The sequence below is a fragment of the Gorilla gorilla genome, chromosome 11 (genome assembly GCF_029281585.2).
Source record: "Gorilla gorilla gorilla isolate KB3781 chromosome 11, NHGRI_mGorGor1-v2.1_pri, whole genome shotgun sequence".
Taxonomy (NCBI): Eukaryota; Metazoa; Chordata; class Mammalia; order Primates; family Hominidae; genus Gorilla; species Gorilla gorilla.
The window spans coordinates 39036415-39108503 of NC_073235.2; the positions used below are offsets into that span (position 1 = coordinate 39036415).

The window sequence follows — 72089 nt, forward strand, 5'->3', positions numbered from 1 at the left end:
TTTCAGAGAAGTGGAGGGGCTCAGCTTCTGTTCAGAGCTATTCTGTGGGGGGTGAAATACTCCTTTCTAAATGTGACTCTGCATTATAGTGGAGTCTTCATGACATATTACGGAGATAATCTTTCAGATGCTTTGTGATTCGACCCATAAGGCCAGAACAGGGAAATTAACTAGGTGTAATAAATAATATAGAATCTGGTGAATATTTAGGGTCTGGTAATGATGATAAATCAGGTTTGAAATGTTCCTTGAGGAGATGGTGAGATTCTGAGAAATGAAGCCAGGAAGATTGATTAGAACCTATTGCTGCTCAGAAAATCTACTGCAAAAAATACAGGGAGGTATTGCTAGGCTAATAGGAAAGGCGAATACAATCCACCTTGGCCTCTAAAAACCAAATGGGTGTAATCAACAAATGTCATTGCTCTTATGGGCTAACGCATAGGAGAGCAAAAGACACCTCAAAGCACCGGAGAGTTTGATCTGTAATAGCAAAGAAAGAACACATCAAGCTTTCTATATGGTCATCATTACAATGAAGCCTCATTTATTTACTTATTAATTTGTTAGTTCATTTATTTATCTGTCCAATTTCAAGGAATGACCCCTATTGAAGAAATAAAGATTATGTTCTTAAGAGTTTGTGTCACTAAAATCTGTTCTTCCTAGGGGCCACATACAACAAGTCCTTAAATAATGTCGTTTGGTTCAATGTCATTTTGTTATAACATTGATGAGAAAAAAGATCAATTCTAGGTGGAGTCACTGTCTGTGTGGAGTTGGCATGCTTTCCCCATGTCTGCATGGGTTTTCTCTGGGGACTCCAGTTTCCTCTCACATCGCAAAGCTGTGCATCCCCAAGCTACACGATACCGGCATGATTGAGTGTGGGTGTGTGTGAGTGCGTCTTGGGATGGAACACTGTCCTGCCCAGGGCTGGTTTCTGCCTGACATCCTGAGCTGCTGGCATAGGCTCCAACCATCCATAACTCTGAACTGGAATAAATGGGTCAATAATTATCTTACCTGTTTTTATTAATCTATCTTTAAATATATATAGTCCCCATTTATTTCATTGTTTAATATGAGAAGTGTTTTGGTCTTTGGAAGTTGGGTGGTGTTTTTGTGACCAGAAATATGCTGTAGGAACTTAACTCTTGTTTAACATTAATTAGCCTATGGGAAAATTGGTTTCTTTAAACATTGTTTCACTTAAAGTTGCAGTTTCCAAGAACCTATATATGATGGTCAGTGAGAACTTACTGTACTTGTTTCTCAGCATCTGGTGTGAAGATTCATATCTTACATTTGATACTGAAGCTATACTGAGTGGGGGGATTATGTTAAATGCTGATAAGTCATCCCTTTCCTTACAAATCTGTCCAACTTGATTGATGAACTTAACAGTAATGTAAAATATAAAATCTTTTGGAAATTATCTGGGAAGACAGTAGCTTTAATTCTGTGGTATTAAAAAAAGAGGGAGAAAAGCCTTGAGCATTTGTGAATAGAGGAGGAAGCATAAAGAATGAAAATGTGGGGAGAAAGCTGTAGTTAATTATCAGTGGACCAGGGGTAAATTTGTGATAGAGCAGAGAGAAGATAGGCTTTGGGCTCAGATTGACCTGGGTCCACAATGAGCTGTGTGACCCTGGGCAAATTACTTGACTCCTCTGAGCCTCAGTTTCTGCCTGGGCAAAATGGAGAGATTATGCTTGTATCTTGAGAGAATTGAAGGAGATTATGTGTGTCAGTGCCTAGTACTGAGTATGACACATGGTGGCTCCCTTCTCCCCACCTGGTGGCCTTCAAAATCTCCACATTCATCTCTGTGATGGTTCATTTTATGTGCCAATTTGGCTGGGTTATGGGATTCCTAGACGTTTAGTTAAATATTATTTTCTGTGTATCTGTGAGGCTGTTTGGATGATTAACATTTAAATCAGTCAATTGAGTAAAGCAGATTGCCCTCCCTAATGTGGTGGCCTCCTCCATCAGTTGAAGGCCTGAATAGAACAAAAAGAGTGACCCTGCACCATGTCAAAGAATTCTTCCTGTTTGACAGCCTTCGAACTGGGATGTCGGCTTTTTTCCTGCCTTTGGACTCAAACCAAAACATCTCTTCCTGGGCCTGGAGTACTGGCCTTTGGACTAGGATAAAACCATTGACTCGCTGGGGTCTCCAGCTTGCTGACTCACCCTGCAGATCTTGGCACTTGTCAGTCTTTGTAATTATGTGGGCCAATTCTTTATAGTAAATTTTTCTCTCTTTCTACATATATATGACATATATGAGATTTATAAGTATATCATATTTATAAATATACACACACACATATATAAGTGTATCCTATTGGTTCTGTTTCCCTGGAGAACTCTAATACAACCTTGTTCAGTCCCTTAAACATAATGAGCTTTATTATTTGTTGGTTAATACACAGAGCCAGGGAGTCAGAGAGCATACTCCAAAATCTAGATGACAGACAGGCAACCTTAATACTGCTGTCTCATCTCTTCGTTTGGAACCTAGGGCCTTTTGTGGGAGTTCGGTGGAGCAGCATGCTGCAGGGAAGGTGTACAGTGCGAGACAGACTCTTCACTCTTCTCCCACGCATGTGCACACATGGGCACCGCATGCCAGGCAGAGCTGGGTTTGTGTGTGTTCCAGCATCTTCCCTTTATTCTTTCCGCCTCCCAAAGTGAAGAGAGCTGATGGTGGCAAACCAGGTTCCAAATTAAAAACCAGAGACTTAAGAAATTTTTCTCTCTTCCTCCTTTTCTTAATGTGAAGTATGAATTAGAAATGCCAATTCTGTGTAAATTATCTGATTAAACATGACATCCGTGTGCTCAATGGTTAGACTTGCCAAGAAACGCGAGGCAAGTTGGTAATGGTTTTCCTAATTTACTCGAGGATAAATAATGCAGGAAGCTCATCAGATAGGTCTGCAGATAGATTTGAATGAATTAGATTCTCAGTGCTTTGGAAGTGGTGATGAAGGAGGAAAAATATTGCTACGAAACTGGTTTAACTGCTAGAGAAATCTGGAGCTGCAAAAAGCCATGTTAAAAATCACATCACAGATTTGTCTTCAGCCAAAAAAGGAAATGGAGAGTTAAAGAAAAACTTCTCTCTCAGACTTGGTTCTATTAATCAGCTTCCATACTGGGCAGTCTGTTTAAAGATTGGCCCATTAAGGCTATTGTGCACTAATGAGACCCTTCCCCAATGGGCCATCCTGGTGTGTGGCTGCACTGTTTGACAGGAAGTGGATTATCATAAGAAGGAGTCTCATAGATGAACAGTGGTATGTCACCACAAGAGTTTCTAAAAATATGCCTGCTGTCTTCAATTGGCTGCAAATTACCAGCGATTGAAGGCATCGGGGGTATTTTATGACAGATAAATATGCAGTTAAGAAGGCTGCTGTTCCTGAAAGGGGATGGAATGGACAACTACCTTTGGAATGTGTTTTGTTCTCAGACATTTCCCTAACTAAATCACCAGATTGCAGCCCTGAAATCTTTCTACTGGTTACTTTTTTGAGGTGTAAAGGTGTGAAACCATGATCACCCATGAATGTCTGAGTACAAATTCATTGATTAGCTCTGTCATCAGCTGGGTCCTGAGGGAATGGTGTGAATGGGAGACCATCACAGTATCTCATTATCTTCCCTCTCTTCTCCATTCCTTTCTTCTCTTTCTTCCTTTCTTCTCTTTCTTCCTTTCTTCCCTCCCTCCCTCCCTCCCTTCCTCCCTTTTTTCCTTTCCTTCTACAAATATGAGTCAAGCAATGTTCTAGGCTCTAGTACAGCAGTGAACACCAAAGAAAAAACCACTGCCCTTGTGTTACGGTGCTTGCTATCCTCTGTGTGTGTGTGTGTGTGTGTGTGTGTGTGTGTGTGTGTGTGTGTGTGTGTGTGTGTAGGGGGAGACAGACATCAAAACAAATACGTATTTTTTGTTTATGTACACATAACTGTATATGTACGTGCCAGTTTTTTTGTCATTTAAAAGCTTCTTCTGTGATCAATCAGATATTAGAAGACTAAGCTGAGGCATTTAAGGCCCCAGAGATTTTCCCAGAACTCCCCACTATCTCAAAGAGTGGTAAAAGGGCGCAAACAACTACAAATTATCTGTTGTTTGTTCTCCAAATTTATTGCCCTGGGAGACCTCTGAGGAGGAGAGTAAGATGGCAGGCTGGAGGACATGAGACAGTTGTTATTTCAAATTCGAAAATACTCCTGAAGAACTGAAGGACCCCCTAAAGGACAAATAGGTCTTTAATGTCAAAAACCTTCTAAGGTTTGGTTCAGGGCAGGTTGGTCCTGGAGGCCACTTGAGGCTCATACTCACCTTGATTTAGGTCAGTGGTTCTCAAGGTGTCTAAGGTAAGGTCTGCTCATCTGCCTGTCACCTAGAGGGTTAATTACCTGTTGCTGTGGAAATTTGAGTCACCTGGTGTCTTTATTTCATGTTGCTGTGTAATAAATTTCCACAAACTTAGCAGCTTTAAACAACACACATCTGTTATTGCAGTGTTCGTGGATGAGGAACCTGGGTGCAGCTCAGGGGGGTCCTCTGCTTAGTTCCTTACAAGGCTGTGACTAATGAGAGGCTGCCTGGCCTGCATTCTCTTCTAATCGTTAGGCTGTGGAAAGATCCACTTCCAGTTCTCTCAGGTTGCTGACAGAATTCACATCCTTGGGATTGTCCAGTGAGGGTCATGACTTTTTGCTAGCTGAATGCGGGAGGCTACCTCAGCTACCAAAGACTGCCGGCAGTTCCTAGAGGCCACCTGTAGTTCCCGACACATGGGCTTTTCCAACATGACCTTTTAGTTCATCAAACCAGCAAGGAGGATCTCTTGAGCAAGGGTCTTCTAGTAAATGGAGTCTTATATACCATAACCTAATCACAGGAAGGACACTCTGTCGCCTTTGCCATATTCTGTTGGTTAGAAGCGAGCCACAGGTCCCACCTGGGAGTTATACCAAAGTGTGAATACCAGAAAGGGGGTCTGCTTTGTTTGTCATAAATGCAAGTTCCTAGGCTCACTCTGGGCTGACTAAATCAGCGTTTCTGGGGTGGGGCCCGGGAACCTGCATTTACTCAACTCCCCAAGTGCTTTCTTGTGCACATTATGTTTGGAAAAGCTGAGGGAAAAGATGGACTTGGGATAGCTTCAAATTCCACTAAGCAATGTGGGATACCTGGTGTTCCTTCCTGCTAGTTCTTCTGAGGGGCTCCCAAGGCAGTCGTAGTGCTGACCGGAGGCCACTTGGGGATGGATCTGTGAAGCCATCTTGACAGATAGCTCAGCACCTGAGGGATGGGAGTGCATTCACAGCTCATCTGTGTGGAGTCAGTTCAATGCTTAGTGACCATTTAAAAATACGGCCTGTCTGAGAATGTGGTCTCTAAATTCCATATCCCTGGGCATATAAAAACCTGTATATGAATATGTTTATAGCAGCCTTATTCATGATAGTTGAAACTGGAAACAAATGCCCTTCAATAGTAAGGAGTTAAACTATGACACATCTGTAGCATAGAATACTGCTCAGCAATAAAAAAGAACTATCAATACACCAATAAACTATTGATATACACAGCAACTTGGACAAATAGCTAGGAAAGTCTTCTGAGAAAACACAGCCAATCCTGAGAAGTTACTGTATTACTCCACTTATACAACATTTAGAAATGACAAATGTTAGAAATGGTAGACAGGTTTAGTGGTTGCCAGAGGTTAGCGACAAAGTGGAAGGGGTGGTGAGAGGGAGATGGGTGAGATCATAAAAGCGCAATGCCAGGGATTCTTGGTGTTGGAACTGAACTGTTCATTACTATGATTGTGGACATGTGAACCTACACAGGTGATAAAATTATATAGAACTTAATCTGCATACAAATGAGTACAAATGAACTGGGAAATCTGAAAAAGATTGGTACATTGTATGAATGTCTATATCCTGGTTGTGATAGTACAGTAGAGTTTTGCAAAATGTTACCATTGGGGGAAACTGAGAAAAGTATACAAGGGATCTTTCTGTATTATTTCTTACAACTGAATGTGAATCTATAGTTATCTCAAAAAAATTTTAATGAAAAAGATAGGGCCTGGACTTGCTCTCATTTTTGCTGGCCCTTGCCCATCTGGAGTATGTATTTGTTAAAATTTACCTTTTCTTTCTTCCTGTACAACCACCCCCTCTGGGGGGAGGAGTTCTCAGCTTTAGATCAGTTCTCTCCTTTTTCTACAGAAATTGTTCTCCTCAGGTGACTGCCATTCTTGGGTGAGAGCTTTGGCCACAGAAAACTCAGAAGTCTGAGAAATGAAATTTCTTGGGTTGGGGTTAAGTGGAACCTTGCCTCTTCTTATCTCAGGGCCATAGCCTGCAGCTTCAAAAAAACAAGAGAAAAAGCGTGACTCCAAAGGCACACCCCTTGCATAGCTTTCTCTCAGCCTCCACTGAAGAATTAGTATGTTGTACCCATCTCAAGATAGACTCACTTCTCCTATAGCCTCATTCCACCATGTGACGCCGAGGTTAGTGGCATAGTTATCTGTCTCCCTAGTTACATCAGGAAATTGTGGATTGGCACTCTGTCCCATTCCTCTCTGTACCCCTTAGCACACAATGGTGTTCAATAAATGTCTGTTGAATGAATGAATGTTGAACCTGACTTCATTACTGTTCAGTTCCACTGGAGGGAGGAGAGGGGCAGACACAGTGGTTCTTCAGGAGACATGCTATGTGGATATTCTTGTCAAGATTTATTTTTCAAGGCTGGAATCAGTGTCAACACGATATTGTTTTTTTTTCCCTTTGATTTGCATTTCAGGAGTAAGTTCCTGCTGAGCAATTCTAAAAGAATGGTTAAGAGGAATTTTGGGCCAGAGACTTGAAGAGGGGAGTTTTCTTAGCCTTTGAAAGCTGTCCCTTCTGACTTCTGAATATTTGGAAAAGAGTCCTATAAGAAAAATTGAAGTAAAGGATTGGGCCCTGTGTGGCTGACAGCCTCACCATTCTCCTCAGGCCAACTGTCTGCACCCCTCCTCTGAGCTGTTTCCAGGGAACTGACTCATCCAAGATGTTTTGCAAATTCTTCTTGATTGATAGGTTGAAGCAGCACCCCATCTTCTCAGCATCTCTGTAAGGCCAGCTCTGCATGCAACAAATTGCTTCATTCCTTCAAAATTTTGAAAGTTTCACTTCATGAATTCTTGAATAAAATGTCTTCAGCCAAGTGAAGAATAACAGCAGAAATATCAACCAGCCTGTTGACAAGGAAAGAGGGTTGGGTTTGGGGTCTCTAAGGATGCATGCTCCAAACGTCAAAGTTTAGGTCTCTGGCCCAATCATCCTAATATCTGTGAGTACTAGCCTACTCAGGCAGTTGCAGTATGTTTTTTTGTTTTGTTGTGTTTTGTTTTTGTTTTTGTTTTGCCTTAGTGGGACAGTAATTCTCCAGCTGGCAGCTTTATGTGATTAGAAATGGAGAGGCAGGAGGACTTGCCCCTTATTACTCCTCCGGTGTTTGGGTAAAATGACGTCTCTCCTCCCTTCTCACTGTGCTTCTCCTTGCATTGCTTCAGGGTGCAGGCCTGTGGGTTTCCTTACCTTGATGGCCACTAGGACTGATGGTGCCCTGGGCTGTCTGGTTGGTCATCGGGAGCAAACTCTAGTGTAAAAGGTACCCGTGCATGGGGGCACGTACTTGTTCACCTTCTGGATTTATGTAGATGAGGTCCTTAATGGAGAATATGCAATGTTATTGTGGGACAGTGATGATGATGGTGCCTCTAGGTGAGGTGTTAGGAACCAAAAGTACCAGATAACCACAGTGAGCAGTTGCTAGACTGTAGATCCCAGTGGGGTGGGAGAAGGAAAGGAGGCTGCCTAGAGTTGCTGTAGGAGATCTGTAAGGAAACATTATAGGTCAAATCAACACTATGCTAGACCTATGTGTATAAGTCATGTAAAATCCTGGCATCCAGAATAACGGGGATAGGAATTTCAGGACTTGGCAGTCTCTTTTGAAAATGCCGAAGGGTAGATGTGGGGTGGGTGGCAAGCATATTTGGTCGGAAAATCTTGCTCTTTGCTCTCTGTAAATTCCCACAGGCTTTCTCTGACACTTTGCATGGAGATGATCTCTCTCCACCAGCCTCTGCTGACCGGCTTATTATTGTGTGCATCAACTCAGCCTCTCTCACTTCTTTGGACTGAGTCAGCTCCGCCGCCCGCTGCTTAGTCCTGACTAGGAATTTGCCAGAGGAGAGCACAGGCCTGGACCAGTAGGTTAGAGTCCTTGCTCTCTGGAGGGGCCGTGGTTTGGGGATGTCAGAGAGAAGGAGGAAAGATTGAACGCCATATAATTTAAAACGTTTTCTTTTATCCCTGATACATGCTTAGCTGTATCTCAAGTGTGTGTAGAGTACTGTTATGATTTACATAATATAAAGCTATTTAGAGGGTCACTGAATTTATAGAAACTTTTCATCATTTACATTTTTCTAATCAATAGATATTAAAAGGACAAGTACTATCAAGTAGGAGTGTGTGAAGTTTTTAGGTATTATTATAACAGTTTTCTTATTCTTAAAGGAGGTGGGGAATCTATAGGTTGAAAGCTGCCACTTTTATTTTTTTGGAATAACTTTCTGAAGTGTTACTTGTGCTTTTAAATATGTTTTGAACGTTAGCTTTTTTTTCTGACTTAGTGAAACCAATTTGAGGGTAAATTATGTCACTCTGTGGTATACTTGTAACATGAGAGGAGTGATTAATCAAAATAATATCCCTAATGAAATAGTGGCTATAGGCAATGGTTGTCAATGGCCACCAAAAACACTGCGTGAAAGGTCATGTGAGAGATTTTTAATGAATGGACTAGGCTGGCATCATCTGAACCTATCACTGATTATCTCTAAAAGTTAGACAATCAGACATTCTGTGCCTTCTGATGTGATTCAATAGGAAGTCACAGCATTAGCTACATCATCTTGTGGCTAAAAATACTAAACCTAGATATAGTTAAGTTTCTAGATCCAACTACCAGTTATATGGGATGCAGAGGAAAGGGAAGCATATTGGATGGCACCCCAAGGATGCATTCAGCCACTGAATAAATGACTATTCAAATAATAAAGGGCATGGGGAAGAATGGGAGAGAAATCCGTTTTGGATAAATAGAGACTTAAAAGGCTAACAAAACAAATGCTATGTGTGGACTTTGGATCCTCATTTGAACCAATTAACTATAAAAATATATTTTTGAGATGATAATGGAAGATTAAGGCAAGTTATTAGATGATAGTAAGAAGTTTCTATTTTATTAGATAACAATATTGTAGTGATGTTAAAAAGAAAAAGTTCCAATTACTTAAAGATACTTGCTGATATATTTATAGGTAAAATAATAAGAGTTCTAGGATTGGCTTTGAAATACAATAACAAAAAAGGTGGTGTAGAGATGAAATAAAAATAGCAGGACTAGACAGGCATGGTGGCTAACACCTGTAATCCCAGCACTTTGGGAGGCCAAGGCGGGCAGATCACTTGAGGTCAGGAGTTCGAGACCAGCCTGGCCAACATAGTGAAATCCCGTCTCTACTAAAAATACAAAAATTAGCCGGGCCTTGTGGGCACCTGTAATCTCAGCTACTTGAGAGGTTGAGGCAGGAGAATCACTTGAGCCCAGGAGGCAGAGGTTTCAGTGAACAGACATTATGGCACTGTACTCCAGTCTGGGCGAAAGGATGAGACTCAGTCTCAAACAAAAACAAAATAGCAGGATTGTCCATAATTATTGCAGCTGGGGACAAGCACCTGAGGGTTCATATTCTATTTTTTCAATTTTGTATGTTGTTTGAAAACCTGCATAACACATGCTTAAAGTCTAATTGAAACAAGTTCTAGTTTTTATTTTTAGGTCTCAGAGAAATGAAGCAGAGGACATACGTTATAGAATCGGCTATGCCTCTTATCGATGCTTTTATTTTTCTTTCTTAAGAATATGTTTTAACGGTGTCTATAAGATTAGAAGATGAGAATGCTGTAGACACAGGCTTTGGCTATCTCAGGTGAGGGGAGCAAGGGTCCTGAGAAGGTGGTGGTAATGGTTGGTCAGATGGCCAAGTGCAGGAGAACCAGTGCTAATTTAACCGAGGATTGTTGAGGGCATGTTTCTTTCTAATATATTTCCCTTTTCTGCTAAACTTGAGGCTGGGCGCTATGTCTCAGTTATTGACCTATCCTTAGTCCTTTCCAGAGTGGTAGTGAAAATTTTAGGCACTTAATGCAATATCAACTTGATAAATAATTAAATTTTAATGAATTGGCATCAACTTTTTGTATGAGTGTTGTAGTTAAGGCTTTAACAAATGGTTAATGCAGTGAGTAGGCTGTTCTAAACAAATCCTTAGTCTTGAAGACCAAACAGCCACTATTAGGTGTGGAGAACATTATGCCAGATAAATATGTCATCTTCATTATGGTTAGGCACGGGGCTGTTTTTAGATGGAGTCACTGTACCTGCTTTTCAGGCTCATGAATCCCCGTTATGATCTCCCTGGTTATAACAAACACACATAATGCTAAAGATACTACTTTCTTAGGGACAGCGTTACAGCATGGAGACACAAGATTACTTGTAAACGAGGAGACAAAAGGAGCTTCAATAAAATTACTTCCTATCAAGTGTAATAAACCTGTACAATAAGTTATTAAGTACCTTTAAGGCAGCTCACATTAATGATCCATCGAGACAACTAAATGAGATTTTAAGTAAAATAGAAAAAGAGAATACAGATGAATGTAAAGAAAAGAGGAAAATGGAAAATGAAGAAAACAAAGAGAAGCAGGTATGATGGAAATTGCCCTGCCATCCTGAAGCAATGGTGAAAGCAAATCTAATGAGTTTCTCTGCTTTCAGTTTTAAAAATAAGACACATTTCTCAAATATGAAATGCGGTCCATTATCTGTCAATAGTGTTCTGAGTTGTCTTCAGGCAGCAAATATATGCCATAAAATAAACTTCAAACTCCCCACTCCTCCTTTTGAGGGGTGGCACAAATTTAGCCTGCTTGGAAAATTGGTTATTGATGACAGTTTTTATAGTCTAACTAGAGAAATCATTGATGGATGTGATATGATGTGATGTGTGTGTGTGTGTGACAGTTCATAGATTTTATGATGAAAACTTTTAACATCTCTGAAACCAAGGTGTGTGTATCAGGGTTTAATTAGTAGCATTTTTTTCTTGATGAATTACAAAATTGTGTAGACTATTATAATCAGCCATGTCTTATATTGTAAATTTGATCTTGATGAATAATAAAATTGTGTAGACTATTATAATCAGCCACGTCTTAAATTGTAAATTTGATTTATTTGAGGGGGGAGAAGTAAGAGTATAGAAGAAATGGAAGAAAATGTGATGTCCTATGTAATGGCATAATTTAGAAAAACTTTTAAAAAACTTTAATTCCTACTTTTTGTTTGTATGACTATTTAGGGATAAAAGTCCCATTTGCTTATATTCCTTAGAGGGACCCATGAAAATTGTTCAATTCTTCCTTCTGAATGGTCCTTCACTTTTTTCTCTTACCTTTTCTCTGCTTCTTGTATACTTGTAATTTTGGCTTGCCAAGCTTCACATGCACAACTTTCCAAAAGGTGTTTATGACTTAGATCAACCATTGATTTGAGAAGAATTAGCTGTGACAAGATATAAAGACAGCACCCAGATCTGTACCATAAGGTGGAACACAGATACCCCTTAATATCTTCATGAATACCGCTTCAGCTACACCCAAACATGCTTATGTGTGGCCTTCAAGCTGTGCTTCTGCTTCCATTTCTCACAACTGATTTCTGGTTTTCTGGGTACTTGCTCATGTTAGATGCCACACAGCTGCAAAGTTCAGTTCAGCAGCTATGAGAAAAAGGGGCCTTGGCTCTGCCCCACAGAAGTGAATAGCTTTTAACCCTTTAAAGCAATTCCTTTTGTTCCTTTGCAGCTGTAGGTCTTGTAGATTTCCACTGAGAGCTGGGGACATTAACCATCGTGGGCTCAGTTGGCAAGTTATCAGTCACACGGAGAGGAAGTGAAGCTGGAAACCCCAATGCCTGGCACCCTCAGGTCAGGAGGCTTGAATATCGATTTGTGATGTAGGCCCAGGTTTTGTGAGACAATGAGTCTCAGATGAACAGGTGATAGGCCATAGCAGGGACTGGCTCAGCAATGTGGAACTGCCAGAGGGTCTGGCGGAGAGGCCAAAGGCATCTGTTTGGATACTGGTTGCTGAAAATCAGATGAATTTGGACAATAGATGAAAGAAAGCAGCATCAGTCTCTGGCTGTATCTATCACCCAAACAACTGGCAAAAATTCAGTGAAAAATATTCATTGAGGCAATTGAACAAAATCAGTGTCTGCAAGGCTTAAGAGTTCTGGGCATAGACTCACTGCAGGCAGTGGATGCTTTCTAAAGCATCTAGTTTAGAAATCTAGTGATGTTCACTTGTGTTCTATGCAAATGTCCTTTATACATCCATATAGTTACTGTTTCATCAGACCCAATCATTCCTCTCCAGAAACCAAACAAAATGTCACCTCCCCCTTGGAGAGATTTAGTTATTGACAGAAACATAATTTCACTTACCCAGCAAGAGAAATGTTGACACTGACAAGAAGATAGTACCTTTTACCTTCAAAACTGTTTTATAGGAAACCATTTAAGCTAAAATAGCTTTTTCTTCCATTTTCTCCATTTTATCAGCAATGATTACCCCCTTTGCTGTTCCAATGACCCTGCCATGTCAAACCACGCCCACAGTGCCTGAGACTGATCTGATTGATCTCTGGTTTAAAATGAAGATTAAACACACATGGGCCAGGTCTTAGGGTTGGGGCACCTGAGAGGATCTTGGGCAAAGGTTTAGTATCCTGGCAAGGTTGGCTTTTTAGCTGTGAGGGGATGTTCATGTGAGGGAAACATGAAAGCTCAGTGCACTGACAACCCCCATGCTGGGCCTGCCTCTGTATCAACACTGCGTTGAACAAAGTCATTGCAAGAAAAAGAGCTGTCCTAGGTCCTGAAAAAGGACTCACAAGAGAGCCGGAGAAAGCCAAGGAGAGTAGGAACAAAGCGGGCCATATGTGTGTGTCCCCATCTAAAGGCAGATATCTTTGTGGTTAGGAGGGCACCTTGGGGGTCCTGTTGCCCATCTTTAAATCCCAGTGCACCATACCACACTTTCTGGGCTCTGGGAACATTGGTGAGCCTCTAACTCTCTTCGAGCATTATCTGTAAAATGAGGATAATAATGATTCCTTCTTCACCCGGGGCTTTGATGATAATGCACGTACATCATTTAGCTCAGTTCCTGTCACATAGCAAGTGCTCAATAAATGTTACACTAGCTTTTTATTCCTTCATCAATCATATCGGCCTTTCTCATCAGTCTGTGAACTCTCCTGGAACGAGAATTCTATCTTATTCATCATTTTACTCTTGCATTTTCCTTCACCTCTTCGCAACCTTAGAACAGCCTCGAGGCAGTCTCTCTCCTTGCTCCCATAACATGGCTCTCTCCTGGTTCATCTCAGACCTCACTGGCTATTCCTTCCCGGTTTTCTTTGCTGCATTTTTCCTCCACTAGATCTCTAAATGTCAGCTTTTTCCTTGGACTTTTCCTCCCCTTTTACTCACTCTCCAAACTCTAAAATAGATATTTTCTGAGCTGAAATCTTCTCTGGATCCTAGACTCACATAGCCTAATTTTTACTAGACACCTCTGCTCAGAGGTCTCAGAGCAAGTTGGATTTCAGAAACTACCGGTTCAAAATAAAAATTATTGTTTCCTTTTCTTCCCTTATCAAATCATCTCAGTATCTGGCTCCACTATCCATCTAATTTCTGAAGCAGAAACCTAGTAGTCTAATTCTTGTTCTCTTCCCATAGCTAATCTATTAGCAAGTCCTTGTGGTTCAGTCTCCAAGGACCTCAGAACCAGCAACTTCCCTCCACCTCTCTGCCACCACTCGAATCCAGGCTGTCTTCATCTCTCTCTTGGAATGTGCAGGAGCTCTCTAACTGTTCTTTCTGTCTCTACCCATGACTTCTGACAGTCCACTTTCCATGTGCAGACAGAGAAATATTTTAAGATAACAATCGAATTACATCCTCACCTTGATGAAATTCATCATGATTTTCCATTCCATATAGCATAATGCCCAGGGTCCCCAAAAGGGCCTACAAAGGCCCACAGGCTCTGGCCCTGCCCCTGCCTATTTCTCAAGCATCCTGGTACTTGCTTCTTCCCCTCACTCCCCATTCTCCAGTCTGGTGAGCCTTCTTCACACTGGTTTCATGTCTGGAATCTTTTCTTGGTTGTTCCTGCTGTTTGGGAGCCTTTTCTCCCAGCTGCCATGGCTGCTTCTCTGGCTCTCCAGATCTTGTTTTGAACGTTGTCTTCTAGTGCAGCCCACCCTTCTCCTAGTGTGCTCTGTTCCAGCCTCCTGTTGATTGCCTTCACAGCACATTCCACAATTTGCAATTTGTAATTCTTTTATTTAATTGCCTTGTGTCTCTTTCTCTCACTGAGACACACTGAGGTATCCCTAGTGCCTAGCATAATGCCTAGCACATAGTAGGACTCCACAAATCCTTGGCAATTGAGTGACTCCAACAAAGTGCTTTGGAGAGGTGCTTTGAATGAATGAGCGAAGTTAGTGATATCTAAAAGTGTGTGGTTCTTTTTGGGTGATTGCATTGTTATCAAGAGAGAAAGTGTCAAGCCCGAGGAAGGCACATGGTTTAAAGGAAAGACTGGAGGCTTTGGGGGTATAGCTTGAGTCTGCCTCTTATTAGCTGTGTGAACTTGGGAGTGTTTCTTCACCACTCCCAGCTTTAATTTTCTTATCTGTAAAACGGAGGTTAAACATGTGTATGTCAGAGAGCATCGTGAATATTAAATGAGATAATGTATGTAAATCCTCTGGCACAGAGCTGGCACATGGAGGTACTTGATACCTGGGCATTTCATTCCTTCTACCAAATAAAAACTCCATGGAGTTGCAGGCATCAGTGAGCTGGGAAGAAAGGTACTTTTGGAGGAGAGAGGCTGTCTGGGTGCCAGCTCTCTCCCAAGCCTCATCCTCTGCTCTTTCCCCCAAATCACATTGTATCAGGAATCTCAGATAAGTACAGGAAGCACATTTTGCCAGCAGTGAAGATTGCTAGTCATTGAAGGACACATGGACCAGATAATTGCCCTTGTTTCTCCTTCCTTGAAGTTGCAAATTTCAAATGTAAAGTTCTCAGATCCTTCAGTTTGGAATATGAATGTATTTTGGGGTGAAGCTCAGTGTCATTTTTTTTCCTATTTTTTTCCAGTTAAGTTTTACAATACCCTCCTGACTCCCACCTCCATTGTTTGCAAAGCCTGCTCAGATGAATGTGAGGAGGCCTCTAATTAGGAGCTCCTAACCATATTTCACTAAGTGGCTCTATCTGCTGTTGTTTCCATGTCTCCTTTTAAAGATGTTCCCTTTGTCCAAAAATCTGCTCTTTGCTCTTCACCCTGTTCCTTGAGCAGGTAGAGGGAATTTTATCTTATTCTCTCTGCATCAAGCCTGCATCGAACAAAGTCATTGCAAGGAGAAGAGCTGTCCCAAGTCCTGAAAAAGGACGCACTTTCATGGGATCTTAGCTGCTCCCTCTCACTTGACTTCTGGATGCCTGCCTTTCCTTTTCCCATCTCCTTCCTGTCCTGTGCCTACCATCTTTCTTGCTCTTTGTCCCTCCATTCCTCTCTAGTCCCTTATCCACACTATCTCTCCTTTTATGGTTCATTTTATAATCTTTCTGCTCTATGATCCTCTTTGATTGATAGTTGGTGGTGTGGATGCTTGGGTGCCCCGTGCCACATCCCTGGGTCTACCTGTGATTTCAGCTGCAGATGTAAAGATGCTTTTAGACCCTCCTTACTCTCTGCTTCTAGGCCTCAGGGCCTTCTCCAATGCCCAAACAAGTAGCTCACCTCCAGCAAGTGCAGCCTGAAAGTGCAGGGTAGTTATCAGTCCAGGGATTACTCTCAACCAATGGGGGATTAGAGCAGTGATCCTGGGTCTTGGTAACTAATTAGATTTTGCATTGAGGGAGATGGAGGAGTCTGAGATGATTGCCAGGTTGTTGAGGCTAAGGAGACCAGCAGAGTTCCAAGGATGGTGCAGGCTGTCAAAATAGAGGGTACAGAAGAGACATCAGGTGGAGATGAATGACCTCAGGACAGGGATCATATTTTATCTCTGTATTCCCAACACCTAGCATAGTGCCAGCATTTGTGTTCACAAAAGGTTTGCTGAAAGGGCCAACCCATTTCTTCATGTGCTGTCCCTTTCATGAAAGCTGTTCTGTTGATATTGGGAAGCCAGGTGTGGCTACCCATGCACCTTAATACTGTCCTCAAGATAGTGATAGATTTTTTCTCTTTCAGTATTTGTTCTGTTGTTGCACAGAACATCAGCATCAGATTCATAAAACTGCTATTTCTTTGTCATTTGTCAGGCCACTTTGGAAGTCATTTGCTTTGGGGGAAGATTAATCTTCTGGAATATCAGTATTGCATGGTATTTCAATAAGCATCCTAAGTGGCTCAGCACGTGTAAATTGTTTAGCACTTATATATCACTTATATTCTCCAGGAGCTCAACATTAGTTTATTCTCATGACACTTAAGAGATAAGTGTCATTTCAAGTCATGATTTGTATATGTTTCAAGTTTGTAAGTGTTCTCCACTGCTTTTTTTTTTCAGCAGCTGTTTCATTTTCTATCACCAGGACTTCTATTTAATTTTGTTTACTGCTCTCTTTATGGACTTGGAACATATAAAGACTTTTGTTTAACAAAATGTGCAACAGCTCAAAGAGACCTACAGGGTCCTTTGTCCATGTTCCTCGGAATTAGAGGTTTGTAACGGAGATACAGCAGCAAGGGATAAACAAGGATGTTGCTTCATGAATGGCAGAGTTGTCCTGAGTTCTAGCTGTTTCTACCCTTGAGAGGTTATCCAGGAGGCTTCACAAAAACATCTACCACCAAACCTTCCCACCACCATTCCAGCCCCTCAAGTGGCGAGAGTGTGAGCATTAGCTTGGGAATGGGTGCCAGCATGCTGCCCTGGAAGATGCCTGAGTGAGTAACAGGGTGCACACCAAGAAGCAGGACACCCTGATGGGGCATGTGTCTCTAGTGACAGCCACAGGGACCCTTCGTTGCCCTTTGAGGGTCTGTATACTGAGAGGCCAGGAGGCAGCTGAATGCTGCCAGAGAAGGCTGTACACCACCCAGGAAGAGGCATAACAGCAGGCAGCACCAACACTAGATCAACCCAGATATAGAACAGGGAGGGCTATTCCCCCTGCTGGGTTTGGTGGTGGCTATGGCTGGCATGGACCCTTGCCGCATGGGGACCAGAACAGATGTGGACTCCTACCATGGGAGCTGAGCAGATAGATACTACCTCCACCCTAATACCCTGATCTTATGAAAGAATCCCCTTGGAACTGCTTGCCTTTCAGGGATGGGGAAGTTTGAGGGGTGAACCCTGAATTTAAGTGACTACCCCCAAAGAAAGTCTTAAATTAGAAAGGACCAAGTTACCTCATACTGAAGGGTTAAAAGTTTTCCACTGTCAGCAGAAATGAAGGCTCAAGAGCTAAGCTGAGATTGGTGATAGATAAATTTTTACAAATCAATTTTGCAAATTTTATAGACTCTCATGACTATCAAACATTCTATCACTTATTTTATTATCTCATTCAGCAAATGAGGAAATTGAGGCTTAGAGGTATTGAAGCACTCACGCAAAGGCACTTGACTAATAAATGGTGGCAGTGTTTTCAAAGCCAAGTCTAGCCTTTGCTCTCAACCCTTACCCAAATGGATTATATATGCTTCTTAAACTTTTCCACCAAATGCATACCCCTCCCTCAGGTGGGAGCTGAGGTGGGAGGGTGAGCTGGGTAGAGGTTACATTGGACACTGCAGGGAACTTGGGATTTCTCTGAGTGCTTTTTTTTTTTTTCCAAAAATCATTTTTGCCATGAGGAAATCATGCATTTTGTATTCTGCTACATATTATGTATTTTCTCTACTTTTAAAATGTTTTAAATTTTGTAACATTTAGATAAATGAGCCATTTTAATCTTTGGGCACCCACCATCCCTCAGCAAACCTGGCAAACCCTCCCGGGCACACACATCCCAATATGAGAGCCAGTGGGTGGTACAAGTCTTGGGGACATAAAATGCATTTATTTTATTTATTTATTTTTTAAAGAACTAAAGCAAAATAGAAAACATTTTTACTACTGTATGAGGAAACAAGGAAATAAAGCACACACGTGTGTGTATGTGTGTGTGTGTGTGTGTGAGAGAGAGAGAGATGGGGTGGGGTGGGGTGGAGAGAGAGAGATTTACTGGCCCAGCATGGTGCTAATGAAACCTGAGGCTATTGGCATTATGCCCATGGGCCTGTGGGACTGATTAATTTTGTAGATTAGAGCAGAGACTGATATTTTTTGATCATGTGGCTCATCCATGACCATAGACCCCTCTCCTGGCCACACGTGTGAAGGGAGCAGGCCTTTGGCTTGGCTTGGCTTGGTGAGAGCAATTGTCCTCAAGACAAGAAGAGCCAGAGAATGGATCCTTCAGTGGCTGTGGACCCCAGCTCTGTCTACAAATGTGTTCTGGGCTCTAGGAACCTCTCTCACTGCTTTTCTACGTCTCTAGGGTTACATTTATAGTCACCAAGCAACCTTCTGATTCCTTATTTGTTTTCTAGAAGGGAGTATCCTAGGCATTGGTCACGAATATTCCCATTGTTGTAAAGATTATACTTCTTCACCTGTGAGTTGGTAAATTAGCATCCTGGTGTAGCAACCCGTCTCTTGTGAATTTTCTTAGCAAACTTCTGTTCTCAGAGCTAGAGCACACTTGGGTGAACAGAAGAAGACAGGTTTTACATCTGCAAAGCTGAGGTACAGCCCTTGGGACCTATATTAAGACACAGTCTGAGGCTGGATCTGAGCAGCCAATAGCCCATCTCACCTGCTCCCTTCTGTGCTGTCTCTTCTGCCAGGGACCAATCTTATGCTTAGGGGTTGTGAATGCACTTACAAGTGTTCAATCTCTTTAGTAAGTAGAAGAATGCAGATAGGAAAATGACATGGCATTCTTTACTTAGCAAATTGGCAAAATCATAATAATACCCAGAGTTGGGAAGCATAGAGAAAACTGCTCTTTCAAACTGCTAGTGAGAGAGTAAATTGGTACACTTTCACTTTTTCTCAAAATAGTAAAAAGATTTTAAAATGCCCATGCCTTTTGATTCACCAATCCTATGTTCAGGACTGAGTCCTAAGGAAATAGATGACAAGAATTGCTTGTAACAGTGAAAAAATTGTGACTACCCTACTGTACCTGCCTTCCAGTAGGGGAGTGGTGAAGTAGATTGTGGTTTATATACCAGATGGAATGTGTCACACCACTAATGTAATCTTGTTGCAGCACATTCACAGACATGGACAGATGCTTCCTGATCCAGTTGAGTAAAAACATACTGAACGACATAAATATGGTATCATTTCATTCTTAATATTTGAGAATGTGTACGGGTATATGTCCATATATTCATGCTTATATATATGTGCCCATGCCCATCAACAATGGCTATCTCTGAGCAGTGGGATGGTGACTGCTTCCAACAGAAAGCCCACTGGTCCCTTACCCTTGTGACATCAGAATACCCTTGGTATTATTGCACTTAGACTTCCTAAGTCTGTCCACCATCCCTGTGTTAATGATCTCCTGTTTCTGGACTTATAGACCTCGGTAGTCTTTTGGTCGCTCCTCTCAACTGCTGCCTGCTCTGTGTTCCTGGCTCTTCCACCTCTGCCCTACAGAATCCCATTTCTCCCCCATCAACCCCAGCCAAGCCCCTCATGCCTCTGGGGTGTAGTTCTTCAGCAGTCCTTCATCATGCTGTCCTTCATTTTCTGGCTGTTATTCTTTGCCAAGCCTAGCGTCTTTGGGACTCAACTTCTTTGCCCCTTCCTGGCACATGTACTCGGCTTGCTGCTGTATCTCCTGCAGCACCCACAGAGAGGCCATACCATCTGTTTGGCTTTTGCTCATCCCTGATGTGTTTCTTCTCTCTCCCAATTTTATCTCCACTGCCCCCATGCCTTTGCCTGCTCACATGGCAGGGCCTGTCACTCATTCCTGGAGAAAGTCCAGGGCAGTGGGGTTGAGTGACAGTGAGCTCGTCTTCCATGTGGGAGGACTGGCCAAGATCCAGGCAGCTTTGCTGATGACCCTGCCCTGCCATTCTTTATTAAGCAGGACTTGTGCTTGGCATGGATGACATTGTCTTTCCACAGAGAAGTAGGCTTAACATGTGCATGGAAAATGGCGTCAATGGTGGCTAGAACAGTGGGATTTAGAAAAAAAGAAAGTTTCAGAAACCAACAATAATTCAATGCTGTACTTTGAAGTCAGTATCCAAACTCTCTCTCTTTCTCATTTAGGATCTCTGTAGTTTGTCCATACAGCCCTGAGATATTATTGGAAAGAAGGTGCCAGAATCACTGATACTCTTATGTAGGTATACCTGAGTTTTAATACTGATTCTATTACATATTACCTGAAAATCATGGGCAAGTGGCTTAGCCTTTATGGTCTTCAGTTTCTTCACTTGATAAAAGGAGGCTTACTACTACTAATAATGACAATGGCTATTTATTGTGTATTTACTATAAGCCAACTACCATGCAAAACCCTTAAATTTAATCCTCCTAAAAATGATATGGTAGATACTATTAATTTCCATTTTATAGGTTGGGAAAAGGAAATTTTAAGGATGTTATATATTCAAATTCACACTGTTTATAAGGCATGGAGCCAGTAATTGAACCCAGTCAGCCAACTATGACTCTATGCTTGAAGTCCACGTTATTTACTTCTCCCAATGAACCGGTGTAGGTGAAGCACCTCTTTCAATGTCTCTCACATACTAAATGCTCAAAACTGCCCCTCCTAGGGGCATCCTGGGTCAAGCTTTGGAGTCAGGGGTTCTTCTTTTCATGGACATTTCAGGACTTTACAACTAAAACCAGGAAGCAGGCTGGCTGCCCGTCTCATATCTGACGCTCTAGGCTGAATCTTTCATTCCCTTTGTGACAGTGAAGAATGAAACTCTAATTTATGATCTCCCACTCTCTTTATGGAGCCTGTGTTCCTATACCTCATCAATCATTGTCACTTTGAATTTTGCAGTGTCTTATAAAATCAACCTATGTTGATCCACCCATTGGTTTAAAGCTTCTGCAATGAAGATCTGTCTCTATCTTGTCTGTCTGAAATGGACTTTATACCACATAGAATCTCCAACAACAAACCCTCAATAACAGCAATGAGGACAACAATCATATCAGCCACCACCACCATGATTAGTGTTATCCCAGATCCCACCTGTATTAGTCTGTTTTCACCCTGTTATAAAGAACTTACCGAAACTAGGTAATTTATAAGGAAATGAGGTTTAATTGACTCACAGTTCCCTATGGCAGGGGAGGCCTCAGGAAACTTACAATCATGGCAGAAGGTGAAGGGGAAGCAAGGCATGTCTTACATGGCAGCAGGAGAGTCAGTACAAAGTGGGAAGTGCCACACTCTTGCAAACAATTAGTTCTTATGAGAACTCACTAACACAAGAACAGCAAAGGGGAAGTCTGTCCCCATGATTCAATCACATCCCACCAGGCCCCTCCTCCAACACATGGAGATTACAATTTGAGATGAGATTTGGGTGAAGACACAGCCAAACCCTATCACCATCATACTGGGTACCCACTGTTTCATGTGCTATGTGCTGAGCTCAGAGGTCTCAAACTAGAATTCCTGCTGGGCTAGGCAGGACCGTAAATGAAGAGTCAGGCAATGTGGGCTACAGTGAGCCAGAGCCTGTGGCCTCACCAAGGAGGAGGCTGTTACTTAGCTTTGGCTGAATGTTGCCATGCTAGACTGCAATCTTAGTTTTGTCAGATCTTTACATTTCTTAAAAGAAATTGTAAATATGGATTTTTATGTGCAATTTCCCAATGTAAAAATGTTGGCAAAGAGTTCACATTAAAAAAATCCTTATCTGTGGGATGTGTACCATTTTCTTTTACAGCCTCTCATCTAGCTCTTGCAGGCCACTGAGTGAACATCATACAATGATCACAGCTTAAGCCATGATCATGGATAGTGGATATAATGAAGGGTTTTATGTCCTAGAGGTCTCTAAAGGGCTATTGCAAGGCCACTGCCACTTTAAGGGGCAGCCCAGGACTCCAAAGAGGACATCAATGTAACTATGCTAATTGCAGTGGCTTGCACGCCAATCCCAGGCTCCCATTCTGGCTTCCACATTTTTGTTTCCTTGGCTTTAACACTCTTTGCTCTCTACTTGGCCTGATCTCCTACCAGCTGACCACAAGTTTGACCTGGCTTTCCTTTTGGCTCTGGTGCCCTCCATCTCCTTCTTTAAAAGGAACTGAGCTGCCCACCCACACTGAAGATCTGCTAGAGGTGAAGCTTTCCCCACCTAGACTTCTCTCTTGATACCTGTGCTGTTCCTTCTACAGGGCCAGCTTTCCATCTATTCCATTGGGAGTCTTGGAAGTAGAAGCCAACACAGATCCTAGTCATGTAGTACAGTCTCTATGAGTTTCTGTCATCCTGAAGAATTCATATGTTGGGGTCCTAACCCCCCCAGTACCTCAAAATATAACTGTGTTTGAATATAGACTCATTAAAGAGGTGATTACATTAAAATGAGGTCATTAGGGTGTCTTCTAATACAATGTGACTGGTGTTCTTATAAGAGGAAGAGGTTAGGACACAGACACACACAGAAGAAAGAGCATATGAGGATACAGGGAGAAGGTGGCCATCTGCAGACAAGGAGGGAGGCCTCAGAAGGAACCAATCCTAAGGACAGCTTGATTCCAGACTTCTAGCTTCCAGAACCCTGAGGAAAGTTCTACTGGTACTTTGTTATGGCAGCCTTAGCAAACTAATGCAGACCCTGAGCAAACATCTCAGCCTAGTGTTTCTTGGTTCCCCATGGTCATCACTACATGCAGCCTGACCTCACCATTACAGTGACCCATATCATGCACTTAACCGTTTGGTTTAGAATGGGAGTGTGGGCACAGATAACTCCTGGTCTGTTTGGGGTCCTACCCTGGGACTGAGGTGAACACAGAGGGATTGTTAGGTATTAGAGACATGCATAACTGGGGAGAGTTTATGACAGTGGAGTTAAAGGGAGAATCCAAGCTTACTCAAGAGGGGAGGCAAGGTTATGTTCTGATGGAAAAGTCTCACCAGAAAGCTGTGGGGTTGGGGGAGGTTTAGACTCTGGTTCACGGATAGGTTGGAGTAGGTGGTTTAGGATCAAAGCTGTGAATAATGAGAGGATATTAGAGCCCTATTTTTGTATCAACTTAAAGGGCCTGGGCAAGGCCAACTTAAATCTCTGGTCTGTGATACTTGATTATATCATCTTGGTTGATTTTCTGTCAGATGGAACCTGTGTATTGAAGTGTCCAGTATGAAGAACATTTGTAGCTTCTCAACATCCTCCCACATCTTCATCTTGTTATTTTGCATTGAATCTGGAACTCTTACACATATCGACCAGCACCGAAGTAAGCAAAGCAAAAACATATTAGTTGATACTTGTGAAATTCATATTTTCCAGGAAAGGAAAAAACCACCGTGACATATTATTTTAACATCAGAGAATTTCCAACAAATAAAGGCCTCTCTTCTTCCTGGCAAAGTTATTGAAGTCACTAAAGGCTGCCAGCCTATGGCCACGTGGCACAATTAGCAGACCATGGCTCCTTGGCTTTGCCAAGCTTGGCAGAAGTGGTGTCCTGTGACATGTGAGGTCTGTCCTGCTGGGCAGCTTCCCCACTGATCTCGTCTTGGCTCCAGGAACTGGGAGGGATGGAATCTCAGCCTTACAGAGCCTGCAAGTGTCAGGCTTGCATTTCCAGCAGCTGACAATTCTTGTTTTTGACAAGTTAAACGGTCTTCTTGGTGTATTGGTGGTTCACTGCAAATCATTAATGCAAGTTTGTCTGGAATAGAAAGTTCACGACATTGATTTGTTGAAATGAGGTAATAGAAATGCCAGATTGTCGGATGGGTGAGTCTCTTTAGGGCCAGCAAAAATGCTCACCCTGGGCTCAAGAAAGGGAGAATATTGAACTATGCTAAGTGGGAACTTCCCCCCACCCCCCACCGGCCCCCGCCCCCCGCCACCCAACCTCAAAGGCAATCAGTGGCAGCTGAATCTGGACCAGCACACTCCTTCACTGAGACCTCAATTATTCATTCCTCCAACATTTATTGGCCACTTACTATGTGGCAGGGACTATTCTAGATGCTGGGGATATAGCAATGAATAATTAACATGGTCATTTTTCTTGTGGCTCTTTCATTCTGGTTGTGGGAAGGCAATGGATACATGATATATACCATAAAGAACATTAAATAGGTTAATGAGATAGAGAAGGTGGTGGAGGGCTGTCTTAGGGCTGGTTAGGAAAGGACATTAATTCCAAGGAGGTGACATTGAAGCTGAGACCTGAATCATGAGGAAGAAGCAGCCCATGAAGATCTAGGAAAAGAGCAACTAGTGCCAATGGAAGAGCAGCACAAACACCCTGAAACTTGCCCTAGTTGTGTTTGGGGGAAGAGCAGTGCGCCTGGAGCAATGTGAGCAAAGGATCGAGTGGAAGGAGCTGAGGTCAGCAGAAAGTCTGCTCAGGTGGCGCCTTATGGGCAAAGTAAGAAATTTAGATTTTATTCTAATTGCCTCTTTCAACCAACACCAATAAGGCACTGGGTTTAGAAAAGCAATGTTAATGATAACCTCATGGAGCCAGATGAATGTCCTTGTTGGTCACATGTCCCAGGTGTACATCAGGTTCACACTAGAGAGTGGCCAAATCAGTGTGCACACCCAGGCCTGTCTGCCTCCAGAGCGTGTGCCTTCCCAGCCCCTCTCTGACTTCCTTCCTACCTGATACTGAAGATGGGTTGTGTATTACAGGGGACATGGTTCTGGAGGCACCATGTGGCATCCACTACCTGTGACCACATAACACTCTGAGACTCAGCATCTTCATCCCACAAAAAGGCTTCAGATAAAGCTCAGCATAAAGCTCTCATCTGGGCATTACATGGGAGGAAAGATTTTATAGCCCAGCGGTAACACGGTGAGAGAGGATGTATTAGGGTTCTCTAGAGAAACAGAACCAATAGGGTATATCTATCTATATCTATATATCTATATCTATCTATAGACTGTGTCTCCACTCAAATCTCTTCTCAAATTGTAATCCCCATGTGTTGGAAGAGGGGCCTGGTGGGGTGTGATTAAATCATGGGGACAGACTTCCCCTTTTCTGTTCTTGTGATGGTGACTTCTCATGAGATCTGATTGTTTGCAAGTGTGTGGCACTTCCCACTTCATGCTCTCTCTCCTGCTGCCACGTAAGACATGCCTTGCTTCCTCTTCACCATCTGCCATGATTGTAAGTTTTTATATGGAGATTCATTATAGGAGCTGCCTCACATGTTTATGGAGGCCAAGAAGTCCCATGATCTGCCATCTGCAAGCTGGAGAACCAGAAAAGTCAGTGATGTAATTCAGTGTGGGTCCAAATGCCTGAGGACCAGGAGCTACTGGTGTGATTTCCATTCTGAGACTAGAGACCCCAAACCCAGGAGATCTGACATCTGAAGCAGGAGAAGATGGATGTCCCAGCTCAAGAAGGGAGAGGGAGGGCTCACCTTTCCTTTGATTTTTTTTCCTATCTGAGTCCCCTAAGTGGATTAGATGACAGCTGCCCACATTGGTGGGCACACAATCTGCCCACATTGGGTAGATCTTTTTCACTCAGTCTATGAATTCAAGCACTATTCTCTTCCAGAAATACCCTCACAGACACACCCAGATGTGTTGCATCAGCCATGTGGGTATCCCTTAGCCCAGTCAAGTTGACACATAAAATTTACACCACAGTGGATTTCATCATAGTTCCAAAATAACTGAAGTGCATTTTACGAGGAATAGTAAATCTTACCTATTTTCATTGGGGACAGAACAAGACAACAGGTTCCTTTAAGCAGAAGTTCTTGACTGGTGTCCATACACCTCTCAGGGATCCACAAAGGCAATCGTTGGGTACATAAGCTATTTTCCACATATCAAAAATGTCTAATGGAGCCACTTCAGCAGATTGGCAGAATCTATCTACTAAAGCCAAATATGCATGTGTCCCAGGGCCCAGCAATTCCTCTACTAGGTATGGATACTAGGTACAGAAATTCTTACATATATTCCCCAAGAGATATGTTCAAAATGTTCAAAGTAGTGCACTTGGAAATAGACAACACAGGGAAATTACCCAAATGCCCATCAACAGTAGAACTGATAGATGTAGTATATTTATATAGTAGAATATGAACTAAGCACTGAGAATGAATGATCTTTAGCTATGTGTAACGTGGATCTTAGCTGATGCTGAGTGCAAGTAGCTAGACACAAAGAATATATACTGTAAGAATAATTTACACAAAGTCCCAAGACCGGGAAACCTACACTATACTGTTGGAAATCAGGATGGGCTTATCCTTGTGGGAGCATGGTGTTTAGTGACTGATAGGGAAGTTGAGGGTGCTGGTAATCCAAGGTGCTGATGATGGTCTGTTTCTTGATCTGGGTGCTGGTTATGTGGGTATGTTTGGTTTGTGAGGACGAATTGAGCAATACATTTTTTGGTATGCGTGCTTTCTGTAGTTTATTACGTAATACTTCAACTAAAGTTTTAAAAATGTGGAAAATTTAAAAATGGGAATTATGCTGTGGCTATTGGTGATTTTTACTGCAAACGCAATTAAATGTAACTATTCATAATATATGATGGGAGAGGAAGTTAATCATTGCTGGAAAAACTGTTTGTAATGCTTTTAAAATGTGGGCTCAACCCAGGGCAGAGAATTATGAAAAATGTTCCTGGGGAACGCACTTGTAAAAAGTTTCAGGGCCAGTAGGCTAAACTTTTAAAACAAATTGTCTCCCTTGTAGTGTGTTTGTTACCAAGGGTTTCCAGAGACATTTTGTGGCATTTTCATGAAAGATATAAGAGAATGTTATCATTCCAGGATGACTTAGATTTAGACCTTGCAAGACACAGGGAGGTGAGTTAATGCTTGCTTCCTGCGGACATTTTTAGATTGGCTTATTATGAGTTTCCTGTTCAGTGCAAATGAGGTGAGAGGCCCTAGTTAACCTGGGCTTTTCCCCTTTGCCACATCCAGAGAACTGCAGGTGGCCAGCTTTGTTTTCCAAGGCTCAGATACGACGTCCAGTCAATCAATAAGCAAGACCTCGGGAAAGAGGAAGAATGGTTTGCTTGATTGAAAGTGAGTTTGTCATGTGTATCAATAAGACAAAGTGCTTATGGTCTTCTAGTACTAGGCTTTACTCTCCTCTTGGCAACCAGACAACCTTCCACCATCTGCTAGCCACTTTTTGCCACCATCTTCCAGTCACCAGCCAATCCAGTCTCCTACCTGCTGTGTGCCTCTGTGGGGGGAGTCAGGGAGTCCTCATCACTAATCTAATTCATCTCGATTTTTACAGAAACTTTGCCAGAGCAGGGTTTGCTGCAGTTGGTGGTAAGGAAGTGAGAAACTGCTACCACTTATTACCTTGCTCCATTAAATTAGTTCATGAATTAGTTCAGACAATGACTTCAATCTGGGTGCCTGGAGGAGCTGAGGGTCAGCTGTCTCACCTGGAAGGACTTGGAAACCCACGTTCTAGACAGCAGGTGGAAGGGCCAGCAGCTAGAAGAAAGCTGTCTTCAGCAGGAGTTGTGTGACAGTGAGAACAGCTCAACAAGAGCCATGGCCTTGGACCCCAAGACTCAGCCAGAGATGCAAGGTGGTGGGATGCCCTACCCAGCAGCCATTCTCATTCTTCCTCTTGAGTGTCCACTTCTCCTCTTGGCCCAGGTGGTAAATCTGGATTAATTTAAGCCAAACTTAGGAGTCCAGTTCTTCTTGACAATGACTGATTTAAGGAGGAGAATTTATCCCAAATCTAGCCAAGCAGAAGAGAGGGGAAATATACTGAGGGGTGTCTGGTAAATGTTTCTTCTTCTTTGTCATGCCTTGATGTGACTTCTGAAATGCTTGCAGCCATGCTGTAACTAAGAAGGCAGCAGGCCTGGAGATAAGCCGATGTGTTTAGGTTGCTGAGGGGAAGATGGTAAGGGCCTGGATCCCTGAGGCCACTAGAGAGCCTTTGAAGTAAGTAATACCAGACTGAATTTCCATTATGGGAGCTAATACATTTTCTTTATCATTTAAGCCAGTTGAATTTGAGTATTTGGTTACTTGCAGCCTAAACCTCCCTAGTTAATCTGAAGCTTCATCCCAATTTTTCCCATCTGCATACACATATTGTCAATTTCCAGCTAGAAAATCTTACTTGGATATATCCTGTAAGGCATTATTTTTCAGCCTAAAACATTTAAAATTTAACTACTTGTTTTTTCCTCAAATATACCTCTCAAATTTTTACTGGAAATAATTAGAAATCTTTGACTTACCTGACTTTCAATCAGTTAATGCACCCTACACATACACAAAATTATACAATTTTAACAAGCATACAAAAATTTAAATCTTTTATGAATGCTCTCTGTATGGCAGGCCTTGTGCTAGGAACTTTTATGTAGATTTATATAAACTATTGCAAATTCTTAAAACAATACAGCAGAATAGATAATTTTATCTCCATTATGTATCTTAGGAAAATAAAGCTAGAGCTGTTAGGTAACTGCCCAAAGTCACACAGCTTGTCTTGGCTGAAAGGAGACTGGAATGTAGTACAGACATTCCCCCTTTGGGTGTTCCTCTTGTCTGGCCACCTCTTCCTGCAGACCTGTCTTTCATCTATATTTATGTTTCCTCTCCCACTATCAGTTTTCAGGTTTAGTCCTAAGTGTTTCGTGCCTGGACTATTGCAGTGGAAAAACCTTCTGGACTCTCTTGCCCTCAAACCTTAGCTGCACATTACTGCATTGACTTCCCCAAGATTTGGCTCATTCCACTTTCCCACGTTAACATCTTCAGTGATTTATCATCAACTGTAGCAGCAGTAACAGTGGCAGGCAGGTAATATAAATATGTGAAGTCTGTTGAAGACACTAGGCTCTAAACTGCTTATGTGGGGACCAAATGCCTCTTGAAACACCGGGCACTTTAAGTAATAAAGCGTAAGTTGGCTACTAGTTTGTAACCAAGTGCCCTGAAGACAAAATTCATTATTTTTCTCATAGTATTCAAGGTTATCTAAAACTGAATCCCAAACTAATATCTCCCTCTTATCTCTTAGTCACCACCTCTCTGAAGCCTCTCATTTAGATACAAGGCTGAGTCCCTCCATTCTCTAGATGGACTTGACTGCTATGCTCTTTCTCATGCCTTTGTCCCAGGAATTTTGTCCATTCATTCCTACCTACTCCTCAATGGTCACAACCCAGCTCCAGTCCCTCTTCCTTGACAAAGCAATTCTGGGATCTCATAGAAGGGACTCTCAGGTGTGCAAGAGGCCTGCAAAGCCTGCAGGCCAGGCTCCTAGATGATCCTTGCTGGGCATTTGCTGGGCCTGAGTTTGAACGCTTAGGTCACTACTCCCTAAGACAGCTTCTGCCACTACTGGGCTTCACTGGCTGTTCAAAGACCTGCTGTCAGTTAGCCAAATGTTATTACCCTAATGTCTACCTTTTGACGCCAGGTGTGACAAGTCTACTTTTTCCTTTAAAATATTGAAAGAGCAATTGTATGTCTTCCATCTGTTCAGAATCTTCCGTATTCAAAACTCTCTCAAAGAGATAATTTTAGACAGACATATGAAGAGCTTCAGAAACAAATTAATGAATTTATGACAGGTTTTTATGTAGTACTGAATACATTAAAGGAGAATTACCAAATGCTTGCTTTGGGAGGGGATGCCAAACTGGAGCTTGTAGGCAGCTTGGGTCCTTTCTCTGAAGGAATCGTGTTCACTGTTTGACTACCTATGAAAAGTTGGAAGAACATCTTCAGCCTTTCAGGAGGAGAGAAAATGCTTAGTTCATTGACTATTTATTTATTTACTTCTTATTTTCTTTGAGACAGAGTCTTGCTCTGTGGCCCAGGCTGGAGTGCAATGGCACGATCTTGGCTCACTGCAACCTCTGCCTCCTGGGTTCAAGCAATTCTCCTGCCTCAGCCTCCTAAGTAGCTGGGATTACAGGCACCTACCATGCCTGGCTAATTTTTGTATTTTTGGTAGAGATGGGGTTTCACCATGTTGGCCGGGCTGGTCTCAACCTCCCGACCTCAAGTGATCCACCCGCTGTGGCCTCCCAGAGTGCTGGGATTACAGTCATGAGCCACCATCCCCAGCCATGGCTTTAGTATTAGCTCTTCCCCTCTATAAACCCACTCCCTTCTACTTCAGGAACAAGGTTGATGCAGCCGTTGATTTTAAAGATGTGTCCATTGTTGCATTTTATAAATATGAACAAACAGAAATACTCAGTTCATAATAATTTCTCCTTGAAATATTAATATGTTTGCAATTTCAGATAGACTTACTGGAATTTACAAGATCTACAATATAACAAAAAATGTTGCAGTAAGCCCAAAATAAATTGCATCTAAAGGACTTTGTTGAACTTGTTTATTCTTCCAATTGAATTGGCATAGATTTGGTGTATTGTATTACTGATTTTCTATTTGTAAAGGATTATGAGTTATATAGAATACATATTTTTAAACTGGGAAGAAACCCTCTAAATCTCTCTCATATCTTGCCTGTATTCTACAAGAGGATCAGATGCAGTGTTTGACTGTCCAAGTACATTCTAAAGCTCTCTAAGGAAGCATTTGGCTTTGAGCAATGAACAGGTGATCAGACCAAAGGGGACAAAAGTGAAGAGAAACACAAAAGTGGTATGGATTCACCATGCAGGAGCCATCCTTTGAAAAGCCTTCCCTGCACAGTGATAATATGTGTGTGTGTGCGCGTGTGTGTGTGTGCTTGCACACACCTGTGTATGTGTATGAGGTGTTGGTATGGGGTGGAGTTGGGGACTTGAGAGTGGGGTAGAGATTTTTCTGAAACTTCTGTCTGAGGGAACTGGAAAACTGTTTTCCTGATAGCATATTTAATCTAAATTTGTTAGGAAGCAGCCACAGTGAATTTTGGTATATTCATCCATCTCTCTACTGAATTTCCACAGCATTAATCATCTGTGGCACTTCCTTGGAAGTAACCTCCCCACTCCTTGTGATGCGGTGAGCTGTGTGTCATTGTGGGCTGCCTCACTGGGCTTCCCATGGCTGTCCATCAGCTGCCCAGGTAGAAGCCAAACCCCTCAGAGGGAGGGGCTATGGTCCCGGCCCAAGTGTCCCTCATAAATCTTCACAGAGTGACAGCAGAGCATAGGTGTCCATAAGCATTTGTTGTCAGATCCACAGAGAACAGAAAGAACCCTGAATAAAATGGAAGAATTGCCAGGTGGGCTCCTCAAGTTAAATCAGGCTATTACCAATGTCATCACATCTCAGGGTTAAGGGGCTTTAAAGACCATCTGTTTGAAAAGTCTCCCCCCATTTAACTGAAAAATGTTTCCCTATGGCTTCTACCAGTTAGTCTGCAAAGAACAAAGGTTTCTATTTCTTAGACAGCCATTATGTTTCATCTCATACATGTAACATGGGTAATGAGTATGTGTGAGTATGTGTGAGCACTTGGGCATGTGTGTGTGCCTGGTGGGCACATTATCTTACCTGTAGTAAACAGTTGTAATAATGGACCATGCCAATTAGAAGGTCTACAAGTAATAAAAATTTTTACATTATAAATTTACTGTATAATTCATACATTTGAAAGAAGACTACAAAAAATAAGTAGATGTGGTTTTGCATTTAGTTAAGGTGAGATTTAGTTGTGATTTTTATTTGCATTTTCTCTTTCTCATATCTACTGGTATGAATTAAAATTATGGGCTTTTAAATAAAACTTTTTTAAATCTCAAAAATAATCTCACTGTTATCCTGAATTGATGATAGTATGTGGAACCCTGGCAAAGATTATTAAAGCAGATGGAACTCTGGCAGAAGAAGGTTCTATTCTTTGGAGACCCCATCCCAGGAAAGGCCTCAGGCCAGGCGGTAATTTCTATTTCATGTCTCTTGTCTTCACCTTCTGGGGACTCCCACGCAATCCAGCACCCCATCTGGACACCGAGATCCATAAGGATAGTTTATTGCCAGGCCTCTGCTGAGCTAGAAACATTCTTCAGACAGTGCTCAATTCTCCAAAAGACATCCAGAGTCTGCACATTTCAGCCTTGATTTCTGCATCAGATGTGAGCTGGGGCAAGAAAGGCAGTGAATTAAAAAGGAGCTATAACTTGCTCATCAGTGATAAGGAAGAGGAGGGCCTACTTCCCCTTCATTGGCCATTAGTTAAAAAGAGTAAGTTTTTTTTTTCTAAATACTTTTTTATGTACTCCAGTTTTACAAAAATGAGCATACAGTCATATTCCTTTATTCACTCTTCTACTAAGCATCTATTGAAATATTTACAGTGAGCTAGGTGCTGTGCTAGGGTAAACAATGGGTAAAAAGTGCTTGCCTGCGGGGAGTTTATCATCTGTTGGAGCAGTTTATTTTATTGAATAACTACTATGTGCCTGGCATTGCACCAAGTATTTTACTGACATGATCTCATTTAATCCTCATCATAATTTCATAGCATGGGAGTAATCATCCCCATTTAATAGATGAAGATTTTGAGGCTCAGAGAATATAAGCAACTTTACTAAAAGCTATTAAGTCGCAGGGACAGGGTTGGAGCCTGTGGTAAATAGTTTTTCCAGTTACCCATGTTTAATGCCCCTTCCCTGTTTTGTTGACTTTGGGTGTGGGTCCGTGGCCAACTTTGACTAGTGAGAGGAGAGTGGAAGGGATGTCTTTTCTGAACAGAAGCTTGAAGATCAGTACACAGTTTGCCTTGTTCTCCGCTGTGATGACAATTCCAGGCGGAGGCTGCCCAGGTAACCTGAGTCCCAGAGTGAAGAAGACATAGAGTACAGATACAGCCCACCCATAGCAGGCATGCGGAGGGCGTGAAAAATCAACTGTTGCTGTTGTAAGTCACTGAAACTCTGGGGTTATGTTTTCTGCAGCCTGGCTGTCCGACTGGTGCAGAACCTTTAAGCCATTATACCAGAATGCCTTCTTTTATATTATTTCTATAATTAGAAGTGAAAAGAAACAGTTGGAATTGGAGAAAACATTAATCTGGGCCAGATTTTTTGTTCTAAAAATGTTTACATGAATGATGATTTTTTTTCTTCTGCCTTATCTGCCACCCTTCTTCCACTGTTAAAATCTTCTATATCCATGAGGATGACTGTTTACAGGACTCATCCTGCCCCTTGCTGTTTTAATGACTTGGTGTATACCTCTTCCTGCAATGCTTATAGCTGAATTCAGTTCCACAAGCACTTATTGAGCATCTTTTGGAATGTCTATTATCCCGCCTCTTCAAAGTCCCAAACTCCTACCCACTCCGTGCAGCCATCCTGATGACCCCATACCTATATGATCTCTCTCGCTCTACCCTAGACTCTAATACCATTATTTGCCACACATTATATGTTCCCTTAAACTGTTTACTATCATTTTTGATTGGAATAAAATTCAAATAACACAAAATTCACCATTTAAAAGTGGACAATTCAGTGATTTTTAGTATATTTACAATGTTGTGCAACCATCACTATTTAATGCCCCAAACTTTTCATTACTCACAAAGAAACTTCATTATCTACGAAGTAAGCACTCCATATTCTTTCCTCTCGGCAGGCCTTGGCATCCACTAATCTGTTTATTTTTCCTTTATGGATTTATCTCTTCTGGACATTTCACATAAATAGAATTGTGCAGTATGTTGACTTTTGCATCTAGCTTCTTTTACTTAGGATATTTTCAAAGTTTGTCCAGTTGTGGCATGGATCACTATGTCACTTTTTTATGGTTGAATAACATTCCATTATTTAGATATACCACAATTTGTTAATCTATTCATCAGTTGATGGACATTTGGATTGTTTCCATATTTAGCTTTTGTGAATAGTGCTGTTGTGGGTGTGCAAGGTTTTGTGTGGATATATGTTCTCATTTCTCTTGAGGATATACCTAGGAGTAGAATTGTTGAGTCATGTGGTAACTTTATCTATGGTAACTTTATCTTTTTAAGTTTCTTTTTTTTGTTTGTTTTCTCTAAGACGCTGTGGGCTTCTAGCAGAAAGTTTTCCAACTCTGTCTGTGCTGCTGCAGTACATACATTCATTCCTTTGACAAATGTGAGTCAAGGGCCTATTTTGTGCCTGGTACTCCTCTGGGCATTTCTGCCAAATTGATTTTCATAGAATCCTAGCCTGTGATCTGAGAGGTCATTTGGTCCCTTTTCCCATCCAGTAGAAGAGTCCTATATCCAAATCCTGTGGTCTTCGTATCAACTTTCATCCTCAAACCATAGAGCGTAGCTCCTTAAATGTAATTTTGGTTGCATTTTGTGACTACAGAAACAATATATACTTATTGTGCAAAACTTCAAAGTATAAGAACATATTAAAAAAGAAGCAAAAATTATCTATAATTCTATAACCCACCACTAACATATTGCTAAATTTCCTTTCAGAGTTTTTGTCTGTCCAATAATGTAATTCATGTAATGGGGATCATCCTGTATTCAGATACCTCTTGTGCATGGCTTCAAACCCTCTCATCATCATCCCATATTATGAAAGCTTCCACCAGTTTCCCACAGGCGTCAGCCAACAGCACCTCACCTTGGGCAAGACCATTGTACCTCTTGCTTCTCTGACCTAATGGTGTCAGTGTGATGTGTCTAAGGGATCTGCTCAAAATGTGCAATCTAAACCTTTGACCAAAGATAAGTGATATTCTGTTCCTTGGGCTTCTCAGAAAGAGATGGAACAATCAGTTTCTCCCAATAGTGGTCAATGGTGTGATACATCTTTCGATTTTCTCTCTCTCCTCCTCTGTTCAGTCCTCCTATTCCTCCCTTGCTTCCTGGAATCATCATCCCCAATAAATGACCCACACATCAAAGTTTGTTGCAGATGTTACTTTGGGGGTGGGGGAGAAACACGGACTAAGGTATTGTATATGCAATTTCAGACACAGATTTAAACATTATGCCATGAGTTTAGAATATACACACAAATACATATATATGTATGTATACGTATTTATAAATTTAAATAGTATGTGAATTGCTGTATAAGTGTATATAAATTTATATTCTTGTATATGTAAATTCAAATATGTATTTTAGGTATAAATATTTTTATATATAATACATTGGCATTCATCCCTCTTCCCTTCTATGATCTCCTATATCAGAGATGCTGGAAGCCTAGGACACCATTTCCCACAATCCTTTGCCAGCAGGCGTCTAATTTAGACTCTGCTGCTCATAAATGAATGGATGGCAGAAAGAAGCAGAAGGTAGTATTGTTTCTCTAGCACTGGTGGGCGAGTGTGTGGGCTTTACATATGGTGAATGTAAATTTTTTGCAGTGGCTTCCTTAGATTCACATGCAGTTGTAAGGAATAATATAGAGAAATATTGTATACATTTTACATAGTTCCTCACAACAGTAATATTTTACAAGATAGTCATATGGTATTACAACTGAGATGCTGACATTGATACAATTCACTTATCCTATTCAGAATTCCTTGGTTTTACTTGTACTCGTGTGTGTGTGTGTGTGTGTGTGTGTGTGTATTTAGTTATATACAATTTATTCACATTTTTACTGGGATATAATTCACAAAATATAAAATTCACTAATTCAGAGTTCAATGGTTTTTAGTATATTCACAAAATTATCCAGCTTTCACTACTATCTAACTCTAGAACGTTTTCATTACCTCAAAGGGAAACTCTACCCTTAGCAGTCACTCTCTATCTCTCCCTCTAGCCCTAGGTAACCAGTAATCTACTTTCTTTCTCTAAGGATTTGCGTATTGTGGACACTTCATATAAACAGAATGATATAACATGTAGTCTTTTGCAATTGGCTTCTTTCCCTTAGTATAATGTTTTCAAGGTTCATCCATGTTGTAGCATGTTTCAGTACCTCATTCTTCTTTATTGTAGATAATATTTTATGGTATGGACACTTTATCCATTCATCGGATGATGACATTTGAGTTGTTTTCACTTTGGTAGTATTATAGATATGCTGCTATAAAAACTGGAAACTTGATGTGCAAGTTTTTATGTGGACATATGTTTTCATTTCACTTCTGTATATACCTATGAGTGCCATTGTTTGTCATATGGTAACTCTATGTTAACATTAAATAACTTTTAAACTGTTTTCCAGAGTGGTAGCACCGTTTTACATTCTTACTAGCAATGTTTGAGGGTTCCAGTTTTTCTACAACCTGGCCAAAATTTGTAATCATCTGTCTTTTTGATAGTTCTATATATATTTTTATCAAATGTATAGGTTCATGTGTCCACCACCATAGTCAAGATACTGAACAGTTTCATTAACACAAGGATCCCTCGTGTTACTTTTTTTTTTTTTTTTTTTTTTTTTTTGAGACAGAGTCTCGCTCTGTCGCCCAGCCTGGAGCGCAGTGGTGCGATCTCGGCTCACTGCAAGCTGCACCTCCCAGGTTCACGCCATTCTCCTGCCTCAGCCTCCCAAGTAGCTGGGACTACAGGCGCCTGCCACAACACCCAGCTAATTTTTTTGTATTTTTTAAGTAGAGACGAGGTTTCACCGTGTTAGCCAGGATGGTCTTGATTTCCTGACTTAGTGATCCGCCCACCTCGGCCTCCCAAGTGCTGGGATTACAGGCATGAGCCACGGCGCCCGGCCATGTTGCCCTTTTAAAACTGCACCCACCTCCCTTCCACATCCTCCCAACCCCTTACCAACTCCAGGAACCACTAATCTTTTCTCCATTTCTAAAATTTTGTCATTTCAAAAATGGAATCACAGGTAGTAATCAAAGGCTACTTAGTATATAAACAGAAAAATATATTAAGTAACCTTTGGGGATTGACTTTTTTCGAACTATTGATACATACAACATGGATGATGTCCTGTGGATATACTACAATTTGTTAAATTGTTTAAGCATTTATTCACTGAAGGACATCTGGGCTGTATCCAGTTTTTGGCTATTATAGCTGCTATAAACACTTATGTGCAGGTTTTTGAGTGAGCATAAGTCTAAATTTCTCCAGCATAAATGCCCAAGAATGCAATTAGTGGGTGGTTGTATGGCTATTGGAGGTTGAGTTTATAAAAATTGCCAAACTATTTTCCATTTTCCATTCTGGCCATTTGGGTATGAGTACTGTAGTTTCTCTGCATCCTCACCAGCATTTGTTGTTGTCACTCTGTTGTTTATTTTTTAATCTTTGCTTATTGTATCTTTCTCTATGCAAACTTTCAAAAATTTACCTTTTTAAAAAAGTCCTCTTTTTTATTTATAGCGGTGATCTTCATGCTATGGTTAGGAAAGTCTTTTTCACTATCATATTATAAAAACTATTTCTTATATTTTCTTCCAGTATTTTTATAGACAGGCAATGCAGGATGGAGTAGATCAGAATGGCTGGAGTCTGTCTGCAGTGAGATCTGCTCTGTTTAAGTCTTGGCTCCATCACTTGCTACTGTGCCCACTTTTAGCTGACATGTATCTCTATACTTTCCCTGTATATCTCCTCTCCTGATATCTCCTCTCCTTCAACTGTTTCTTAGGTAATGTTTTTTCATCCTGGTCAACCTCTGCTGGAAATTCTCCAGTATGACAATGTCTATCTCAGCTTGACATACCCAGATCTGAGCACTCCATTCCAGATAAATTTTGACAGTGCAGAGAAAGTGGGTCTTAACTTGCACTGTTCTGCACACTGTTAATGTTAGCAAAGATTGCAGTGACTTTTGGAGGTGACCATGTTAACTCCCTGGCCATTAGGAAACTTCTGAAAGCAAAACATCATCATTTTCACATGAACTGCTATTAAAGCAAGTCTCTTCCATCTCACATTTCTGCAGGCAATTTGATGATTTTTATCTGTTCCTCCAGTAGTTCCTTTGATTAATGTATAGTGGCCCTATTTGTTCCTAATAATGCTTTTCGTCTTAAAGTCTATTTTGTCTTATAAAAATGTTGCGATATTAGAATATTTTTGCTAAGGTATTTCTTGAATATCTTTTGCCTTTATTTTCTATTTTCAGTATTATTTTGTTTTAGGGGTGTCTCATATATAGTATATACCTTGATTTTTTAAAATCTTTTTTTTATTATACTCTAAGTTTTAGGGTACATGTGCACAATTATTTGATAATCTGAATGTGAATAGGTGAGCTTATTTATATTTGTTGAAAACCTAATATAATTGGACTTACTTATGCCATCTATTTTGTACTTTTATTCACCTTTCCTGTTTTCTGTTTTTAAGTTCCTATTCTGTTTTCTTCTGTTTGAGGTTATAGATTGTTTCCAGTTTTTAAGTACTTATCTTTAACAATTTTAACATTCCTTCATAACTTTTTTAAAGCCTATATTTATTTAATGTCTTTGTCCTATTCCATACTGTATTTCTTCTGTTCTTTTTTATAATCTTAGGACAGATCTTTATATTTTTCTAATTAAAATTAATCTCATTAGTTTCAGTTCATCCTGATGGCCTGTTGAGTGATCAAGAGGTCCCAATCCAGTGCTGAGGGATTCTCCTGCTGTTTTGTGCCATCCTAACTTTTATTATGCCTGAGTCTATCCAAGTAATTAATTTTAAAAATATGTAATAGAGCTAGGTTCAGGATCCTTTGTTTTCTATTTAGGAACTCCATGCCTTGGGGCTGGAGGGTGGAGAGTCGAACATAAAAATCTACTTTTCTAAACTGCTTGAATTATTTCTGACCATGACCAGCTTTCTTTTTCTTGACTATTACAAAACAATTTCATCACTTTCCCCCCAAAGTTCCTATCACTTCCACTCCATCATTCAAGCCAGGCTGTTGATTAAAATTAATTGAGGTAAAGCTGCTCCTGTGGTGGCTTCTTCAGTCTTCTGAGTGATGAAATTGTCAATGATGCGAGGCAGGAATCCATCAGATTCTCATCAAGTGAGACTGCCGGCCGATGTGTAGATAAGAGTCCTGTAGCTGTGATGGGGTGGGGGTGGGGAGAGTAAGAGGACACAAAAAGACACTTGCATGTGGCGTGGCGTGGTAGACTAGTGACAACTGGGAGGCAGTAAACCTGGGCTCTTGCATCATACTTTAGTAATTGAAAATGCCACACATTTGAACACATACAGATGCTAGACCATTATTTAGTTACCTTGGAGATTTTCCCTTAGTTTGTCACCTACGCACTTCTTAACCCCTTGCAATCTGTTTTGTCTTCTTGCTTCTATCAAATCTATTTCTTCCTTCTTGCTTCTATCGAAACTATTTTCTTTTCCTTGACCAGAACCCCAGAGCCTGTTTACTGTTCTAATTCTAGGAACCTGTCTTTTCTATTCGGCACCACCGACCCTCTGCTTTCTTAATGAAATTCTTTCCTTTTTCCATTTCTCTGTCGTTGTCTTCTCATGTTGCTCCCCTACCCACTTCCTTTGCTGATGTTTCTTGTTCCTTCCCCTTTTCCTTGAATGTGTGCCCCACTCCACCCAGACACAGCCACAGCTTCCTGCTGGATGTCTTCTTTCTGTTCCTTAAAAGTTAACATGCCCTGCATTGAATTCTTTACATTGTTCCTAAGAGGAGTTCATCCTTGATTTCATTCTTTCTCTTAATGGAACATCATTTCCCCAGGGACATTGGCTGAAGATCCTGAGTCCTAGAATGGAATGCTGAGCTATATCCAAGCATACTGCAGTTTAATAAGTGTGTACTGAGTACATTTGGCGGTGCTGGGTTATAGGCTTTTTCATCGAGGAGCTCATTGTCTAGAGGATTAGAATGAGAACACCACATAGCCAAGGCTGCAGCAAACAGGTACACATGCTCTGGTAGCCCAGAGTAGGGAGGGAGGGGAAGATGATGAATATTCATGAAGGACCTGCTAGGTGCCAGTTTTTGCACTAGGCTCTCCATATATATCATCTCAGTGGAAGCTTATGACCCTCTGCGGTAGATATTACAGCCAAGGAACGGTAAGCTCAATGGGGTCAAGGTCAAATGACTGCATAATAAATGCTGGAACCAGGATTCAAAGTTGAATCTGTTATTTTTCCAGAGCACTACATTGCCCCCCAGGCTGTTACAAAAGAGGGTACATGTGTGTTAATCATTTAAGGATGAACTTTTCTTGGTAGTTAATATGCAGAAGAGAATTCCTGGCACAGGGAATAGAATATAAAAAAGCATAAAGAGTATGCGTTAGAGTTTTAGGTAGAAAGAAGGAATAAAAGAGGAGGAGGAAGTTTAGGGAGAAAGATGATGCATTAGGCTTTAGACATGTTGAGTTCCAGGCATTTATAGGCTACCCACATTGTCAGTTCAGTGAATAGTTGGAAATATGAGTTTGAGAAAGTGATAGGTCCCACAGAATGAGAGAAAATACTTGGAAATCATACATCCAACAAGGGGTTAATATCTAAAATAGATAAGGAACTCAAACAATTCAATAATAAGAAAACAACCCAATTAAAAAAATGGGCAAAGGACCTGAACAGACATTTCTCAAAAGAAAACATACAAATGGACAACCAGTACATGAAAAGGGCTCATCATCAGAAATCATTACGGAAATTCTAATGAAAATCACAATAAGAGATCACCTCACACCTGTTAGAATATCTTTTATTAAATAAAATGAAAGATAATAAATGTCAGACAGGATTCAGCGAAAAGGGGACCATACATTGTTGGTAGGAATGTAAATCAGTACAACCATAATGAAAAATGGTATGCAGGTTCCACACAAAACTAAAAAGAGAATTACTATATGACTTAGTAATCCCACTTCTGGATATATATCCAAAGGAACTGAAATCAATATGTTGAAGGGATATCTCTACTCCCCTGTTTATTGCAGCATTATTTACCGAGGTATGGAAGCAACCTAAGTGTCCATCAGTGGATGAATCTATAAAGAAAATGTTATACATTTTAGACACATTACATGCATTTACATACATTGTACACAATGGAATGCTATTTAGCCTTAAAAGGGGGAAATTCTGTCATTTTTTTTTTACAACATGGATGAATCTGGAGAACATTATGTTAAGTGAAATAAGCCAGGCGTAGAAAGACAAATACAGCATGATCTCACTTATAAGTAGAATCTAATACAGTTGAACTCATAGAAGTGAAGAGTAGGGCAATGGTTACCAGGGGCAAGGAGGGCAAAGGGAGTTGTTGATCAAAGGGTACAAAGTTTCAGCTAGATCAGAGGAATATGTTTTGAGATCTGCTGCACAGCAGGGTGACTATAGTCAATAATAATGCATTATAAATTTCAAAATAACTAAGAGGGCAAATTTCAAAAGTCACATCATAAAAATGAAAGGTAAATGGGGAGACGCATAAGCTAACTAGCTTGATGTAATCATGCCACACTTGTAGACATGTATCAAAACATCACATTTTAGCCTATAAATTTATACAACTATGATTTGTTAATTAAAAAGAGATAGGAAACTAGAAATTTAAATCTGCATGTTTTCAGTGTCAATGTAAGGGATTGGAGTTGTGGAGGTGGTAAAATTATCTAGGTAGACTGTATTGTGCCAAAAAAAAAAAAAATGAGCAAGATGTTACCAAGGACCAGGAGATTGAGAGGGAGCTTCCAGAGAGAGGGAAGCAGGAGAGAGCAGATGATGAAAACCAGAGAAGAATTTCAAGAAGGTCAAGATCAACAACAGGGTTTCCAAAGAGATAATTTGGGGTCAGGACTAAAAATGACAATTGAATCAGGCAACTAGGAGGTCACTGGAGAATTTGTTGAGAACAGTTTTAATTTAGAGGTGAGGAATGGAATGCAAGTTTCAAGGGGTTAGGAGATGTGCAGGGGGTAAAGAGCAGAGAAAAAAAGTCATGGTGGTTGATCTCTATGGTAGTATCTTCTCCCATTTTCAAGGCCAGCTCAAATATAATCTTATCTACAAAATTTCCTCCCATATCTTTTTCTCTGTGCTTCCAGGTCATTCTTATCTCCATTGTATCCCTTGTCACCATCCAATCTGTGTTTGTGATTTGGGTACAGTTTCTAGGACTGGATCGCAAGCTTCATGAGGTGTCAGATCCTTTTCTTGATGTCACAACACTAAACTGGTACTCGGTGGGTATTCACATAGTGCCTTGGATTGGAAACCGTAGGCATTAACAAAATAGTTGCTACACTGAAGTAATCAGACACCAGCACTACAAAAAGTTACAAAAAGTTCTTGTAATAATTCCAGTGAGGTTTACTTTTTTTATGAGGGGAGGGAGTATATGCTGAGTGAAAGAAACCTGAGTAATTCTTCTGTCCAGGCAAATGGGGTGTGTGCATTCTGAAGATAGATAGCTCAGTCAACAATTCTTTCAGAACTGTAAGTCTTTTGTCTATATGAAACCAAACAATTGGCATGAAATTTTTGTCAAAGCTGACATTTTCTTCAATTTGTTAAACTTTTCTTCAACCAGTTGCAATTTTTAAATGAACTTATCTGGGAATTTTGACTTTGTTTAGAAATGAGCTTTTAGGGGTTCTGATCAAAGTGTGTTCTGGATAGTTTTGGAGTAATGAAATGAAGTAAAAAAAGAAGCATGCTAAATAATGTTAGCCAAAAAGAGGGAGAGCAGTGCTGTGCGGCATTCTAGAAAGAGAGGTAGGATATATCTGACTTCTGCTCCTAACCCTGCTCCTAATAAGCAGGGTTACCTCACTTAATGACTTTGTGTTTTGGTCTCCATATCTGTAAAACAAGGCAGTGAGACAGTATTCTAACTAAGATCCCCATTCCTGTTTTAACATTTTATGAATCTAAGAAAAACTCTTCTACAGTGGTAGTCTACAAAATATTTCCACCCTCATGATCTCTACTTTCCAACATCCATTTGGCAGTGAATATGGAATTACTGAAGGAGGGAAGCACAAAATTGGCTCGTTTCCTCCTTCCTCTTCACCTTAATCCTGATTTGCTGTCATTACAGAAAACTAAATGCAACTTGATGGCCCCAGTTTGATTATTGAACTGTAAGCTCTGCAGAGAAAGGGACCATGTCTAATCTCCTCTGTGTATCACACCAGAACCGTGGTTCCGGATCCTACACACGCTGTTTGCCTAACTGACTGTTTGAGAGCTTGGCTGTGTTGAATCTGTGTAGTGACCTGCTGAAGGTGAATTGCTGAGCTTGGCAGGTAATTTATGATTCCTATTGGTTGCTATTGATTTTAATTATGTGCTGTATTTCTATAAATATTCTACATAGACCCAGAAACTTCAAAAGCACATGGCATATATATTTTTTTAAAGATTAAAAATGAAAACCAACAGAAAGCAAGAGAAACTCTAGCACTGGCCTCTGTTACATTTTCTGTCACAAACCAACCGACAACTTCCTCTGTTCTAGCTTCCTGAGTAATTTCTCAGGTGAGCTCTGGGGAGTAAGGTATGAGTGGGTGCATAAGAGCCTTCTTATCTGATGTGACAGGACTGGTAGTTGTTTTAAAGATTGATTAAAAAGAAGAATTTGAATAAATTGTGCACACGTAGCTCACCATTTGATTTGAGTATAAAATTCTGTGAATGCATACCCCTTTTCCAACCTTTTGATATAAAGTCAAGGTCTTTTTTCATGGGATGGGGGCGGATTTGGGAGGATTCAATACTCTTGCATACACATTGCCTACAACACTCAGTTTCTATCTCTTGAGATGCAAGGAAAACCTAGACCTTTGTAAAGCAATTTGACTGTAGAACCCTTCTAGATATGTATGGTCATTTCCCCAGTCTTTTACAAATCTTTTACCCTCACCTAATTAAACACACTTGGGAATCTTTCCAAAGTATTTAATTATCATATAATTAAATCTCTTTTTTCACTCACATTTTATCTGCTTAGATAATATTTAGCTATATAATTTCAACAGCATGTAAAACTGTTAACAACAAGCTAAGAAATATTCAACATGCTCTTGGTAGATGTGAGGGCTTCTCAAAGCGGCCTCGTAGTCACATGCCTGGATGGTGCCACAGGCATCAGACCTGTGTTCTGTAGAGGAAATGGAGGCTGCTGGGTCATATGGCAGTTTGGTTATTGGAAAGCCCTTACAAGTGCATCTTCTGTAACTTTGAAATATCTCTTCAGCCAAATATCCAGAGGCATTCTTTTTAATTTTTTTCACCTTTATTGAGGTATTATTAAAAATTATATGTTTTAAGGTGTACAACATGATGTTTTGTTATACATTGTGAAATGTTTACCACAATTAAGCTAATTAACATATCTTCATAGTACCTTTTTTGGTGATATACTTTCTTATTAGGATGTACCCTCTTAGCAGATTTCAAATCTACAGTACAGTATTGTTAACTACTGTCACCATGTTGAGGTCCTCAATAAGCTTCCTCTATGATGAGTTTATCCATGACACCTGTCCTTAAACTATGAGTGGTCCACCCCTTCTCAGATACAATAATAAACTCTTTCCATAGCTTATTTTCTCTTAAGACAGAAGAATGGCTATCTCATTATTGTGTTTGCTAATTTATCTTATTTAGGAAAGCATTTAACCAATACTAGAAATCAAAACCTATTTCTATCTGGGTCTCATTGATTCATCTACATTTTCTCTGATTCCTTGTATCTTTGAAACCAAATCTAAAACTCAAGATCTAACCTAATGAGAGTAATGTTGCTTCTAGTATGAAATAGTCATTACAATATTCAGTGAAAAATGTCTTCACAGAGTGCCACCTGCTTTCCTCTTCCTGCATTTCTCTTGAAGGTGATCATGAAAAAGGCATTAGGAAATTCCCCTGACTTAGGGGGAATTCCAATCAGGCCTAAGGCTAGGGTCTGCTGAGGAATATTAGGCCAGGAAAACTGATTTTTATTTCTTTTGTCCCATAATCCACACAAGTAGTTCCTTTTGCACCTGTTGAGGATGTAGGCTTCAGCTAAAGCCTATAGACACTCTGGGCAGCCTGTGGATGAAAAAGGAAGCCACTTTACACTTTCTTGTACCCTCTCCCATCATAGGCAGTATCACCAGTGGCTGCACATTCCTATGGGGACTTGGGGATCATATTTCCATATGGGTGTCTGTTATGTTGCTTCCTTTTTGTGCCATTTTAATAAATTTCCCTATTTGCCGTGAAATGTACTTTACATCTGTTTGTTATCTGTTTTCCCCATGAGCATACAAGTCCATAACTTTTTCTAGATATATTCACAGTGTCCACAACAGAATCTGTACATAGAAGGTATTCAATAAATAGCTGTCAAATGAATATGTTCTCTAACTGTGTCTATTGCATATTTCCGTCAACTATCTGGTAGACAACAGACAAGATGCCAGTCACTGGAGCAGAAAGGGGTAGGTGAGGTCAATGATAATGGAAAAGCAGGGCCTTGGTGCCATAGGACCTGTGACACTGGACAGGCTATCAAAGGAGGCTTGGCAAGGATTCTGTCACCAGAATCAAGACTTAGGGTTTGATTCTAAATCCCCCAGATGAACACAAACCAAGTGACAACTTCCTCTGTTCTAGCTTCCTGAGTAATTTCTCTTTTGAGATGAAGGCTTCAAATGGTGTAATGGACCGCAGTCTCTATATTAGCATCATTAACCCCAGACTAAGAAGAGGTGTGTCACATGGACAAAAATTGTGGCAAAGCACAGTAGAGCTTTCTCTCCTTAACCTTTTTGGCCAATGTAACACTTATGCATTGACTGAAATCAGGCATCCTTGGTCTTTATTGGGCTGAGTGACAGTTTCATTGTTAAATAACTGACTTGTGGGCTAACAGTTGTTAATTAAATCTCTTTATGAAGAGCATTTTAAAAATTACCTCAATATCCCTTCTGCTTGCCTCTGAAAACTGAGTGCTTAATAGCAGAGAGAAAAAAATATTGTTTCCATAGGAGTCCCAGAATATTTGCAGAAGAGAGCGGCCTGCCTCCAAAGAACTAATTTCAGGCACATAAACAGGTCGGCTTGTAACGGTGGAATATCCTTTTTTTTTTTTTTTTGAGATGGAGTCTTGCTTTGTCGCCCAGGCTGGAGTGCAGTGGCGCGATCTCGGCTCACTGCAAGCTCCACCTCCCGGGTTCACGCCATTCTCCTGCCTCAGCCTCCCTAGTAGCTGGGACTACAGGCGCCCACTACCACGCCCGGCTAATTTTTTGTAGTTTTAGTAGAGACGGGGTTTCACCGTGTTAGCCAGGATGGTCTCGATCTCCTGACCTCGTGATCCGCCCGCCTCGGCCTCCCAAAGTGCTGGGATTACAGGCGTGAGCCACCGCGCCCGGCCGGAATATCCTTTTGTTTATTCCATTAAATAGAATTTTCCTGGGCTTTTGCTGTGCATAAATATTTGCTGCAACATTGCAATGCAGCACAGCCCCCTCCCCATCCTTACCCCACAGGTGAGGGGCCTTTGGGCCAAGGCACTGTTGAGAGCTGCACCCCTATCAATTTGGTCTGGATTTATTAAACTCTGTTACCAGAAATTATGTATCACAGGGACATTAAGGCCATATATAGTGAGCCCTGTCCTATATTTCCTAACCTCACTTCTGTGCCTGCACCTCTCTCTGCCCAGAATTTTTGTGTTTCTCTGCATTTCCAAATCACCTGTAAAGTGCCCATTTCTCTTTCCCAGCTGCTCTCTTGTGTTATTTATAATAGGCCCCAGGAGGAAATGTTCATTCAAAGCAGTAGGAGGAGATTATGATAGAGAAGAGAGAGATTTGGCAGTGCTCTTTGGAGTTGAAACCTGTGACGTTAAAAAGAAAAGAAAAAATCATGTGCTGAGCAAAGGCTGTAGCTGAAGGTGAGGTGTGATCCAGGGGCTTCAGGAATTGATTATTTTTCTGTGAAAGACTTGTTTAAGAATAGGCAATTTTAAAAATGTTATTACCACACACTTCTTATCAGGGCTAAAATAATTAAGTGAATTATCTTTTAAGGAATATGACAAAGGAAGTAGACAGTTGGGGTAAATGAAAGCTTTCTGCTTGATCTTGTCCAATCAATAAAAACTCCAGGGGTCCCTGTTCAATGAAGAAATTCAAAAGACCCCTGGCATTCCCACAAGCAGAATTCTGGTTTCTGAACTCTTAACATAAATTCTGTAGCAACTGATGGATTTGTTTGCTCAAGAATACTCGCATTCAGTGTGAAATCTATTTTTAACAGAACTTTGGAACATGTGCCCAGAACATAAGTGGATAAATCACTTGTTTCTAGAAATATTAATGATTCTAGTAACAGTTAAATTGTTAGAACTAATATTCTAACTTCAAATTCTGGGTGGCCACTTCCCATAGACTTGCCATTTCACTTTGAAAGTCTGCATAATTCCTTACTGGTCTAAAATTATGTAGGTCTATGATCAATGGAGAAGTTTCTAAATTTCTTTGTGAACTCATTTCTAGGTCTAAGTGAACTAAAAACATGTCCTGTTTTCAGGACATTAAATCTGATGTTCAGTATTGTAACCTCTATTCACCCAGCCCTCAGCCCTGAAATTTCCTGGTATGTGGCCCTGACACCAACATAGATTCTCAAACCAGTAACCTCTGAGTCTACCTTGGCTCCTCTCTCTCCCTTATTCTCCACGTCCAGTCCATGACAGAGACCAATGGTTTCTGCATCCTAAATATTGCTTGAATCTGTTTTCTTCTTCCCATCCACCTAGTGCAAGCTATTACTCTCTCTCCTGGTTTACTGCAAGAGCCCTTCAGTGTCCTTGCTCCTGATCTTGCCCCCATTTGCCCCACAGTCCGTCCTTTCCTGCCTTTTTTCTTGGCAGATGTAGTTATTTCTGCTGGAAACATTTTCTCATCCCCACCCCCCTTCAGTTAGCCAATTCCTACTCCATTTAAAATTCAGCTTGGATTTAATTACCTCAGTGGAGTCTTTCCCGATCCCGTTGTCTACATTGGAATATCTTTCTTTAAGCCCTTATAAAATACTGCACTTTATAGTAGCACAAATCTCACTTCTAATTGATGGTTCTATGCTTGTTGGGTTATAGGCTCCCTGAGGGCAGCGATAGGGTCTGTCTCATTCACAAGACCTGAAATATATCAATTGCTCAGTAAATAGTTGTTGCACACAAGAGGAATCTTAGAAATGATTGATCATCCTTCTATAAATGTATTTTGCATGTATAAGAGGCCAATTGACAAAGCAAAATGGACGGTGGAGGCATTATCTAGTCATAGGGATATGAAGGTAGTTCTGATCAATGCTAATTTGACTCCCTAACTGAAGTACAATTGGTCTCCAGATTTTTTTTTTTAACTTAGGTGTGACATCTGCATTCTGGGTGAGTAAGTTTGATTTTAATTTGTCATCCTGTGCCAATTCTTTTGCGGTCATTTGTGTTCAGATGGAAACAGAAATGTAGTCATCTCCCATGCTGTGCTACATTTTTTCTCTTTTTTTTCAGTATTTTTCAGAGCCTGTGTCTTCTCTATTTCTATGATCTTTCATACAAATACATACATGCTTTCAAGGATATTTTGTGGGATGGGAATGGGTTAGAGACATGCATCATGTATTATTTTGGTACTTAATCTTCTAAAAGCGTGTCTTGGTAACATGTTGAAATTTATAACCACCCCAAGTCAGAGTTGCTCTCAGAAATATTGCTGAGTAGAAAGTTCTAAGTAAAAGATGAAAAAGTTGGCTGACATGCCACATGTTACAGTTATAGAATCACTCTTGGGGACTTGCTGTGGGCTGAATCTCAGCCCTTGTGTTTATGAAACTTTGCTGCCGTGAATGTGACGAGGTGAGAAACGGTGCTGCACTCATGGGGTTTACTTCAGCAAGATGGACACTGTTTCATTACACAAAATATCATGGATTTTGGCATCTCCAGATTAGCACCAGTTCAACTTTCTAACCTGCTACTTGGCATTTTCAAGGAATTATTATTTTGGTTTGGTAGAAACTTTGGCATCATTCTTGCCAAAGGCAACATCTCCGTGGGTTTGTCATGAAAGGCACATGCAGCTTTTGCCTGTAGAAAGACAGATGGAGACTTCAAATGGTTGTGTGAAAACGGTGCTCATGATGTTCCTGGAAGACTTCAGTGTTTTCATTGATTGCAGCAGGGGCGAGCAACATCATCAGCATGTCTGAATATCTCAATAATGATTTTAGTTTACTCTTTTGAGTTTAGAATGATTTTGGGGAGAAATTCTTTAGCATATTTACAGTTTTAGTATTTGATTTGGGGAAACATTTTATGTTTTTATATTTACTTTTTCTGGAAGTACCCTTTAAATTAAGACTTGCTGAATCAACCTTTAACAAATTGTCACACTTTTCAAAAACATTTTTAATATAAAGTACATTGGTTATCTGTATTTTTTCTTATATATCTAGTAAACTCTTAGTACTTTAAACATTGATTTTCCAGTTTATGGAGTTTCTAGTCTTCCTTCCTTCCTTCCTTCCTTCCTGTCTTGTGATTTGTTTGTTCCTCCTCAGAAGGAGGAATTTGACTACAGAATCCATCATTCTATCAACAAATGCTGATCACATGTTTGTGCCCAGTGCAGTCCCTGCTTAATGAAAACTTGCTGTTCTTCTTAGAAAGTGCTATCCATGAAAAAGTTGTGATCGATCCAAGGTGGTTTGTTATCAGGTTCTGATTTGGTGGTCTAGACTATGTGAGAAGGGTAGGAGGTGGGTGAAACCTAGAAGGAAAAAGCATTAGGCTTTTCCTAATGCATAGGCTGAGGAGAGGTTGCATCTTAGTTGTAAAGACTTTGGAGGATGAAGAAGAGTTAGACATAAATAAGATAGAGAAGAGAGCATCATAGACCTTCAAGGGATCATTTTTTTTTCAGCTGGGATGTGCTATGAACAAACAGGAGAAGCGACTTTGGGAGACAGTGTGGACTGGATTACAAAGGGCTTTGATTGTTGGAAAATACTTGATATAAGAGGATTTTTGGCTTTGTATGGTAGGCAATGAGAAGGCATTGCTGATTTTGACCCAATCCCTGAAAATCAGCGGAATTAGCATGATATTTTTGTAAGAAGCTTTGGCTAAAGCCATGACAGAGAGAAAACTGAATGAAAGTTTAAAATTAAGTTTTGGGAGATTTATCAGTTAACTTTAAACAATGTTAATCCATCTAATTTTCAGAGATGACAGAGAATTAGCTTCATGTCATTTTCCTCCTTTTTATCTTGCCCCTTTGTACGTTCATTGATAGGAGATTTGCATTTGAAAAGTTTTATTATACATTCCAGTAGGAAAATTGTACATTGTTGATAAATGTATCTTTTATAATCCTTGCTGTTATTGGAATGCTGCTAATTTTATTAACACTTTCTCAAAGGAAAAAATAAAAGTGAAATAAATGCCTGTGCAACCCCTTCATTATCTTGTCTGCCCTTGCCTCACTTGCTTTGCTGAAATTCTAATGGGAGAAAAAGGGGGCTGCCCAGTAATTTTCTTTTCCTCTGACATTTCAGCCCTCCTCCAGTACACTGCTGTAATGAAAATTGGCAGCTTTTGAGAAAAACAGTAACCATTTTGAGGAGAGCACCTGCTACATGGACCATAAACAGCACAAGAACCTCTCCAGCCCAAATATGATGCCATTCTTCAAATGTATTAGAGAAAACCCTGTTAGATTGTCAGAGGTCAGTCAGTCTAAGCACAGGAGATGGGCTGAACATTCTGTCCCAAATGTCTTATCATCCATAATGGTGCTCACAATGATCAGAAGTTTGCAGATTAAGGGCAATGATGTCCCAAGGTCATTATCGTTTCTCTCTGGACTTTTCAGCAAGAAGTTAGGGCACTAGGTGACCTAACAGAATTAACATCAAAGACTATTAGGTTTTCACTCAGTTTTTTGATTTCTTTTTATAGAATGTTCCATTCAGCAGTAGTTAAAACAACTTCAAACTGATTTGCCTTGAAGGATGAATGAAGTGTGACTTTATTGCCACAAGCATAGTATTTTAACTATACCAGTTCAATGTTGAAGTTTGAAGGCGCAATCTTAGGTTCCTTTTTATTGCAGCAATGGGACATTTGCTCAGAATCTGATAGCAATTCTCCTTTGGGAATTTCTCTGAGACAGTCAATAAAACACATAAAATAATCATGCTGTTTTCTCTTAAACCTTAAATGATTATCACCCAACAGTGTCACCTACAGTGTTTACCAGTTTTGCTCTGTGTGACTTCTGGCTGTCCCCTAAGTAAGCTCCGCTCTGAAAGCACAAGGCTCTGTCATTATTGAAGATAATCAAGAATGTACTCTAGGTGGGAATCAAACAATGAGAACATATGGACACAGGAAGGGGAACATCACACTCTGGGGACTGTTGTGGGGTGGGGGAAGTGGGGAGGGATAGCCTTGGGAGATATACCTAATGCTAGATGACGAGTTAGTGGGTGCAGTGCACCAGCATGGCACATGTATACATATGTAACTAACCTGCACATTGTGCACATGTACCCTAAAACTTAAAGTATAATAATAAAAAAAATCCCTTAAGAAATTTTATTCCAATTGGTTTAAATAAATGAGTGCTCATATAAAATAAAATAAAAAAAAAGAATGTACTCAAGGCTAGAATGGAAATTTCAAAAGTGGGTCCCTAGGGGATTTTCATGAATGGTAACATCGTTGGAACAGTGTCATATTTCAAGATGACAAATTTAAACAAGAAAATATGCAACTAAGTGTACATATTCTTGATATAGTAATCAACAGCATAGGATTTGGAGCCAGATAAACTGTGTTTAAATTCTGGTTCTGCTACCTTGGAGAAGTCATTAGCTATGAGAATTTCAGATTCTGCAGGGGGACAATGGGTATCGAAATATCTATTTTGGGTTGGGCGCAGTGGCTTACGCCTGTAATTCCAGCACTTTGGGAGGCCGAGGTAGGTGGGTCACCTGATTTCAGGAGTTTGGGACCAGCCTGGCCAACATGGTGAAACCCTATCTCTACTAAAAATACAGAAATTAGCTGGGCGAGGTGGCAGGTGCCTGTAATCCCAGCTACTTGGAAGGCTGAGGCAGGAGAATCGCTTGAAACCAGGAGGCAGAAGTTACAGTGAGCCTTGATTTACTTCCCATTCCCTAAAACTTTATGGCTTCCTCATCAAACGAGACAGGTTGCTTTCTATCTCTTAGACGGTAAATATGGTTAATGTGCTGAGCAGTGTTGCACCCACTCTCTGGCACTTTATTAGGAACAAGAGTTATTTAGTGACTCTTCCTAAATAAGGATTAAGTTAACTGGAATTAAACTACATGACATCTATGTACATATGTGTATAGCTGCATACCTATTTATATATTCTTCCATTCATCCCTATCTCACATGGCAAGGGCCTGATAAATGGTAGTTATTGTTACTAATGCAAAAAGAGTCATCGTGATCCTTCCTATTCTCTAAGATCTAAACTTCTTGGGTGGCTCCATTGGTTGCTCTTCTTTTTTCCTCCCTCTCCTCTTCTATCATCTTATCCCTCATAAGTCAGTCTTCTCACCCTTGTCATCATTTCTCTTTATCTTTTTTTTTTGGTTGATCTCTCATAAATCCCTTCTCTCGTAAATGAAGACTTGGCCTGCTTCCCTAGCATGGAGATGGAATGAGGATGAGCAGTCTGTGGACTCCACTTGGGCTTTATCACTTTCATGCTAAGCTGGACATTTACTCAGTCTCCTTGGCAAACAGGGGCAAGTTTGAATATTCTCTGCCCGCTTTTGGTCTTCTATAGAGGGACTGCTCCTCTGAGGGGAGGTGTACAGCCTCCTTCTGCTCCCGTCCCAGCTCCTCTCTCTCAAGCACTTTTCTTTCCACCAAGAATGAGGGAAAATATACCAATCCTGCTGAAATTAGACACTTTCTTCTATTTCTGGAGTTAATGAAATATTAAGACTGTGGTTGTCAACCTGGGTGTTTAGACATCCTAGAGAGAAAAATCAGGATTTCTCTGAGGAAGGGACAGGTGGGTTGAAAAGCACATTCACTATTATAGTACTACTTTAAGACTAAGTCAAAACCAAATAAAACCAAACACTGATTTCTTAAATAAAACTGCAAAAAAAAAAAAAAAAAGCCCTCGGAAGATAGACTTTATCTTTGGAGCAATAGAGATTATCAGTAGGAGGGTTTAGTATTCAATTATTCTTTTCGTTTTTTGAGGAGGAACTGCATAGAGAATATTCACCAAACAGAGAATACATTTTTAAAAAGTACAAACACTGATGAGAAATACTGTTTATGGAGTTAGCAAAATAGTCGTCACAACCCAAGCAAGACAGCCTGACCTGGAGGCTCCTAGGAGACCCGTTTCTGTTTAATGAGAAGCTGGTCTAAGAGAAACCAGCTGAGATTCACATGCCCATTGTATTTGTTTGGGGCATTTTAATTTGATGTTTATCTGCCCATTACAGAAAATTCACATGAAGTCTCAATCATAATAAGCACCACTTTTTTACTTCAATAAGTAGAATTAACAATCCCTGTGTGAACTGGATATATGAAATTGATGATAACCTTCCTTGGGTTTTTCTATTATTTGCCCCAATGTTATTGGCTATTTCATCATACTTTAGGAAAAGTGGAACTGCTGGCTAAACTCATAACCGTAAAACCCTCTAGTTTCACTCAAGTGAATCTCCCAATATTGATACTTTGGATATTCAGCTTTGAATATTATATCTTACCTGCATAATAACATATAATCAATTGTTTATTTTTATCAAAAGGCAGACAAGTATTTGGCACAGGCATAAATTCCAGAAAACACCAGCTTTTGATTGTAACTCTTCTGACTGACTTTGTAAGCTGCACTTTGCTTGAAATACCTTATGGGGAGTAAACATGAAGAAAGCATGGTGTAGTGGAAACAATGTTGAACGTAAATAAGCATGGGTTTGAACCTCAGCTCTGACACATAATAGCTGGGTGAACCTAGATGATATATTTAGATTTTTTGAGCTTCAGTTTCCTTATCTATTAAGTACCTTCTCTACAGATTTGTTGCGAAGGTTGAAGACATGCTTGAAGAGCATCTAGCATTCCTGGTACAAAGCACGATTCAGAAGCTCGTTTTTATTTTTATGCACATTGGCTGACTTCTCCAGCTTGAAGTTTAACTGAGTAATATATATAGATTCTTACACTGATCCCCTTCTCACATGTCCTAAAACCTTTGCCTATTGATGTGCATAGTCATAACTCTTACCTGTGTTTACACACAAATCAGTTTTACACATTCATATAACTATATACAAATACACACAAACCCACTCAATTTAAGGTTAGACTGATTCTGCTTTTAGCACCTACTAATAAGACATGCATAAGGGGATGGGAGGTGGGTCACAGAGCTTGACGCCACTTTCTACTCAACCCATTGATGCTGATGCTGTGATGCCCAGGAAAGGGAAGCTGAGAGCTGATTGCAGGAGGAGCCTTTGGCCCTGTACTGGTGTCTGCTCCAGCAGATACAAATGCATTATAACTGAATTCCAGCTTTTTGGAGTCTCTGACACTGCAAAAGCCCTACCCTTTGGACCACAAAGTGGTTGGCATGATATAAAGACAGGGAGGCTGATCTGATGCCAGGCAGAGCTGGGCTGAGAGCTCTTGAACTTCGTCAAGTTCTGCTGTGTGTTTTGCATATCTGTTAAATAGTGTGTAAGCTTGTTAGGGGAAGCATAGCATGTCTATGCTACCACCTCTGAGTGGGTGGCTTGGGTAGAAATCTTCTTTTTCTGCTTTGAGTTTTCAGCTAATTTGTCTGGATATCCATGTTTCTATGACCTATTTTTGGGACGGGACACTTATGTGCTATGCATTTATTTGAGTTTTTTGGAGAGCTAATTACCTCCCCAAGTGTTTGAAGACAACAGCCTTATTCTTTTAAGGCAATGTTTTAAAGATAATAATTTTGTCCTGGGAATAGATTAGAGAAAGATTTTGTCCTCTAATCTAGCATGAAGACTAGGTTATATCAGATTTTCAGATGCTGCTTCCAATAAATTAAATTTGGAGCTGATGAAGATTTTGAAGACACAGAAACATGTGATAACTAGCGAGCTTTAAGTGGAATTGAATTGATGGGAAGCTTGTCCTTTCAGTAGGAAATGTGTTGTACCACAGTTTCTATGGACTCAATTTGCTGGCTCTCTGCACCCACAGCTGCCAACAGCCCTCAGCTGCTGGAGAAAGCAGTCTGAGAGGAATGCCATGTGTTGGAACAGGCATTTATCCCAGTGCCAACTCTGCTGCCAGGATGCTGTCAGCACAGCCTAAGAAATGCTTCAGGGACTGCCCACCAGCTTGACACCTGGGTTGGCCAAGGTCAGAACCCTCAGGAATTTGACTGCTTGTTGGAGACTGCAACAGCAGAAGTGATGGCACAAGAAGAGACATACTGCTCCAACAGAGGACAAAGTGTGTCCCACTAGGAGCCTCAAGACCTTGGAGTCCCCTAATCCCTTAACTTCTATGAGCCTCAGCCATCTTTCTGCAGCACAGGAACAAAAATAAATTGCCTTTTTGATCTCTTAGAGATAATATTAAGGTCAGTTTTGTGAACACCATACCCGCGTATATGCACATTTGTGTGTCTTATGGGTTGAATTGTGTCTCTCCAAAATTCACATGCTGAAGTCTTAATTCTTAGTACCTCCCCAGTGACCTTATTTGGAAATAGGGTCATTGCATATGCAACTGGTTAAGATTAGGTGATACTGGAGTACGGTGGGCCATAATCCAATGTGACTGGTATCCTTATAAAAAGGAGAAACGTGTACACACACACACACACACACACACACACACACATACACACACACACACACACACACACGGAGAACACGGTGTGAAGATTGAAGGTATGCTGCCCAAGCCTAAGAACTACCAGAAGCTAGGAGCGAGACCTAGAGCAGAGCCTTCCCTATACCTTCAGAGGGAGCATGGCCCTGCTGACACCTTGGTCATCTAGCCTGCAGAACTATGACACAGTAAATTTCTGTTGTCTTAGCAAACTAACACAGTATAAAATATAGTGTATAAATATAGACATACATTCATATGTAAAAATATTTAAGTGTCAGTAGCAACCTCAACCAACATCTTGGGCCAGTACAACTCTGGTCATGGTAGAGTGTAATGTTAATTGAGTCACAATAGCAGGCTGGGCTGATGATGAAGCTTAGGTACGTGGATGTGCAGACTGAATAGTAAGATCCCTGAGAGCAGAGACTGTATAGGTAGTACTGTCCTTGACATTTTATCCTGAGCATGCAGCACAACATCTAGTTCATGGGTGGTCTTATTTGTTGAGTGGATTAAAGGTTATGATCATTGCAATTATTATTACTCCAAAAAGAAGGCCTGAACCCATTAAGCAGTCACTCCTCATTCCCTCCAGGCTCTGGCAACAGTGAATGTATTTTCTTTCTCTGTGGACTTGCCTATTCTGGACATTTTATGTAAATAGGATCATATAATATGTGGCCTTTTGTGGCTTGCTTCTTTCAATTATCATAGTGTTTTCAAGATTTATCCAACTGTATCGTGAGCAAGTGATTCATTCTGTTTTTAGTGCTGAGTAATATTCTGTTTTATGGATAAACCACATTTATCCATTCATCAGTTCATGAACGTTTGGGTTGTTCCCAATTTGTGGTTATTTATAAGTAATGCTACTGTGAACATTCATGTACAAGTTTTTTGTGAATATTTATGTACAAGTATTCTCTTGGGTATATGCCTAGGAGTAGAATTGCTGGATAACTCTGTGTTTAATTTTTTGAAGAAGTGCTAAACAATTTTCCACAGTGTGTGCACCATTTTACATTCTCACCAGCAATGCAGGAGGGCTCAAACTTCATTTTCTCCACTTCTCTGCCCACATTTGTTATTTTCTGTTTTTATTTATTTATTTTTTAAATAGCTGTCCTAGAGGATCTGAAGTATCTACTTGTGGTTTTGTTGTGCATTTCCTAAAGGATTAGTGATATTAAGCAGCTTTTCATATGCTTATTGGCCATTTGAATATCTTCTTTGAAGGAATGTCTATTTAAATCCTTTGCCAATTTTTGAATTGTTTTTAGTTGCAGGAGTTCTTATATATTCTGGATCTTAATCTCTTATCAGATATATGATTTGCAAACATTTTCTCCCATTCCGTGGGTTTTTAAACTTTTTTGACAATGTCTTTTGTTGCACAAAATTTCTTAATTTTTACAAAGTCCAATTTATCTAGTTTTTTTGTTTGCTTATGCTTTTTGTGACATATTTCAGAAACTATTGCTTAATCTAATATTACATAGACTCACATCTCTGTTTTCTTCTAAGAGTTTTATAATTTTAGCTCTTATATTTAGGTCTTTGATTTATTTTGAGTTAATTTCTGTATGAAGTATGAGGTAGGTGCCCAAATCCATTTTTTTTTTGCATGTGGCTATTTTTTCCTGCACCATTTATTGGAAGACTATTCTTTCTCCATTGAATAGTCTTGTCCTTCTTGTCAAAAATCAGTTGACCATAGACATGTTAGTTTATTTCTGAACTCTCTCATATACATATATACATATGTGTGTGTATTCCATATATATGTATGTGTGTATTCCATATATATACACACACACATATGTACAAATGTATATATGCTTATGCCAGCATCACATTATTTTGATCAGTATAGCCTTGTAGTAAGTTTTGAAATCAGGAAGTTTGTATCCCCCAGCTTTGTCCTTTTTTTCAATGTTGTTTTGGCCAATGAGGCTTTCTTAACCATCAGGGATAGCTAGGATTTAGTCAAGTATCTGAGTTTGGCAAATTGATTGCAAGATAACTGTCCCCACTCCCCAACATACCCCTTCCCAGAATTGAAGACATCTCTGCCCGTGAAAATAGCTCTAACCTAAAAGAGAATCTGGCCATACCAGGACAATGGAGATGTTGGTGATTGAAGTAGCTAGTCACTTTCAGTGTTTTCCTTGGCTTTGTGTCACATTGAAATTCAAATATGTATCATCTCACTTTATTCTTCAAACATGTACCTGAAGCAGGTAGGGCAAATGTGCTTATGCCCATTGTATAGGTGGGGAAAGTGAGTGCCAGACTCCAAGACTTGTTCAGATTACAAAGCTAATTCATAGCATAACAACTACTAGGCATCTCTTGGCACTGTATACCTTTTATTTTTGAAAAATATGTTTTAAAAATAATTACATGAATTGTACATGTTAATTATTATGTAAGTAATTATTGCAGATAAGAAGAAACAAAAGAAAACAAGAGAAGATATTTTAGTCTTTTTTTGTTGCTTTAACAGAATACCTGAAACTGGGTAATTTATAAAGAAAAGGAATTTCTTACAGTTATGGAGGCTGAGAAGTCAGAGTCAAAGGGCCATATCTGGTGAAGGCTTTCCTGCTGGTGGGGACCCTGCAGAGTACTGAGGTGGCCCATGTGAGGGGGCTGTGTGTGCTAACTCAGGTCTCTCTTCTTATAAGGCCACTGGTCCTATTCCAGTGATAAGCCATTCAGCTATCTATCAATTTATCCATGAATGGATTGACCCATTTATGAGGTCAGAACCCCCATAACCCAATCTCCTCTTAAAGGCCCCACCTCTCAATGCTGCCACAATGGGGATCAAGTTTCAACGTGAGATTAGAGGGGACAAATATTCAAACCACAGCAGAAGGAGAAGGAGGCGTGGAAGCAGAAGCAGCAACAGAAGGCAAAGAAAAAAGAGAAGAGTTACTCATGATCCCATTACTCAGAGAAGAGCCACAGACTGTGGGATTACCCACTGGACCATGAGCAGGGGTGTGTCAGTAAATGTTTGGCAACTGGCTCTCCAGAAAAGTCGTGTCCTAATGTGACACCAATTTCTATTGTGTAAATACTTTCACCATGGCTGATTCCAAGCTACCAACCTGGCATCAGTGAATGTAGATTTGGGAGATGACATAGTTGGCTGTCAGGAGCCAGTGCCAGCACACCACTGAAGGGGATCCTAGTTTCTTGCTGCTCAAAGTAGAGTCCATGGACCATCAACATTGCCATCACTTGAAAGCTTCTTAGAAATCCAGACTCTCAGGCTCTACCCTGGCTTATGGAATTAGAATCTGCATTTGAACAAGCTCCTCAGATGATTCCTATGCATATTAAAGCTTGAGCAGAACTGCATGTCCAATACAGTAGTTGTTAGCTACATGCATCTGTTGCATATAATACATAGCAAATTTTGAATACTTAGCATGAAAAAAGAAGGTAAAATATCTAAAAAATTTTTTTTGTATTGACTACATGTTAATAAATATGGTAATATACAGCATAAAAATGTTATTAAAATTAGTTTACCTACTTTTTACTTTTTAAAAACGTGGCTACTAGAAAACTTAAAACCGCTATGTGGTACACATTCTATTTCTGCTAGAGAGCATGACGCTAGAGCATGGGATCACTAGAACTCTGATTGCTTTGTGTGTTCCCAGGCCCACCTTATTCTAAACCCCAACTTAAGTTGACCTGAGCATTTCTAATAAGGTAATTAGTTGCCCATGACCATACTTCTAGGAAGGGCAAAAACCACATCCCTCTTCTTTTTACTACTGCTCGTGTGCCCCACTGTGAACTCAGAAGATATTAATAAGCTAAAATGAATATTTACCTCTCTACCATTGAAGTCCTTGAGAATATTCGACTTCCAGAGTGAAGGAGGATTCTGGAAATGAGGAACACCCTGCATACCTCTTCCTTCAACTGTTGTTATCCAGGAGGACCCCCAGGCAATGGTGTTTTGGGCTGAGCATTATTTCTAGGGCTCTCAATGATATCTCAGGGACTCATCTCTGCGACAAAGGAAGAGTCACTAAATAACTCTTGTTCCTAATAAAGTGCCCGAGAGTGGGTGCAACACTGCTCAGCACATTAACCATATTTACCATCTAAGAGATAGAAAGCAACCTGTCTCTTTTGATGAGGAAGCCATAAAGTTTTAGAGAATGGGAAGTAAATCAAGGCTTCTGTTTGCCTTGTAAAAATGCACTGCCTTGTGCTGCATCTCACCCTTCACTCACATGAGTGTATTTTTATTCCTCTGCATAAATAAAGCATGATTTGTAGCCACCCTCTTGACTTGCTCCTGGCACCAGGTTCAACAACCAAAAAATTAAAGACGGCATTGCGTTTCTGATGAGGCCTGAGCATTAGTATGAAATACCTAAAATACTTGTAAGATGAAAACAGCTGTAAGCTGGGAAAGGGCAAAAAAAAAAAAAAAAGAAGAAAAAGAAAAATCTTCCCCCTCAGTCCCTGTGACAGTGCATGCGAAATGCCTGGTGCAGTCCTAGGTACAAAATAAGACCACAAAACAGTTTGCTTCACCTTTTCTTTCCAGGTGTTAGCACCAAGAGCACTATGAAGATAAGAATAGATAAATAAGTGAGCATTCAGATTCAGTGAAAACAACCAGCTTTTAAAATTGTTTCACAAGATCAGCGGCAAGTGCTAAACTGTGTGCTACAGTCATATGAATCTGTGGATATTTGGAGACGTGACATTTTGTTGGTTGATTTTCGTTGCCATTTTCTTCTTTTTGACCCAGAATATTTTAGGCAAAAGCTGCTTTGTTGGCTACCAAGTCTGATAGCTCCTTTTTGCTTTTCCTGAACTTTAATTTTAGAGCTGATGTGGAGAGAAAATTGAGGACCACATATCTTATAGAGATTGTGGGAGGGGGTCCCATGGTGGGAAGGTCCCGAGGGGTAGATGTCTGGATCGAACAGACCGATGAAGCTGGACTGAGGCTTGGGGACAGAGGATAAATAAGAGAACTATGGAAAGTGTATTGAAAATTGCGAACTTTGAGCTGCAGAAAAGTGTCCAAAATGGATTATCCCATCCTGCAGCCCTTGAATGAAATATTGGGGGCTGAGATGTGGTATCTATGGGTGTCTGGTAATTGGGGAAGGAAAGACAGAGGAAAGCTGTGCTGGTGAATTCGACTCAGCAGGCCCACTCTTCTAGGAGGGCTTGTGCATCTCTAGTGTATGTTTTCCCAGACAGCTTTTAAAGCACCTGGGATATGTTTGGTAGAGAATGTTTTCTATCTAGTTTACCTGATTTATTTATTTATTTTTACTTTTACATTTTATCTAAAGAGTAACATTCTCTTTAGGGCATGTTCCCTTTTATAGATCTTAAAATATAAATTTTCTGTTAACAGAATTTGAAGAAGGCATTATCTTCATGTCAGAATTCTATATAAAGCTTCAACATTGAGAATAGCAGGGAATAAATAACATCATATTCTAAAAAGGACAGTGGACATGGTCCACAACACATGAAGACAACATGGAAAACTACAGAGACTCCAGCACCTCTTCCACCAGCCTATATTAAAAAAAAAAGCCTTGGGATTGGAAAGAATGTGAGCTATGGGTTGTAGATCTAGGGGAGACTTTTGCCCTCTATTATCCTGAGGTATTTTCTTCCAAGCCAGTTGAGAGCATTGTTTGTGGAGATTGGTGGGTGCCTGCAATAAGGGAAGATTAGTCCCTTCCTCCCCTTCGAGCTGGTGTCTGTGGAGCAGCAGAATCCATGTCTCTGCTTGGAGCCACATTTGGAACAGAGTAGGGTATGATGAGAAAGGCTTCTGCCTCTTGACATCTGTCTTGGGAGTTTGGGGGCATGTGAGAACCAAACCATGTCTCCTGATTACCTGGAGAACCCTGAAGTCTAGAAGTGGCCTGGAGTAGCCTGAAGGCAAGATGAGAAGAGAGGGCAGTTATGGGGCAGCCTGCACACTGCATTTGACTCAGCAGGGGATGATTAAGTTTTCTGTGGGCCAAGTGCTTATTGCAGAAAGCACTGAATTAGCTCTTCTTATTGTACCCTGCGAGACTATGGGACCAGGATAACATATTATGGACATGCCGCCTGGGATAGGAATGAGTGCTAGAGGGAGGTATTTTAGAGGTCAGCCAGAGTGTATCACCATGTGAAGGAACAGTTAAGGGGCTCTCCAAGAACTTACTCCTGCAACCCACAAGAAAGCTAGCAATGAAACAGCTCTACCTACTGGGTACATTGGTGGCCAGCCCATAGTGAACCAAAACAATGAGAACAGTTAAGTGAAATGCTTGTTTCCTATCCTCTACTTCCCTTCCCTCCTCCCCAGTGAAAGACAGAAAAGGAAGAGAGAAGGAATGGAGGAAGAGGAAAAAAACAGGCCATATCCTGTTCCCCACTTCTGGTCTTGAACCAAGGGTTGAGCCTAAGAAAGAGGCCAGTTGGAAGCATAGAATTGCATGTGAGATTCAAGTTTTGATTTGCACTGGCCTGTACTTTTCAAAACCAAAAAGGGAATCTAGAATGGGACTTATTCTTATATATCTGAAACTGCCTGAAAATCTACTGGATCTGTTCAAACTGAACTGTCATCAAGAGTTGATTTGTCAGATCAGGGAGAAGGCAGTGGCTGGGGAGAAAAATAAAACTTCTTCATGCTTGAACTCCACTGGGACTGTTCAGAATGTCCAGTAAACCAAGTATACCTGTTAAGATAGTTCTTTCCAGTGTTTTTATGCCATGGCAAAATGGAAAATGGCAATTCTACTTGTAAGGGATATTGAGGCAAATAGAAAACATATTTACCCCTAGAGATTGTAGAGGTGACTGGCGGAGGGTCTTATTTTTTTAAATAGAAACGGAGTTTTGTCATCTTGCCCAGGCTGGTCTCAAACCGCTAGACTCAAATGATCCACTCTCCTTGGCCTCCCAAAGTCATGGGATTACAGGCATGAGCCACCATGCTCAGTAATGCTGAGGGTCATTAGCTCCCTTCTCCCCTAGGTTCTGCCTCAAGGACTGATGACTGTGGCCCATGGATTGTGATATTATTTTACAGTGTGTGAATTCAGAGTGTCCAGGGAGAATTGTCCATCTTACTTTATGGGAGATAGGATAATTTTTAGTCTTCATATACAGTCTCTTAAAAATGACATGCATTATGGAAATCCCTAGTTTTAAAGTCTCGTCTGCACATCAGCAAGTAGAAGCAGCAAATAATAATGGAACAAATATTGGTTTGGGAGACAAAGTTCCAACATTGTTAATAGCCAGGTGTTTACCTTGGGCAGGACTCTTGATCTATCTGGGCTTTTTTTTCTTAATTGTCAGGTGAGGGGATTGGAGAGCAAGCATTTAATAAATGGCAGTCATCACCACTGCTACCACTGTCATCACCATTATACAAGACTGAGTTGCAAGGGAAGGAGCAATAAGCATCTGGTTCAATTAGTTCACCAAACTTTGATTGAATGCCTGCTACATGTGAGACACAAAAGGCAATATGAAACACTCCCAAAGCAAGTAAAGTGGAATGTTTTATGCTCTAAGACCCCAGAACTCTCCAAAATCCTCAGTATCCTCTAGGACAAATGATGGGTGGTCAAATGTCTTCCTGTGGCCTCTGAAACCTTTCTGTGATGTCTGTTTACTCCATGCAGCAGTACATACTGACCACATATTGGGTAGTTACTGGATGGGAGCGATTCTCTGGCACTGCCTATCCTATTCCTCAGAGCTCCACTCCTCTGGTTTCTACAAGGATCCAAAGGAGGCAATATGTCTAGCAAAGGGCTCACCTTCATCTGATGCCTGAAATATTAAAAGTGGATTTGGGATATCCAAGGCATATCAGTACTGTGTTTGGTCAAATATCAAATTTTAGCTGCTATTTGCCCAAAGGTCTAGACATTATTATCTGGGAGGAGGTTGGTGTGTATGTCTGGTAGGCATGGGGATCACTTTATGGGTATTCACTTTTCTCAGACAAGGAACTCAGAGTCAGGAAGCTGGGTAGAATTCTTTCTTGTGAAACAATTAACGAACATCAAGCAATTTGTTAATTTGCCTACTTCCTCCTCCCACACCATTTTGGTTTGGGTTCTTCTGAAAGCAGAGCGTTGAGACTAGGCCTTGGGGGCAGATGATTTATTTGAGAGATGATCCTAGGAAGAGGAGTGAGGGAAAGAACTTTGAGAGTGACTTAGGGAAAGAGAAAAGTCAGTGTAAGGGTGCATTATCAAGCTCATTGCTAAAAGAAAGGGGAGCTTGATTCCACCAGATTCTTCTTAGTCTTTTTTTTTCAGCTTCATTTGACACTTTTAATAGGTCCCTGTTTTCTGAGAGTCTTTACTGCCTTGCTCCTGGTGACCCTGCAATCCTGGTTCTCCTTGAACTTCTTTGCTTTATTCTCATCACTTTTTCTGGGTTTCCCTTTCTCTACCTACCCACTCAGAGACTCCAAGTCCTTCCTTCAGTCCACTACTCTTCTTCAATCCATCTTCCTGAATCATCATCTGTGCTCCCAGATTCAACTACTTCCTATGAAATGATGATTCCTAAATCTGTACCTGAAGCCTCATATCTACTTTGAGATCCAAGATCATATCTTCAACTGCCTGTGAGACATCTCCACCCAAACCCATGAGCACTCCAGCTGGGCGTTTCTAAAACCAAAATCATCTTCCTTACCCCCAAACCTACTGTAATTTTTTCTAGATCATGTAGTAGTACCATTCTTTACTTGCTTGAACCAAGCTAAAAACATGCAAGCCACCCCCGACTTCTCTCGTCCCTCACCTTTGAAAGTTTAAATGATTTGGCTATAGTCACACAGCTAATGGGTAGCAAATTTGAAGATAAAGATAATACATTTTTTATCTTATATTAGCAGTTGATTAACAATCTCTGAGTTTTCATTGTTGAATTTTATTTTACTCTTTTTACTGTCTAAAGAAAAAAATTAATGAGAATGAGAAGCAGCTGAAAAAAGAAAAAGAGGATAAGAAACAGATTCAAAGTTAGACTAATTCTGAAAGTAGTTGGCACTTTCCTCTAGTATCTAAAAGTGGCCATCTATTAATGGGACCATCAGAGAACCACCAATCACAACTGCATCTTATTTATATCCTTTTCCTCACCCTACCTTAGCTTTTCTTTTACTAATCATGCTTTGTGGGAATCCATTTGCCTGTATTCAAACATAAGAAACAGCATGATAAAACGCACACCAAATTTTACAATAAAGATTTTGACAATGATGTAATTCATTGCATCCCCTTGTCCTCTCTGAGGATCCGTAGGAGAAACTTCTGTCTGATATCAGTGCCAGAAATAGTTATGCTCCTACTGAAAAACTAGTTTATTTTTGCCTTTCAGTCAAATTTGTTCTTTACTGTGCTTTCCTCTTCCTGTTGACTCTTTCCAAATTCAAAGGCTTTGAGTTCCACATCTAAGAAGTGTATAGGATTAAATGGCATCTGTTGACTCCTCATTATGTATAGATATTTGTTAAAATGCATGTTAATGCATAAACATTTGTAGGCCACCATAAGTTCTTTTTAGAATAAGCAGACATTTCTGGCACCTTTGTCACATCTCCCAGCCCGCATCTGATTTCAGCACTAACACGAGTGGACAGCTCCCAGTAACAGTGACCCAAGAAGGACATGCTTTCAGCCCCAGCGTCTTCTCCAAAGCCCTGGGAGCTTGCCACGCTGATGCAACTCAAGAAAGTGCAGGGGAGGCAATGTTCTTGGGGGATAACCATCAAACAGTGAGAAAAGGAAGCTGGTGAATAAAGACTCCAGTCTCTCACCTTGGATGATTCTGTTGTAGTCTGAATATCCACCTGTGCTCCATTATCACATCCCATTTCTGTCTCCTGTGTTCCAATTCAATCTTGCTCATTTATCTCTATTGCTTTGAGATAGTCTTTTGCTTTGGGGTCTGGTTTGGCAGAGGAGAGCAAGGCGTAGGAAGAATTCATTCCAAAAAGCACAGGTTGCAGGGGCCACAGACATAAGTGCCTCCAGGACAGGCTGGTCCCAGGAGTGGGTTAAGCAGGCAAGAGGAAGATAGCCTATCAAAAACATTCTAAAAGGGGCACTATCTGTGTGCACTGATTATAGGTAGATGGGAGCTCAGACCCAGTGTTGCTGGCTTTGATTTTTTTTTTAAAGAAAGAGACTTCTGTGAGAGTTTTTAATATATATAGTTCTAAGATTTTTTAAAACAACGTGTGAGCTATAAAATCCATGTATGTGGGCAAAATCTTTGACTTGTAGAATGTTTTCTGTGCCAGGCACTGGGCTGTGGGAAACACTAAAATGAGTGAGAAGCATTATTTTGTCCTCTCTGGACATCATCCTGTTCAGAAGGGGCATCCTTGTCCTGAAGGGACTCATGGTGGAGCAATGAAACCTGTAAATTCCAACTCTGTAACAAGCAGGATAAAAGTAATACATTCTGGGAAAAGAGAGTCCAGAAATGCTGTGGGTGCCCCAACAGGAAGAGATTTTTATGAAGACATTTTTCTCTATATGATATTAACATGAAATATTGATTCTACCTTAAGTAAATAATTGGACTTCAAAATATCCAGGGGAAGCTATTTATTCTGCTGTTTTTGGGATCTGTGGTATGTGACTGGCTTGACAGTGAGACCACTTTAATAATGAGATCTTCTGGTACTTCACTAAATAAATCCTTTTGAGGAAAGAATTTATACTTTGCTGATTTCTGCTTTGGAGTGTTACAGCGACATGCCAGTGTAAATAATGAAATAAGATTCGACAAGATCACTCTTTCTAGGCAGGATCACTAATGAGTGAGGTAATCTCTTAAGATGTATCCACATGTTCTGGGCCCAACCATTCCAGGACTCCCCATATATGGAGCTTGGTAAATAGTGGCAGAGACAGACCTGAAGAGGCCCCAGGTCAGGGGATCAGCAGTCCACTGCGTGGGGCTTTGATTGAGGGCAGGAGAAAGAGAGGCCAGAAGTCAGCAGAACACAGGCGTCAGGATCAGGGATGATTATATCGTCCCTTGTGTCCTCATGGAACTGGGCACCCACCCCTTTAAAGACTCTTCACATGCTATATTGCACCCTATACACTTTCCCTTCAGCAAGCTTTAGCATCTTGGAGCAGGGCCAAGTTGTCACATACTAGTGCCCAGCAGATGGCTGGTATAAAGGGACATATTGAATGTCAGTTGAATGAATGAATTGAATGATAAATTGAATAAAATAAATGGATAAATTGATAAAATGAATGATAAATTGACTAAAAACCTAGTCAGATATATGGCATCAGGGAGATTCAGCAAGAGGTGGTTGTACTGGCAGGTGAGTGGAGCAAGGTGATAGGCAGTTTGGAGCTGGCAATGTGTGGAGATCTGGGTCTGTGGACCAGAAGGTGAAGTGAAAGACAGGCTTCTGCCTGGGGACTTCTGAGTGGGTTATCAAGGCAGAAACTTAGGCATGAGGAAGCACAACAGGAATTCAGTTAATAGGTTGAAGGAACAGAGCACAGTTGTAGGGCAGCAGATAGCAAGTGGTAAGAATGAATGCTCTGGCATCAGGGAATTCAAGTTTGAATCTTGGTTCGACCTTTTCCTAGCTACCTGACTGGGCAATTGATCTCTCTGTATTTCAGTGTTCACATCTCTTAAATGGGGGTGTTATTGTAATGAAGATCAAATGAAATGTAGCATGTGAAGCACTTAGCACAATGACTGGCAGATAATTATTAATGAAAATACAGATAGGGCTTGATTAGTAACAGGATGCTGGTGCTGAGCCTTCTAAGCAGGGACCAGGAGCTGCAGAGTCAGCCTGAGGTGTTTTGCAAACCATATATACTCTCAGCCCAACTCAACCATTGTGTTTCAGGGAAGAGAATGCATATTACAGTTTAGAAGCTTTCTAGGAGACTCTAATATCTTCCTTACCAAGCCTTCTCCCTAATGCACTTGGATTCTTATTTTTTTAAATCATCCACACAAAACCAGTGTAGGTTGCAGCATCTTGTTAAAGGATTTTCCCAGAGGTGAAGTTAAAGTAGCCCCAGACTATTGGGAATAAAAGGATATAGGGATAGGCATGGCTGATGTATCCATGAGGCCTACAATACTTTTATGGGCCCACAAAATGTTTTAATTCCTCTTTTTTTTTTTTTGAGACGGAGTCTCGCTCTGTCACCCAGGCTGGAGTGCAGTGGCGCGATCTCGGCTCACTGCAAGCTCCGCCTCTCGGGTTCATGCCATTCTCCTGCCTCAGCCTCTCCGAGTAGCTGGGACTACAGGTGCCTGCCACCACGCCCGGCTAATTTTTTGTATTTTTAGTAGAGACGGGGTTTCACCGTGGTGAAAATAAATTGTAAACATCCGCCCGCCTCGGCCTCCCAAAGTGCTGGGATTACAAGCATGAGCCATCGCGCCCGGCCTAATTCCTCTTAAAATGAGAAGAAAAGGGAACTTTTAGGTCAAATAAAATGTTTTAATATGTGATGTTAATATATTAGTCTTTATATCGACAGAGTCATAAAATATACTTTTTAATATTTTTATGAAGGAAGGGGCCCACAAAAGCCAGAATGCCAAGGTCGTTCACAAAAGTCACCCATAAAAGTCATAATGAGGTCCTGGGGACAGGGACCCCAGCCAGTTATTGCACTAGAAATTTTCTAAGTATAGGTGCATGAGAAACATTTAGAAAGCTTATTAAAATGCAGTTTCTTGGGCCCCAATCCAAAAAGTCAGATACAGCCTGTTTGTAGTGGGTCCAAGGATCAGCATTTTAACAGAGGCTCAGCTCATTTTGAAGCAGTCTTAAGGAGCCTTGAAAAACCTGGACCACACTCAGCCAGTTGCTGTCACCCACTTGGCAGTGTGACAGAGGTGCTAGGAGGATAGGAGTCTGCTGTCACAGACAAATCCATCATCAGCCCTGCCAAAAGTGTGATCAATTCAGTGAACAAGTCAATCTGATTCTGCAGCCCTAATAACTGCTGGATTGATCAAACATTTTTCTTGCCATTTACAAGTTAGGAGTTCACTTAAATTTGCTTATAGAAAACATGCTTGAAGCAGATTTTCTTTAATATGTTGTACCATTATGAGATGTTCCTTTGCATTTAAAACCCAGTTTCAAAAGGTTATTTTACAAAATCATTACGTGAAACTTTTGCATTAAACACGGGCATTACACAGGCAGCAGAGTTTGCTCCACTTGTGGTGAATAAGCATATTTCTTTAATTAAATATGTGATTTTCTTTAATTACAGCAGTTAGTTTGAAAGGTGATAACTAAATAAGATTTTATCCTGCAAAATTTATAGAAGAGGAGTGACATTAAAATAACATTAACGTTGTAGGACAGACTTGGTGAAGGAGCAAACAGTCAGAAAATTGACAAATCCCTCACCTTAATGACTTGAAGCTGTGCTCTGTCGGGAGCGGTGTGATTTTTATCTGCCTTTTCTTGCATTGGTGACTCTTTCCAATAACATTCAATGATCTTTTAATACTTTTGTCTTGTCTCTATTATTATTACTACATAAATGATTGCCTTTAAAGATCTACCTCAGAGATGTTGAAGGTTCAGCTCCAGACCACTACAGTAAAGCAAATATCACAATAACATAAGTCACACGGATTTTTTGGTTTCCCAGTACATATAAAGTTATATTTATACTACACTGTGTTCTATTTTTTCTTTTTTTTGAGACAGAGTCACCCAGGCTGGAGTGCAGTGGCGCTATCTCAACTCACTGCAACCTCTACCTCCCGAGTTCAAGCGATTCTCCTGCCTCAGCCTCCCAAGTAGCTGGGAGGCTTGGAGGTACCCGCCACAACTCTTGGCTTTTCTTTGTTGTTGTTTTGTAGAGATGGGATTTCACCATGTTGGCCAGGCTGGTCTCAAACTCCTGATCTCAGGTGACCCACTCACCTCAGCCTTCCAAAGTGCTGGGATTACATGCGTGAGCCACTGTGCCCAGCCTATACTGTATTCTATTAAGTGTGCAATAGCATTATGTCTAAAAAACAATGTACATACCTTAATTGCCTCAATTAAAGATACTTTATTGTTTACAAAATGCTAGTGATCATCTGAGCCTTCAGTGAGTTATAACCTTTCTGCTGGTGGAGGGTCTTGCTTTGAGGTTGATGGCTGCTGACTGATCAGGGTGGTAGTTGCTGAAGGTTGGGGTGGCTGTGGCAGTTTCTTAAAATAAGACAACAATGAAGTTTGTGTGTTCCTTTCATGACAGATTTCCTTGTAGCATGAGATGCCGTTTGATAGCATTTAATAAAGTTGTCAAAATTGGAGTCAGTCCTCTCAAAACCTGCTGCTACTTTATCAACTAAATTTATATAATATTATAAGTCCTTTGTTGTCATTTCAACAATGTTTGGAGCATCTTCACTGGGAGTAGATTTCATTTCAAGACACCACTTTCTTTGCTCATCCATAAAAGCAACTCCTCATCTGTTTAAGTTTTATCATGAGATGGCAGCAATTCAGTCACATCTTCAGGCTCCACTTCTAATTATATTTCTCTTTCTGTAACATCTGCAGTTACTTTCTCCACTGAAGTCTTGAAGCCCTCAAAGTCATCCATAAGGGTTGGAATGAACTTCTTCCGAACTTCTATTAATGTTGATATTTTGACCTCCTCACATAAATCATGTATGTCCTTAATGACATCTAGAATGGTGAGTCCTTTCCAGATGTTTACAATTTATTTTTCCCAAATCCATCTGAGGAATTACTGTATATGACAACTCTGGGCTTATAGAATGTATTTCTTAAATGTAACACAAGAAATTATTCCTTGATTCATGGGCTGCAGAATGGATATTGTGTTAGCAGGCATGAAAACAATTTAAATCCTCTTGTACATCTCTGTCAGAGCTCTTGGCTGACCAGGTCCTAATTTTGAAGGAAATCCTTTTCTCTGACCAGTAGGTCTCAACAGCAGGCTTAAAATATTCAGTAAACCATACTGTGAACAGATATGCTGTCATCCAGGCTTGGTTATTTCATATACAGAGCACAGAAAGAGTAGATTTAGCATAATTCTTAAGGGCCCTTCAATTTTTGAATGGTTAATAAGCATTGATTTTAGCTTAAAGTCACAAGCTGCATTAACTCCTTACAAGAGAGTCAGCCTGTCCTTTGATGCTTTGAAGCTAGGTATTGACTGCTCCTCTCTAGCTACGAAAGCCCTAGATGACAACTTCTTCTGATATAAGGCTGCTCAGTCTACGTTGAAAATATATTGTTTGGTGTAGCCGCTTTCTTCAATAATCTTAGCTAGATCCTGTGGTAACTTACTGCAGCTTCTCCATCTGTACTTATTGCACTTTTATGTTATGGAGATGGTGTCTTTCCTTGACCCTAATAAACCAAGCTCTGCTACCTTCAAACTTTTCTTTTGCAGCTTCTTCGTCCTCACTTCTATCAGCTTTCACAGAATAGAAGAAAGTTAGGATCTTGCTCTGGATTAGACTTTGCCTTAGGGAATGTTGTTTCTGGTTTGATTTTTCTATTCATAGTACTAAAACTATATCCATTTCAGCAATAAAGCTGTTTCACTTTTTTTTGTCATTCATGTGTTCACTGGAGTAACACTTTCAATTTCCTTCAAGAACTTTCCTTTGCATTCACAACTTGGCTATCTGATGCAAGAGGCGTAGCTTTTGGCCTGTCTCAGTTTTCTACAAACCTCCCTCATTAAGCTTAACCAAGAGGCTT

The 72089-nt window shown here is 40.6% G+C and overlaps 1 long non-coding RNA gene and 1 pseudogene across 1 annotated transcript; both read left to right on the top strand.

Moving 5' to 3' along the window:
• The first annotated feature begins 28061 nt into the window (after positions 1-28061).
• LOC101139754 (structural maintenance of chromosomes protein 4-like) lies at positions 28062-30882 on the top strand (annotated as a pseudogene).
• An 11561-nt stretch (positions 30883-42443) lies between these two features.
• LOC129532062 (uncharacterized) lies at positions 42444-51244 on the top strand. The gene is made up of 3 exons (XR_008677658.1): positions 42444-42575; positions 43530-43640; positions 50950-51244. It is a non-coding gene; the product is annotated as an uncharacterized lncRNA (long non-coding RNA).
• Positions 51245-72089: the final 20845 nt, after the last annotated feature.